The sequence below is a fragment of the Melitaea cinxia genome, chromosome 18, assembly GCF_905220565.1.
Source record: "Melitaea cinxia chromosome 18, ilMelCinx1.1, whole genome shotgun sequence".
Classification (NCBI taxonomy): domain Eukaryota; kingdom Metazoa; phylum Arthropoda; class Insecta; order Lepidoptera; family Nymphalidae; genus Melitaea; species Melitaea cinxia.
In genome coordinates, this window is record NC_059411.1 from 3,592,825 (window position 1) to 3,653,772 (window position 60,948).

Consider the following 60,948-nt stretch of genomic DNA (forward strand, 5'->3'; position numbering starts at 1 on the left):
AAACACGTTGCCGATCCTAATCACGACTCTCTCTGGGGACTTTGGCGACCTTATTCACTACACGTACGTGCCACTAGGTTGAGGTACGTTTTCAGTCGGGCTACTGCAAATTTTGGACAAAATATAACAATAAAAATATTTATATTGTTTCATAATCAAACGATATTAATTTTGTTGACCATTGTTACTTACCGAGTCTTTTTTAACTCTAACCTTGAAAATTATCAAAGAATATTTATCTTTGTCTTATCTTTCATTATCATTGTGTTAACATTTCAATGTAATTAGTCAGACTAACGACTTTTTTTTTTTTATTTATCAAATAAACAATACTGTACTTATTTATTATAAAAAGCATTAAAAAACCACGCAGGTTTATGATAATGCTGTAAATTAATTATTAATTAATTCTTATTTATTATTAATTAATTTATCTTTTTACATTTATTTATGTATTTAAGGACCACCAGTAGATACAACAACAACAAACTTTAACATTAAACACCAAGTTATAGTGCGCAGCTTTTTAAGGTAGTCATAACAATGACATCTTTAGGAAAAACAAATAAAAAACGACTCGAAAAAAATTGAGACTAATATACACTAAAAAAATAATATAAAGAAAAATTGCAAGTATAGTTGATGGAAATATAATGTCAGCTTTAGAAAAAAAAAACAAATTTTAATTTAGATTAAACATGCCAAACTAAATACAGCAAAACTGACAGAATTTTCAATAATAAAAACAATTATAATAACAAATAAAAATAAAATCTTTATAAAATTACACAGATATAAAACTTGTTATAATATGCTACAGATTGAAGTGTTTTACATGTATATAATCACGCCTCTTTCCCGTAGAGGTAGGCAGAGACCACTTCTTTCCACTTGCTACGATCCTTACATACTTCTTTCGCTTCGTCCACTTTCATTATTCCCTTCATACATGCTCTTCGGTATAGGGTACACTTGACCTGGCCTTTTTTCAAGACGTCCCTTATTTGGTCTCGGAACGTCCGCCTAGGTCTACCCCTTCCAACCTTTCCATCCACACTCGCCTTATACACTTTTTTCGTCAACCGTTCTTCACTCATTCTCTCGACATTACCAAACCATCTAAGCATACCTTTCTCAATTTTTGTCACTACATCTTCTTTTAGAACACAACGTTTCCTTATCTCACTATTTCTTATCCTGTCACTCAGTTAAAAAGTGTTTTAAGTGATGAAAATTAAGTGGTCAAATCATATAATTCTTGTTTCTATCATATAATTCTCTAAGAGTTAAAAATGTCTAAAAAACTATTACTTTATAGGGTAAATAAAAGTTAATTTTACACGTTGGTATCGGCAATGAAAGTTTTAATACCGTTGACGTCAATAATTTTGATAGAATTCGTTATCATAGTGACAAAGATATTTCATAAAATTCATTTATTATCAATTAAGTAATGACTAATCTGAACGTTCTAATGTAAATTCTAAAAATGATAACCTTACCAAATGTGGCATACCATTCAATATAGATGTCTTATTTCACTAAAATTGACAAAATAAACATATAATTAAATAAAACTTGTTTATTATAGTAATTCATACTTGTAATAAAATTGTACAAAATCCATTTTTGCGAGTCGAAAATATTTTAAAAATTTTGATAGAGATTCCCTATAGTCGTGTAATATATTAAATAATTGTGTTTGCTCGCAAACGAAAAAAAACCGACTTCAATTACATCGAAGAGTAATACAACGTAGATCGACGAAAAAATAGTCAAGTAACTACGCGTTATCAAAGATTACTCAAAAAGTAGTTATCAGATTTCGATAAAATTTATATGTGACCACATGACAAACATCAGCTATCGATTAAATTAAAAAATATCAAAATCAGTACACCCAGTAAAAAATTATTGCGGATTTTCGAGAGTTTCCCTCGATTTCTCTGGGATTCCATCATCAGATCCTGGTTTCCTTATCATAGCACCAAACTAAGGATATCCCTTTTCCAGCAAAAAAAGAATTATCAAAATCGGTACATCCAGTAGAAAGTTATGCGGTATAATACAACGTAGGTCGACAAAAAAAGCGTCAAGTAAAAACGCATTATTAGATATAACTCGAAAAGTATTTGTTAGACCTCAAATAAATTTAAATGGGACCAATTGACACACACCACCTTTTGATTAAAAAAAAATTTGTCGAAATCGGTCCACCCGGTCAAAAGTTCTGATGTAAAATACATTTAAAAAAAAATACAGTCGAATTGAGAACCTCCTCCTTTTTTGGAAGTCGGTTAAAAATATAGGTAGTTGTAATTTTTTTTGTCTTATCTTAACTGGTTAACGTATCTACTACTCAATACAATGACAATTTATCAAAATATATTTATTTCTCACTTAACTTTATCGATTAAATGCATAAAACGAGCATGACAATATATTTTAGTATAACTAGCTGGGCCCCGCGGTTTCACCCTCGTTTATTTGAGGAAAAAGTAGCCTTATTTCTTCTTAAAGCGTACCTAACCTTCCTTTTTACACAGCTTAAAAAAATTTAGTTATGGACGCCGGTAGAGCAATCATTTATCTATAAAATGATATATAATTTATGTGAAGTAATTGTGAGTTTTTCTAAAAAGGGAGATAAACATCTTAACCTTAGCGTATATATCTATACAAATTCATAAAACTGGAGTGTCTGTTTATTTGTATTAAACGCATATGGGTGTATACACGGTACATATACCAAAATAACATTTTTTACAATTTTTTATCTCTCTGTCTGTCTGTCTATCTATTTGTTCCGGCTAATGACTCTCTGAAACGACTGGACCGATTTTGAGGGGACTTTCACTGGAGATAGCTGTAGTAAGGAAGCTTAAGTAACTTTTATTTTAGAAATTTATTTATTTTATAACTCTGCGAAGTAAACTATAACTTTTTGTTAAATTCCACGCGGACGAAGTCGCGGCCACAGCTAGTATAATACCAGCCAGCTGTTACCTATAACACAAGCATTAAGTTGCTTACTTTAGGAACAGACGACCGTGTGTGTATGTTGTAAATATTTATTTATTTATGTCTTCAATAAATATATTTTATAATACGGAAACATTGTAAATTTTGAAAAATAGCTTTCAAGGAGCTCGGCTGCGTCCGTATTATACAATAAAAACAAAAATAATAATGTAAATAAATTATGTTTGAAACAGTTAAGTTTCAAAAACCATGTATAAAGTTCAACGGTTTGTCATATCTTTTATCAACATAGTTAAGACGTTTTATCTGGACATACAACAACTACAGAATACTGTACAATTCTAAATAAAATAATATTTTTGAAAATAGAAATATAAACTATGTTTATGTAATAATATTTAATATAAGGAAAATAGTTAAATATATTATACTTAGCCCTGTAATAAATTAAAAAATTGTAGTCACTAGTTTCTTAATCAAGCCTCATAACCATTTTTAAATGTCGTTTAAAACGTTACTTACATATTACAAAAATACTAAATATGTATAACATATATACACACATAACATATGGCCTACATGACGTTATTACATTAAAATTGAATTTACATTAGTTATCATACAAACTTTACTATTCAATTAAAATATGAGATAACATTTTTAAAAAAGGAATGAAACAACTTTTTTGCGTTTTATCGCGGCTTATTAAGTTTTTTTAGATGACTAAGGTCATCCCGTGACCATTGTTGCTGTAAAGTATCCGAAACGTCGGGTATGTAAAAACCTTAATAAACCGCGACAAAATCCTAAAAACTTGTTTCATCATAATAAACGAAATTTGCGTAAACATAAGAAAACAACATAAAAACGAACCAGTTTAAAAAAAAACTCTGCGGCAATAATTTTAATTTTTCTGTTACACATACCGACTTTAAATAAAAACAGTACATTTATAAAAAAGATTTTATTTGACTGTTTCTGTTAAGAAAACAGCCAAACAATAACATAATCCATCGTTATAATAATTTTCCGTACACACGAACAGTAGTACTAAAATTTTATATTAGTATTACTCATAAATCAAATAATTAATTGTACTTTGTCGCCGCGATTAGCGAATAACTCAGTCAAAGATAGATCTATCGATAACATTATATTATAAAAATGATAAATACACCGATATACCGCCATTTCGCTGAGTTACCTTTAGTGCAGTGTTTGATATAGAAATAATGATCTCATGATGTTCAAAATGATTTTTTTAGCGCTAAGTTTTATTTGTTTTTTAAGTTTAAGTAGTGCGCAATTAATAAGACCGGAACAATGTGACGCCAATATAGAAACAGAGGCCAACTTTAACGCTACTGAGGTAATTAATCGTTTTCTATTATATAATTATCACTACCAAGAAATTTAAGTTTATTTTAAGTTTTTGTTACACTCATCAGTTTTTAAAAAAAAATCATAATATGTTTACAGTGTTAAAATTTTATAGTATTAATAATATACTTATAATTGTTTAAAAAATAATGTAAATTAAAAAAACACGTGTTCAATGATTATTATTTTTTTTTTTTAATTTGCAACTTTTTGTTTAAACTTTTTATTAAAATGTTTAATAATAATCATGATATACCTTTTTAAAATCCTTGTATTGTGCCCTTCAATTTGATACCCATATTGTAGTATTCGAGAAAAAAAAATTTTTTTTTTCATTAAATACAATGGCTTCGCACAGCCGCCATGTTTGATTTTTTTTAATGTCACCTATCTAAGAACACTTGGGCAGCAAAGACGAACCTAACGATACCTCAGTTATGTAAATCCGTTTAGTGGTTCTGGAAATATGAGGTAGTAAAGAATATTACATACATACATACATACAAGATACGCGCGAAAAACATAACCCTTCCTTGGCAGTCGGGTAAAAAGTGTTTAAGTTAGTTAATATTGTGTATAATTTGTTTCGTCATTTTTAAGAAACACTGCTTAAAAAAAAGTACATCATATATTTCGGTATTATATAGAAATATTTTATTTATTATAAGAAAGAAAAATTTTTCAAATTAAATAATAATAAATCAAAACGTATGACATTCACGCGTTATTTTAAAGATAAAAAGACAAGGCACGAGGTTAGATAAATAAGTTGTACAGTTTCTCAACAAAATTTTCAGTTCCTACTTACTACGTATTTACTAGTCTATCTTACTCGTATATATAAAATTCTCGTGTCACAATGTTAATTACAATACTCCTCCGAAACGGCTGGAACGATTTTTATGAAATTTTGTGTGCATATCGACTAGGTCTGAGAATCGGCCTACATTTAGACATCTATTTTTCATACCCCTAAGTTAAATCTTCTCCCGACAATAACTAACAAAAAAAAAATCCAATTCGGTGGAGACATTCGAAAATTATACAAGTACACACATTTCGGCGATCTATTTTTATTTGTATAAATAATTATTAATCAGATAAATGTTTTCGTCAATTAATCATTTCATCTAACGTTATATTACATTATTTATCGATAAAACTAACGAAGGTAGACTTTACTGTATCGGATCATTTTTTTATCTCTGAAATATAAGATCAAAAAATTACGATAATTCCTTACTTTATCGGTAACACATTACAAAAATACGAAGAAATAAATGCTCGTACCTCCGTTATGAATTGTATAAAACAGGATCACGGTATTCACACGTTAATAAACAGAAACATACAATAATAATATAATAATAATAATTTTATTTCAGACAAAGTCCATACAATTAAACAGCAGAATACAAACGTAATTAAGAAACAGAGAAAAATCCAAAATAAAATATATAACATATATAAAAAGTTTACAAGTAAAACCAAATCAAAATTTCTTTATTGAAACAGAATTTTAAAGCATTTTTGAACCGTCGTTTTAAATATAACAATTAAATTATGTTAGTCTTCGATAAGTTTGTCTATACAAATACACATTTATTTATTATAAATTTTTATAATCTAAAATACACACAGCACTAATATATAATTAAAATATACAAACATGCATACATTAATAATTATATATTTATGTACAAAACAAATACAAATACACCCATTTTCTGTATATCAGAATATATTTATGGTCTTCGTATGCTTGGCAAAATTATTTCCAGCTATTAGATGCCAGCGTCTGCCTTCCGACTAACACTTTTTCACTGTTCAGTCTTTCGCGTCACTCGAGATCAGGCCATTGGCTCTTGTATCCTGCTTAACGACGGCTAGCTATTATTTTATTAGGCGTCCAGGAAGGTCTAGTTCCAGGGACAGGCATGTCATATTTTAAAAATTCTTTACCAGTAGAACGCCTAGCTGTCACTGAGTGAGATAGGCTATATTTTAGCCGGAAAAAACGGAACAGTCAAAATTATATAATCCATGAGGACAAAGCCGCAAACGGAAAACTAGTACTAGCAAACTTATATCGATTATTCTCAAGATAACAATCTTATTTGATAAAAGTAATATGGCCGAAAAAAATTCCACTCCAGTCTAGAATATTCATCGTAACTTCGATTTAACTAAAAAGTCCTGAAATAGGTTATGTGTATGTAGTGCTTCTATCATAAGTTATAGCAATTATTGTATAGGTAGCTAACATGGTAGCTAACATGACAAGCACTAACTTGCGATTTTAAAAATAGAATCATCCGAATTAAGAATCACCTCCTTTTTTTATTCGTTTAAAAATAGCATTAAGCTCGATATAGAACAAACATTTTTTTAAATTGATTTGTATAAATATAATTTAAAAAAAAAATCTTTTAATTCCCTTACTTAATCTTCTAATAAGTATAGTACTCATTTTTTAACCATACATGTTTATCTACTTAATACAAATGTTATCTTTAACGAGTATTTACTTCGTTCTTAAAAACCATTTATCCGGAAATCCTAGAAACTTACGTATACGTATATAATCTGTGTCAATAAAGATTGATATTCTTAATATCTTTTACGTAAACAATCTATAAAAAGATAAAATAGAGAGGTTACCTTTGTTTATCTATACACATGATAATTAGGTCGATAAACACTTTTTAGAAACTTCATTTGCGAAAAATAGGCAATTAAATGGACTAATAAAAAAAAGATTGTAAAATATAAGTCACGTTTAATCGTAAAAATACTTAGTTAGTTAGTTATGGGCTCGATTTTTCGCATAGACTGTAGTAATCCTTAAAATTATCGGATTAAAATAATTGGACGCCGCGTTGGCGCAACGGTAACAGCGCTGATTTGTGGCTGTTGCGCTGGCGGTTGCGGGTTCGATCCCAGCACATGACAAACATTCGTATTAACTATAGAGACGTTTACCGTGGTCTGGGTGTTTGTGCAGTCCTTGTGAGTATCCTTCCCGTGCCTCGAAGAGCACTTAAGCCGTCGGTCCCGGTTGTTATCATGTACACCTGATAGCGATCGTTACTCATAGTAGGCATATGCGCCAACCCGCATTGGAGCAGTGTGGTGGATTAAGATCTGATCCTTCTCCTAGATGGGAAAAGAGTCCTATGCCCAGCAGAGGGATGGTAAAAATTAAATTTTAAAAATCTAATATTATTATATCACCTAAAAAACTATCACAGTAAAAGAAAAAAGTTTTGTACTATATCCAAAAAATAAAAACTCCATTAGTTTAGTTTCAAGTAAATTTTAAAAGTGGTATTCAAATGACAACCTGTAAGATTTTCTTAGAGAGAAACAAAAAATAAATATGCAGGCAAAACCGCGAGATTTCCCTAGTTTCTTCGTTATTTGATTTCTATTTTTAAAAAATTGTTCTCTACCCAATTTTCACTGTTGACACTTACTGCTTTAAGTTCAAATATTAGTTTTATTTAAATAAATCATACGCACAATTATATTAGTTGTCTTGTGTTTAAGATGTGAGGCATAGTGTGATCTCATATCAATTATCAATTCAAATGCTACATATAATTATAAATATTTAACCATCAAACAAAAAATTAATAATAAAAATGATGTTTCCTAATTTATTTCTCGAAAACGAAAACGCAAAAGATAAAGCTTTGCAAAACTAAAAAGCTATACAAGTATTTCAGTTGAAGTGCTTAATCGACAGTGGAATTCCTAGAATAGGATAAAGACCACTAGAATGGTGAAATTAAATAAGACTGTTACGTCATTATGCACGTCTCAAATGTCAATAAAAAACAAAATACCATTTTTTTTTTTCTAAATTCAAGCTACGAAATCATTCGTGCAAACGAACACTTGCAACTTTTTTAAATTCCGAATCGTAGGTATAGACTATTTAAAACTAGCTGCCCGGACAGACTTCGTTCTGTCAATAGTTAATAGTATTTTTTTTTTATTCACATTTTTTTTTTATTAAAACCTTCCATGGACTTTAAGGAACATACAAAAAATAAAATTAGCCGAATTGGTCGAGCCATTATCGAGTAATACGTTATATAGTGAATAGACAGCAACCGTGTAAGCTATTTATTCTTAACATTAAGAATTGTTTTAGTATCGTAAATAAAAATGCGAGTAAATAATGACATGATTTATGTATCAGTTAATTCATGAAGAACACTAAAGCCCGAACGATAAGGACCTCGCCCGTATATGATGGTATAACCAAAATACAAAATTTATTCGCCGATAAGATACAAATGTATACTCATATAACACATAAATAAGATAAACCTACTAACATAATCGGATAAAAGGCCATAAAAATTGATATGCTTACATTATGAATTTGCAAAAAAGACTTATAATGGACGGATAACGAGTCGGCCTGGAGGCGACAAAATATTAAAATTTTCAAATCTTTTTATAATTGTCAATTATTATGTTCATGGATAAATATTAAATTACACAGTAGTTGTTTTTTTTTTTTAAAGATATCATAAAAGATGAGTTTATTTTGTTATCTTACTCGAAAATAGGCTTTAATTTAGGATTTAATGACAAACAAGACTATTGGCTATTTTTATATATGTAGGAATGAGGTCAGACTGGTTAATTACAAAGTAAGGTAACAACAGATAGTTATTAGTTAACGGGGCGGAGACTAACTTCCTAGCATTCCATGGATTCACCGTGCGGGTGCCGGGTCTATCGTGTGGCAGAGGGAGAAGCTCAGAGCAGTTCCCAGGACTTGCGACCTAGGTGTAGGTTTAAGGAGGCCCTCTTTGAGAGTACGTCAACGATCACCTTCACTGCTCGAGTTGCCCGCCCCGCCTAGCCAAATCATAGATCGTAATATAATATCTAACAATTGATTCGTTTGCACAAATTAATTATTGAAAGAGTCTAGGTTAAACTACTAGCAGGATACAACGAGGTTGTACCGGTCTTTTTATACACGTTAGAATAATTCGAAAAATAGAATGAGTGAGGGTATGTGACTATCGAACGATGTGCTAGGTGGCGTGATCGGTGCATCTGTTGTTTATAATTCTCTTGTTAATTGCCTGTCGTAGGCAATTTTAGTGGCAAGGCAAGTAGGCAAGTGCCGACATGTTTATTATTATACTACTTTGTATATTGTTGTCTAATGTTTACGCCAATTTCACTTATTATACAGCAACTTTCCCAAAACACGGGAGGAGTTTTACAGCAACCATCAAGGGAGGACTTTTTAATACTTTGTAAACTTACTACAAAAACGAAAAATTAATTTCATATTAAATCATTTAAAATCGAAATGGAAAAAAAACTTCACCATATATTTTATTATATATATAATTATATTTCAGTTTCTTGGACAATGGTTCGTTAACAGAAGAACAAGAAATCCAACATTTAGCGCAGACTGTGCGACTATCGACTTTATAGAAGGAAATAATGTGACAAATTTGAACATTAGAGGTGTCAATCAAAATTTCCTTGAAGAAGCGAGTGGAAATGCAGTTCACCAATCCGGCTCAGCGAGATTTACTGTTACGGTTAACTCACAGAGTAAGTAGTTGCAGTTTAAAAGAGTAAAATATCGTCAATATCTATACAAAGAAATAAAATAGGAGTATCTGTTTATAATATTAAAATAACCGCTTTTACTAAATCTATAAGTTTAAATTATAATCTATTAGTCTGAACTGACTGACTAAATCTATATGGATATACATCCATATACACGGTACATATAACAAAATAACATTTTTTTACAATTTTTGTTTGTCTGTCTGTTTGTTCCGGCTGATCTCTGAAACGGCTGGACCGATTTCATGGGACATTCACTGGCTTATGTAATAATGAGTAACATAAGCTACTTTTATCTTAGAAATTTATTTATTTCATAACTTTGCTTACGGAACAATAACTTTTTTGTTAAATTCAACGCGGACGAAGTCGCCGACACAGATAGTTATATATATACATACATAAACTTATTCCTATATATTTAATATGACTTACTTTTTTATGAAAATATTTTTTTTAAATGTTTTAGCCTCAGACTTTTCGATTATTATGACGGATTATTCAAACTATGCAATCGGATATTCCTGTGAAAATGAAGGAAACCAAAGTAACGGTAAGCGTAATGAGTTTTTTTCCGCAATACACTTGTATCTTGTCATCACAATTTGCCCTTTTTTATTTGTCTGATTTGTAATGAACAATATAATAAAAAAGTATGTGTGTACTTGTACGCACGTAAGAAGCTATACTTCATTCGCTAGCTAAATTCAGGGTGCGGTTTTTTTTGTGACAGTGTGCGCGCGCCTCGTAAAAATTTATTCTCATCATTTTTCTCTAACACGGCAAGAGAAGTATAACTTCAAAAAGCCTTATTTTGCAAGAAACAGCCCGAATTATTAAACATATTTTGGCAATATATCAGACACACTATGTCGGATGTATATCAGATTATAAAACCTTTACTAAATAATTACTGAAATTAGTTGGTTTTTATTTACATTTGTGGAAGCTTAAATGCATCTAACTATATTCATATACTAGACTTAAAATCTTTATTAATATATGTATGTGTATGTATTTTAATCTTCTAGTTTATCTATGGGTGCTTGGAAGAACTAGCAATCTTCCTACAGTGATGATGGAAGCCCTAATTAACCAAACCCTGATTAGGCTCTTTGATGTCACTTTAAACGACCTCAGCACTATCGACCATTCAGAGCTCGCATGTAGAACGCTACCAGAAATTCCGTCTGGACAGCCCATCGTACTACCTGGACAGTGTGACGAAGATATGCCAGTTGTCCAAAACTTCAATGTTTCTGGGGTAAGAAATTAGTTTAGAACACTTTCCTTCGATGACTTCCAGTTGTGAACTCACATTCACTTAATTTGTTAAGGACACAATGAAGTCTCAACTGATACAGAGGTAACTACCCTACTGAATATTATTACTAACTGGCTAATCCGACAAATATTGGCCTTTTTGAGAAAGTATAAATTCATGCAATTTAAACAATTGTTACGTTACTTGAAACTTTATTTTCTCTGAGATTTTTTTTCAATTTCTTTTCCGTAAGTGCATGTATTTATTTTTTTTATTACATTCATGCCATCTACATAGTTAAAAAAAAAACTGGAAAAAATTTAGTAGAAATTTTCCAGTGGTACTCGGGTTTTACGGTTAGGAATAGGATTAGTGATTCATTTTTATTTATATAGATGAGTTCAGTCTTGTTAACAGTTAAATTGTATTCCGCTTAAATATTTTGTTTAGTTTTGAATGTCAAATAAAAGATTGTAACACGCACGAACAAGAATAGAGTTTTCGACGATAGCGACAGTTTTTGGTCGATTAATTCCTTCTTACGTAGGTTCCATTATCAGTTTATCAAAACTGTTTATTATATCTGCGATGATGATAAGATAACTATACCTAATAATTTGATTAAATCGATGGTAACGAAGTTTCAGAATCGATAACTAATTTATTGAAAATAATGATGTAAATTTTGGTGTAATGGAAGCTCCAGTTAATGTCCCAGTTGTTTCTTTCTTGTTCCAAAATAAATTCACACAATAACCGAGGTAGTCGAATATATCTTATCAGACAGTAAATAGCCGAAATCTATGCCCATGAGTATTTATTTTACATCTTATGAATATTAAGGGAGTTTTCGTCATAAATACTTCGACCAAGCAGTAGTAAAAACTACGTAAAAATTAACTCCAATCCTTCCTCTTAATAGAAGAATTATCATTTCTCTGCGTAACGTTTACAACACAAAACAGTGCAGATCTAATGATCTTTAATGGACATTTGCATCATACGTAAATTAAGTGTTATTATTTATTTATTGTCAAAAAGTATCACATGCAATGTCCAGAGCTACGTATTGCTTATGAGTACTTTGTTGGCAAATACTTTCCGTCACAATTCGAATATAAATGAAGCTGTTGAAAACACTAGTTCAAAGCTCTTTTAATCACGACGTCACGAGCTATCAAAGTTTTGTACATTCAATCGCTGCATGACCTATGTCTACCACTTCTATTCGTATCGATTTGACAAATTACCGCATTTTAACATAATGCATAAAAATATTTACACAAAAAGAAAGTTCCAGAAAACATGAGAATCTCACTGTCTATTTTGTATTTCAGTTTGTAGGTACATGGCATCAAATTGCAAGTTACTATACCGTGAACCAACTTGGCACCTGTAACAGAGCACAATACTCTCTGTCAGGCACAAGCGTGGCAGTTACCAACAGCGAAGTCGTGAACCAAACATTGTCAACCGTATCAGGAAGCGCCACGCTCGCCAGTAATGACAGCAGTGCAAGACTTCTAGTTACTTTGGAAGTACTGCCCGGAGGTAAGCAATATTATTAAAATGAAAAGCTTACACGGAGCCTCTAAGATAATAAAAAACATTGAGTTACGAAAATACATAACAAAAAATATAAACGCCTAGAAATATTGTTATTTTACAATGTTATGGTTAAGATTAAAGGATTCTTGTTTATATACATAATACTTAAATACCTTCAACCTGGTTTCCAACTGGGATTTAGTATAATTAATAAAGTATTGAATAAAAGTTATATAAATAAGTATTCCTTTTTATGCGAGAAACGACTGGAAAATTTCATAAAGCCCAAACTCAAAATTCTGAAATCTTAATATAATTATTTGCGTATGCATACGTCTCTTCGCACGATAAATTTACAATAAATACTTTTTGTAGGTAGAAAAACAAGTTACATAATAAAAAATCGTATTATTTGTCTCTGTTACATTATCAATTCGACATCATTGATAGTACAAAGTATAGTATAAGTATTTTCAGATGTAATATTTTTTATGTAAGTACCGAGTTACATTCAACGGGCAAATAAATTATTTCTACCGTTAATGTATTACAAATCGAATGTTTTCATTTCAAAACACGTAATATAAAACTATTATTAAATTATTATAAAATTTAATAAAAAAGTCACTGCAATATACACTGCATCCGTTTTTTAAGCTTTAAGTTTATATTTTTATAATTTATACAATACATTTAGAATCATAATAAAGTAGTCATTCTCTTTTGCACACTGTAATTTTATGAAGATATTTTTAGGGTGCCTATTGTAGAAGGGCATAAAACGTCAATACTTATAAAAATAGTACAAATCGTAAATATGAACGAATGGATCAACATTTTTTAAGTTACTCATGTATACTTTTTTTTCAGTAAATGTGCCAAGCTCGCTATGGATATTAGCCACTGATTACACAAACTACGCCATTTCATACACTTGCGTAAATCTTGAAAACAATCAAAGAAGAGGTATGTTGGAATTGATAATATTGTGCAAAAAAAAAAACATAAATATAAACAAATCGTTTCCCAAAAGTCATTTAAAATTTCATTTAAAAATATACATATACATAAATAACTGTATAAACAATTGTAATTTTATAAAGCGTCATTTTATTTTTCAATAACATTATTTTATTGTTACAGTAAACAGCTGGATTCTGAGCCGCACTAAGCAACTCAACTCGCAAGCTGAGGCAGCCGTTGATAGTGTTATAAGATCAAATCTAGATCTGAACAACCGATTCTTCATTCAGTCTAATCAAAGTGATGAGGCCTGCTTCTACTATCCTGAACCAGCACCGAATACACCCGTTGTGTTCAGAGGTCAATGCGATCCTAATATTCCAGCTATGCCTTCGTTTAACGCTACGAGGGTATGTGTACATAAACATTTGTCATAAAATACTTCTAATTCGGTCACATTGAAATTAATTCCCTTACAAGTGTGGGTGTAAAATTCTTACATTTTTTTATTATTGTAACGATAATACGGCTTTTCTTCTGTTTTAATTTTTTTTTAATTAATAAAGAGACACAACACAAATCTTGAACCCATTTCTGCACCATAAAACTCTATATTTAATCAATTTTGCCAGTTTAAAGGGCGAATCTTGGAGCTAGTTTTAAGCTGTACATTAAATGCACTATTTAAAACAATTCCTGCAATAAATATGTAACTTTTCCTTACAGTACTTAGGTCTCTGGCACAACATCGAATCCTATCCTTCCAATTTCCAACCGGGTACTTGCAACAATGCACTTTATGAAGCGAGTGGTAACCTTGTCACCGTTTACAACACTCAAGTCATCAACCAAAGACTAGATACAATCAGAGGAAATGCGTCAGTTGTTTCCACTGACGGAAGCGCTAGGCTTTTAGTTGTTTTCCCTGATCTTACCAATACGTGTAAGTACCTTATTATTTCTTTTTTTGCACATACAAAATTAATGCTAGAACAATTTTCCTCTAGTCAACCTTAAAACGAACTTTCTAGGATAATAAAATTAAAAAGTTTTTTTTTGCTAAAGTTAAAAATTAGAATTTCTTAAACGAATCTGATATCTTTTTGATTTTTTGATTTCTCTTTATTTTTTTTATCCAAATTATAAGGGAAAAAGCACCTGAAAATCATTCTTAACATCTTTATTTCGACTATTCTGAAGAAAACCTACTAAGTTTTTGTTACTTACTCCATTAAAATGGGCTCACTTTATACTTTATGAAATGATATAAATCAAATAATACACGTAAACAAAAATCCACAAATAATATTTACGATTACATAACTACTACCAATTTTTTTCTTCACAGCACTGACAGTGCAGACCAATTACTGGGTGCTGGACACTGATTACGAATCATATTCCCTGGTCTACAGTTGTGAAAACATCAACGATGATGAAAGACGAGGTAATGTAAATAAGATTCACGATAAATAAAATAATACATCATTATCATCATCACTTCAGCCTAATACCGTCCACTGCTGGACATAAGCCTCCACAAGTTCACGCCAAAAATGGCGTGTACTCATGTGTTTTGCCCTTAGTCACCACGCTGCGCAGGCGGGTTGGTGACCGCAGTGCTGGCTTTGTCACACCGAAGACGCTGCTGCCCGTCTTTGGGCTGAAATAAAACAATACACCTGGATATTATATAAATGTATTCCTAAACACATATGTACTAATTGATTTTTTGTTTTGTAAACGACAGTTTTTAGTTGGAAACTTAGCAGGACCAAACAAATGCCTGATGCTGGCACAGCAGCTATTAATAATATTATATCGAGAATACCAGTCTTGGATCAAAGATATTTCGAAATAAATAACCAAAGCAGAGAAGGTTGCTTCTACTACCCTGACCCGGAACCAGGTGTCCCAGTAAGGTTCCCTGGACAGTGTGACAACACTATACCAGTTACTACAAATTTCAGTTTGAGCCAGGTAAGGAAAATCTTTCTAGTTTTAAAGTGTATTTCATTTATTTATTTATTTAACATCAATAAGCAGACGCTGACAATCGACAGTTGTAATCATACATAAAAGATCGTAAAAACTAAGCGTTATCTTAATTATATTAATTAATTTCGAAGAAAAAAATTTATCGTATTTTAAATAGAAATTCAAGGAAAGGTATTACAATTTTTTTTTTTCAAAACTACTTATCTATAAACTGACGCCATCTCGTATCTATCGTAGTGACAAGATTCCGTTGCTGTAGAAATTTTGGGACTTCTCATTAAAAATCCGCGACAATTACTTTGACTGTCCCCTCTTTATGTTACCTTTTCACTACCTAAAGAATTCTGAAGAGACCGAAACAAAAGGAAATCTGAGAGTGCAAGATTGGGGCTATATGCCACCATATATTTATGAGGACTTCCCAGTCAGGCTCTCTCAATTTTTGTTAAGTCGCTAAAGACATATGTGGTCGGCCGTTGTCCTGATGAAAGACCACACCTTTTCTGTTGATGTCACCTTTTGTCTTGCTTAAGTATCATCAGCTGTTGACTGTCGAAATTTGAATCGATGGTTTTCAGCAGTTACAAACAAAACGACCAATGACTTTATTGATTGAGATTACTTTTTACTAGAAAATACGAAAATACTTTTTCTTCGACCGATGTTATACGCATTCTAATAAATTAAACAGGTATGTAATATATAAAATTACAATACCAAATAATAATAATTTAAAAACAATTAAAAAATAATTTCAAAATAATTTAATATCTAAAAATAATATCTCGATCAAAATGGATAATACAGTGGAATGAAGAATACGATTTAAGACATTATTTGATGACAAAATAAAATGATTATTAACGGATTAAGAACGAATTAATTTTATTTTAAACGCTATTTTTATACTCTTCTTCATTCTTGAACTAAAGAGAATTTAAGCTAGATAGTACAGTTAGCCTCATTCTTCTCGAAAGCGAAAAAAATTCTTTGCCTAGCAAATTTTATTAATAGCTCATAATTTGTAATTTCAAATTAACATATTAGAATACTAGCGACCCGCCCCAGCTTTACAGGGGTGCCATGCTGGTACTAAATATAAAATAAATATTTGCAACGTAAGCGCAGACAAATGTGTTTTTACGACATCACATTAGAAACATCTAAAACTATCAGTGTTCCTCTACTATATGATGCATTTATTATACCTATAAACATTTCTCTGGAATCACTTATTTACTAACGAAAACTGCATCAAAATCCGTTGCGTAGTTTTGTTTGTATGCTTAGAAGCGACTTTGTTTTATAATATGATTACAGACAGACCGATTTATTATTATCGGGCTCTGTAACCTAAATATTGCTCACAAAATAACTTTCGGAAATTTTACTTCGCAAACGAAAAAAATGCAACGTAGGAAAATGAAAAAATAGTAAAATAAATACGCGTTATTAAAGATTACTCAAAAAGTATTCGTCGGATGACACCAATCGGTACACCCAGTAAAAAGTTATACGGTATAAATACACTGTAGGTCAGCGAAAAAATAGTCAAGTAAATACGCATCATTAGATATAACTCAAAAAGTTGTCAGATCTCGATTAAATTTAAATGGAACAACACCATCATTTGATTTAAAAAAAACCATTGAAATCAGTCCACTCAGTAAAAAGTTCTGAGGTAACATACATAAAAATTATTATTATTTTAGACTTTTTTACTAAAAGTATAATAAGGGTAAGGTTATATAGGTTTAAGCTTTTTGATAATTCGAGAAACAGTAGAGGAGTAATAATCTAATCCTTGAGTTGTAAAGTACCCATGTGTGTCGTTTCTAGTTCGCCGGTACATGGTATGAAATCGAAGCTTATCCGAAAGAACAGCAGCCAGGCCAGTGTATCTCACATGAGTTCACTGTCAATAGCGGAACCTTCAATCTCGTAACATCTAGCGTGTCAGACCAATTTTTAGAAGTCACTAACAGCGTAGCATCCCTTGACTCCAATGATAGTAATGCTAGAATGACTATTACCATTAGAAGCGGAAATACAGGTCGGTTTATGTTTTTTTTCTGTAGTATCAATATTAACGTAGAGTTTTACGTAGAGTTACTGTAAAAGAAAGTACATGTACATGTAGAAGTACATGTACATGTAAAAGAAAAATTCAATAATTTTAAAAATATCTCAATATGCCTTACAATTCGCTCCTTGAATACAAAAAGGCTACAATCGATAAAACGTGTTTCTTACAGGACGACCAAAACACGATGTATTTATATATTTTTTTCAGGGTAATATATATAACTAGCTGTGCCCAAATAAATTTTTAAAATAAAAATAGATTAAGTTACATCCTTACTATATGAGCTATCTGCCAATGAAAGTCCAATTAAAATCGGTTCAGCCGTTTCAGAGATTAGCCGGAATAATCAGACAGACAAACAGACAAACATTGTAAAAAATGACATTTTGGTATATGTATCGTTTATACATCCATATGCATTTAGTAAAAAGCGGTTATTTTAATATTACAAACAGACACTCCAATTTTATTTATTTGTATAGATGTGTATATAACTAGAATGGTACATTAATTCTGTTTTTTTTTTTTGAAAATAGTAAGTTTTTTGAAAGGCCCTTCTAATCCTGTTGTGACTGAGTTTTATCCAAAAACGTTTTCCTTCTTTTATATATTTTCATAACTATAACGGTTGTATGTCGGAATGTGGCCCTTTTAACTGAAATTTGATTTAGACTTAGGTAGAAACTGACAAAATGACTGTTTTGCACCGAAAATAATCACCAAATCTCAAAAGTGCTTCTTTTGTAAATTACAAAAGTGCTTCTTTTGTAATTTGGTTATATTTAGCGGTAAAATGACTGATGTCTTTGCTACACTATAAAACATCATAGCTTAAGGTAAAATTTTTACTAATAAATTAATTTTCATTCTTTTTTTTTTTTTTTTTTTTGAATGTAGCCGTTTTGTATTCAAGGAGTTAAATGTTTGCAGACGAAGCCTTGTTCTTTAAATAAACATTAAAAAAAAAATATTAAATGAATAGTGTAATTTTAATTTGTAAAATTATTTTAGATATTACAATTCCTTACTGGATTTTGGCCACCGACTACACAAATTACGCATTGGCATACAGCTGCGTCAACGACGGCAATGACTTCCAAATGAGTAAGATAATAATATTTATACTAATATCAAATACTTATAGTATATTGTAAAGCTGTATTTGTTACGCCCTAATCTCAGGAACTACTAGTTTAAATTTAAAAAAAAATCTGTTGGATAATTTATTTACTGAGGAAGGCTTATGGATATATTATATTTTATACGTTTTTTTTTTTTTCTCAAACCAAAGATGCCGTCAATCAGACAGTTGTGGCTCCTTTTTAATTTTTTAAATGATTACGTCGGTAAACAAGCGTACGGCTCACTTGATGGTAAGCGATTACCGTAGCTTATAGACGCCTGCAACAACAGAACCATCGCAAGCGCAATATCCATCCCAAGAAGGTCTGGTCACCTTACTCACCAACAAGAATAGAATACTGCTTGAAAACAGTATCGTTTAGCTATGGTTTTCTGTAAGGTCGAGGTACTACCCCAGTCGGGCTGCTCCATATTTTGGGCAGCAAATTTCCTGCTGTCCCCTACCTTAGTGTATAATCTCCTCTGATGTTACTAGAATTTATAGATGACAATGAAACTATTACACCAGTCGGTTTATAGATATTTAAAGAAATGTTTTGTTATTTTAGTTTACAGTTGGAAACTCAGCAGAACAAGGCAATTATCGCTACAGTCAAGCACTGAAATAAACAATGTAATGTCTGAAGTCACTGTTTTGGAGCAAAAATACTATGATGATGTTGATCAATCCACCTCCGCCTGCTTCTTCTTACCAGAAATACCACCGGGCCAGCCCGTGATATTAAGCGGTCAATGTGATCCAAATATTACAGTTGTTCAAAACTTTAGAGCGGCCGATGTAAGTACATATATATATATATATATATATATATATATATATAAATTGTTGTCATTAACTATTGCTATTACTTTTGAGTATTAAAGGATGCTTTTGGCATTAAACCCGCCTTTTGTACAGTGTAATGTTTGTACAATGTAAAAAGTACTGGTAACTAAAATAGGCCTTAATTGTAATTGTACAGAAATATTAGATATAATCTAGGTTTCTGAACTGGAATTAATTGTAAAACAACAAACAGTTTTTTCACTTTTCCTGAACACCTCATTTAAAGTGAATATTCATACTACTAGCCTTGGTTGCTTTCAACTGGATGAGCACATTGCACTCATAATTTCGATATATCAATTTGTAATATTATTATATCACCTGTTCGCAAACTTTTGAAAAATAAACAATACTGCGTGTATTTTAAAAACTTACCAGTCAAAATAAAAATTAATTTCATAAACTTCGCTTCAGCATGTAAGTCATGTAATATTCCAATGCTGAGCATAGCCCTTTTTCCCCATGTAGGAGAAACACTATGCAGTTCTAAACAAGTCCCTTTATCATATTAAAAATTTCTTTCATAGTACCTTGGGAACTGGCGTTTAATCGAAAGCTATGCCAGTGAGTTTCAAAATGGAACTTGTATAGAAGCTACATATAACCTTCAATCAGATGGCTCTGTGGAAGTGGTTAATACTCAAGTAATTAACCAGACCTTGCTAACAGAAATTGGTTCTGCAGTTCTGGCTAGCAACGATAGCCGCGGAATACTTCGTGTTACATTCCCATCAGGTATTTTAAACAGATTCACGTTTTTGTGTATTAAAATTTAAAATGACTTTGTTGAAACTTGCCCTTCACAATGACTGACAGTTCCATCTCGGTTTAAATATTATGTTTAAAAAAATTAATATTTTATATCTTATTTTCAAATAACAGGTAGTCTTAACATTGATTTGTTTATCAATTTTAGCAAGCACAGAGATTGATTACTATATCTTGGATACGGATTACACATCGTACTCATTGGTTTATAGCTGTGTGAATGTGGACGCCGAACGACGAAGAGGTATTCTAGTTTTATAGTTCCATATGTTCGAATAAAAATCCTTAAAATGGTAAACCTTAAATAAAATAAAAATAAAACAAATTATCATGTGTTACTTACAATATCACAAAACCAACTTAATAAAAACACATAAATTAAATTAATTTTATAAGAAATCGGTCGTGTATTATACTCGTTATATATGAACATTTTGAAGCGAAGAAGACAGCTATGAATTTCGCCATAACTTTTTTATAAAGAAATACACAGCTTAATAAAAAGTTATGTATTCCATATTATATGCAAATACCAAGCATATTTTTAATAGGGCGTTACTCATGTAAGATGCTGGTGATAATTCACACACACTATTTAAAGTTTTGGTGTAAGCTTGGTGAACATGTTTTGTGTGTGAAATTATTGTAATATCAAATAAATTACGACAGCAAAATTTAATAAAAGTATTATTTAAATTTTTAGTGTGGAGCTGGAAATTGAGTCGTACAAGGAATTTAACACCAACTGCGATTGAGAATATGAATAACATTATTAACGGTATTGAGGTTCTGAACAACCGCTACTACCAGCTACTAGATCAGTCAGACCCCGGCTGTTTCTACTTTCCGACTCCTGAACCTAATAGACCGGTCGTTTTCCGTGGTCAGTGCGATCCTACCATCAATGTTGTCAATGATTTCAATGCTGCAGATGTAAGTTCTCAATCGCCTATTAGTAATTCTCTTTAGAAATATTGAAACACTTTTTTTTTATATTGTTACGATCTTATTCTATTTGATGGCAGCAAAATTGTTTGTTTGTTTCAGTACTTGGGCTTATGGTACAACATCGAATCTTATCCATCGGAATTTCAATCAGGCACTTGTAACAATGCATTGTACACCCTCCGTGGTGATGTGGTAGATGTTTACAATACTCAAGTCATTAACGAGACTCTTGACACTATTCACGGAGTAGCAAGATTATCGGAAGCAGCTAACGTAGCTAAGCTCGACGTAACTTTCCCTGTCGTAGGGACCAATCGTAAGTTACTCTAATTTAATAATTACGTTACTATACTCGCAATACTTTCCTGGATTTTCGATTTCTGCAATAAAAAGCAAAAAATGAACAGTGTGCTAATTACTTGATTTGTAGCGAATTTAAACTAGTGTCACATTTTTACTTCTTATCTAGTAATTCTAATAGAAATATAATTTTTCTTGTACAATTGTTATGATGATACATCATTATAATAAAAAGTATTGATTGACATTAAACATAATTTTTACTCTTTTGTAGTGACAATTGAAACGCCATACTGGGTCCTTGCCACGGATTATACAAATTACTCCCTCGTGTATACTTGCAGCAACATCGACTCGGAAAACTTTAGAGGTACTAAAATTAGATAACTTTAATCACAATATTCATCGAAATATGCTATTTGACATACTTAAAATCAATGTAATTCCTTACATTTTAAAAATCGCTTAAAGCAATAACAACGTCTTTTAGAACTTTAATTTAATTTTAAAATAATGAAAGTGAAAATTATTTCTTCTTCACTGTCAACGAACATGTAATACTTACTACTAATAAATGAAACGAATAGTTTGTGTTCTTTATCGTTACCGAATGTATAAATACTTTCAGTCTGGTCATGGAAGCTAAGCAGGACGAAACAGTTGACGCCAGCCGCGGTCACAGCAATCAATAATGTTGTCAACACCATACCGGTGCTGAATGACCAATATTATACCAACAACGACCAAAGTGTCGAAGGCTGTTTCTACTACCCGGAACCTGAACCAGGGCTTCCAGTAGTATTCCCTGGACAGTGCGATCAGAACATACAAGCTGTGCCCAATTTCAATTTAAGTTCTGTGAGTAACACTTACCTACACGTAATTACGATCATCATAATATGTCGCTAATAATATAAAAGCATATGAAAACAAAGACAATAGACATATTCCTCTAAATTTATTGGTTTAAAGCGCAATCTGAACAAATTATAAACGATTTTTGTCTCAAATTTTTGGAAACTATCATCTGCTTAGATAATCACAACGGGCTATTACACAGTTTATTACGATGAAGTGATTATTTACTACTGAACGTTATATTAAACATAGTTTATTTCTAGTTCTACTTTGTAAGAGATTATTGTTTTCAGTTCGCGGGCACTTGGTATGAAATACAAGCCTATCCAAAGGAACAGCAAACCGGTCAATGCATAAACCACACGTACACCGCCGGCAGCGCCAACACTTTGAATCTTGTCTCTTCTAGTGTCACTGCGCAAAATCTCAACACCACCAATAGTGTAGTGAGATTTAATTCAACTCAGGATACCAGCGGAAAGTTGGTTATCAGTCTCACAGGAACAGGTACCTTCCGCTTAAATATTTTCGTATTTTAGGTACAATGACATTGATCCGTTCATATTTTTCCAATATCTATGCAAATAACGATACAAAATGTAGTGGAGACTTTTATAATATATTTTGTACATGGAGATTTTTCTGTTTTATTTTTCTATATATTTAACTTTTTCTTATTAATTTTACGACTGTATACCAGTCGAACAAAATAATGGAATAACATTTTTTGTAGACATCGACATACCGTTTTGGGTTCTGGAAACAAACTACAACGACTTCGCTCTGGCCTACAGCTGCGTTAACATAAATGAAACATTTAGATCAGGTAACAAAAAAACAATAACTAATATATGCTACACATTTCATCTAACTAGAAGAACTCATTCTCCATACTGATGCAAAATAATTATTATACTAATCGCATTTAAATTTCAGTTTACAGCTGGAAATTAAGTAGGACACAGACCTTGTCGCCAGCCGCGAACACTGCCATCAATACTAGAATTGATCAGATCGATGTTCTAAACAACACATACTATGAAGATATTGATCAATCAGATAATGCTTGCTTTTATCTTCCTGAACCGACAGACAACGAGCCGGTTGAATTTGTCGGTCAATGCGATGAAACCATTCCTGTAGTACAGAACTTTAATATCTCAGCAGTAAGTAGTACTGAATTTGTTAAAATGTCACAAACTATTCATTATCGTATGAATTATCAAGTAATAGTAATAATCAGTATCTCAATTTAATTTAAAAATGTATTTTAGTACATGGGAAGATGGCGTTTGATCCAAAGCTACCCACAAGCATCTCAGACTGGAACATGTAGCCAAGCCAACTATAATATAAATTCTCAAGGCTTAGTCGATGTCTTCAATACGCAAGTTTTAGACCAACAGTTAACTACTGCCTCTGGCTCTGCTGCCCCAGCTACTAATGATGGGAGCGGCAAATTTTTAGTAACTTTCCCCAACTGTAAGTATTGTGTTTGACATTTAAAATATAATAACCAAAGTGTATACCGTATTTAACTGATAATAATATAACATATTAATCTCTTATTGGATTACTTTATGCATATCATGATTGGAAGACTTCGATGTGCACTTAAACTTTCGTACATCGACGAACGCGAGATGAGAGTATTATATTTTATTAACAATTCGAATATTATTATTTATGACTTATACTATAAAAAATCGTAGTTATAATAAGATAAATTACATTAAACTAAAAAAAACCTCAAGCATATATATATATATATATATATATATATATATATATATATATATATATAGTAACTAAAAAATATTTTTTTATGTCACTAGGTCGGCAAACAAGCGTACGGCTCACCTGATAGTAAGCGATTACCGTAGCTTATAGATGCCTGCAACACCAGAAGCATCGCAAGCGCGTTGCCGACCCAATCCCCAATCCCCCCAGAAGCTCTGGTCACCTTACTCACCAACAGAAACACAAAATCACAGCTAAATAATACTGCTTGAAAGCAGTATTATTTAGCTGTGATCTTCTCTAAGGTCGAGGTACTACCCCAGTCGGGCTGCTCCAAATTTTGAGCAGGAAATTCCTGCTGTGCCCTACCTCAGTTAAAATTATTAAAAGGGGTCCGTCTAGGCAATGTTCCGAAGATACTGGCAGCGTTCCCCCTTTGAATAGCTAGACTAATTCTTTGTCCGAAGTAGCTGCCAGCTCTTCGGTCTCCTGTGACGTCGAATAACCTTTTTGCTATTTCTTATAGCGCTAGGACCCCACGGACCAAGGGTCTCGACACCGAATGGGACAAAACCATATTCGAAGCCTAAACCCCTGTATTTGTGTGATGACAATTGTTCATTTGCATGAAACAAATGATAATTTGTCTTTACTAACATTATAAAAAAAAAATACTTGAAATCTTACTACTCTACTTGTGCGAGCAAACATCTCGCACAATCATTACAATTATGCAACAGCAGAAACTGCGTCAATTTTAAGTCTTATGACACTTTAAATAAACTAATATAACATTCATTATCAAAGATCTTGTCCCGACCGGTCATCATATATAATTTGGAAAGTACCATAAAAATGAAAACGGTACAATTTTTTAAATTATCCCTTTTCTTGTCACATTACCAGATATCAGAATAAGGTTGAAGTATTAAATAAAATAATTTATGTTTTAGCGACAGAACCAGCTCCGTACTGGGTGCTCGACACAGATTATACCTCGTTCGCTTTAGTATACAGCTGCAGAAACTTACCTAACAATAGACGTAGAGGTAAGTCATACTTTTCAGGTTTTGCTCATTAATGCTCATTCAAAGGAAATCAAATGAACGGACCGTAAAGTTAAATTTTTTGTATTCCTTAAATCTGTTTTATCTTTGATATAATCATAGAAGCTGCTACTTGAAAAGAGCGTGAAGTTCTACAAGCAAAATAATAATACCAAAATTACTATTTACAATGCCCTAATGGTTTTGTAATTCACAGCACAAATTATACCACGCATCTTAGTCTTTCCTGTACATATGTACCTACTAATATTAATTTTCATTTTGTTTAGAATTTTGTGTGTTAAATATTGAAAAATATCTATCGATATATCCGTCCCCATAAATTTAAATATCCATAGATAACTTAATATATCCATAACGTAGCTATGAATATTATTTATTTCAGTTACAAGTTGGAAACTAAGTCGAACGCCTGAATTGACACCGAATGCAACTCAGAGAATAAACCAAACAGTTAATAGCATTAATGTGCTGAATGATCGTTACTACTCACCTATCAATCAGACTGACCAAGCTTGCTTCTATCTTCCAACTCCCGATCCCACGAGACCTGTGACATTCCGCGGACAATGTGATGAAAATATACCAGTAGTGACCACCTTTAACCCTGCAGCCGTAAGTATATTCTCGCATATATCTTAACATTTTTTAAACTCATATGTATCACATATGGAACAGCCTGATGAGAAAGCCTACATACAACATTTGTTAATAGATAATGGTGAAGGTATTGTCCTGACACATAATTCTCTCACAATGTTTCCTGTAAGGCAGATTGCTTAATGCTCATGACTCATATTGCCTCGCTGTGATGGCCACCATCTACGTAAAAGTCTTCCAAACAAAATCTAATCTGCTCCATTAAGTACTTACGATTAAATTTAATTTTAATATTTGTTTTTTTTTCTTTTTGTTTTTAGTACTTGGACTTATGGTACAATATCGAGTCTTATCCATCTGAATTCCAACCGGGCACATGCAATAAAGCTTTTTATAGCCTCCGTGATGGAGTGGTAGACGTTTACAATACTCAAGTCATCAATGAGACTCTTGATACTATTCACGGAACAGCGATATTAACAGGTCCAGCTAACATAGCTAAGCTCAATGTGACTTTCCCTGTGGTAGGGACCAATCGTAAGTTTCACTTTTAATATTATTCTTTTCATTAATATCATCGCGTTTCTTTCATTGTTACGCTAATTGTATGTTTGAAATAATTGGAAACTTAAACTAAATAATTATTTAAACAGACGTATCCCATATAATTTGATCACATTTGATTTACTTTTATTGTTTGATTTTTGACTAAAGAGCTGATGTAGCTTACGTCACATTTTTTTGCCGATCTGTTGTTTTTAATGCGTTTGCTAATAAAATCGTGTGTATCATAATATTACATGATATAATAGTATAAGTCCTATTTTGATTTGTAGTATTGTTAATTCTGAATGTTTTTTCACTAAATTGCGATAACTTTACACATTAAAATTAATTAGACTAATATTATATCAAGTCTCATGCTTCAAATAAAATTTGTTACAAACACAATTCCATTTTACCATATTTTTTGTAGTGACCGTTGAAACGCCATACTGGGTCCTTGCCACGGATTATACAAATTACTCCCTCGTGTATACTTGCATAAATGTGGACGAGGAACATCAAAGAGGTACTGATATTTACTAAACTTTAAGTCAATATTTCTTTGAAAATATCATTGCAATCACTTAAGGTTTATTTTAGTTTCATCTAAATAGTACATTTTAAATAAAAAATAACTCTTACAAGTATATTTATAGTGTGTACAAGTAATACAACGTAGGTAGTCAAATAAATAAACAACGAAATACGCAGTATTAGAGATAAATCAAAAATTACTCATCAAATCGCAATTAAATTTAAAAGAGACCACATGACAAGCACTTACTTATTTGGACCACATGGCAGTCCAAATAAAAATCTCCCTCTTTTTTTGAAGTTGGTTTATATTAAAGGAAACGAATAGTTTGTGTTCTTTATCGCTACCGAATGTATAAATACTTTCAGTCTGGTCGTGGAAGCTAAGCAGGACGAAACAGTTGACGCCAGCCGCGGTTACAGCAATCAACAATGTTGTCAACACCATACCGGTGCTGAATGACCAATATTATACCAACAACGACCAAAGTGTCGAGGGCTGTTTCTACTACCCGGAACCTGAACCAGGGCTTCCAGTAGTATTCCCTGGACAGTGCGATCAGAACATACAAGCTGTGCCCAATTTCAATTTAAGTTCTGTGAGTAACACTTACCTACACGTAATTACGATCATCATAATATGTCTCGAATAAGATAAAATTAAATGAAAATAAAGACAGCCGAGATAATCTTCTAAATTTGTTGGTTTAATGCACAATCTGAACAAATTATAAACGATTCTTGTCTCAAATTTTTGGAAACTATCATCTGCTTAGATTATCACAACGGGCTATAACACAGTTTATTAGGATGAAGTGATTATTTACTACTGAACGTTATATTAAACACAGTTCATTTCTAGTACTACTTTGTAAAAGATTATTGTTTTCAGTTCGCGGGCACTTGGTACGAAATACAAGCCTATCCAAAGGAACAGCAAACCGGTCAATGCATAAACCACACGTACACCGCTGGCAGCGCCAACACTTTGAATCTTGTCTCTTCTAGTGTCACTGCACAAAATCTCAGCACCACCAATAGTGTAGTGAGGTTTAATTCAACTCAGGATACCAGCGGAAAGTTGGTTATCAGTCTCACAGGAACAGGTACCTTCAGCTCAAATATTTTCGTATTTTAGATACAATTACTTTGGTCTGTTCATATTTTTCCAAGGTCTATGCAAATAACGATACAAAAATGTAGTGGAGACTTTTATAATATATTTTGTACATTTAGATTTTTCTGTTTTATTTTTCTATATATTTAACTTTTTCTTATTAATTTTACGACTGTATACCAGTCGAACAAAATAATGGAATAACATTTTTTGTAGACATCGACATACCGTTTTGGGTTCTGGAAACAAACTACAACGACTTCGCTCTGGCCTACAGCTGCGTTAACATAAATGAAACATTTAGATCAGGTAACAAAAAAACAATAACTAATATATGCTACACATTTCATCTAACTAGAAGAACTCATTCTCCATACTGATGCAAAATAATTATTATACTAATCGCATTTAAATTTCAGTTTACAGCTGGAAATTAAGTAGGACACAGACCTTGTCGCCAGCCGCGAACACTGCCATCAATACTAGAATTGATCAGATCGATGTTCTAAACAACACATACTATGAAGATATTGATCAATCAGATGATGCCTGTTTCTTTTTACCAAACTTAAACCCAGGCGAACCTATTATATTTAATGGTCAATGTGATCCAAATATTCCAGTTGTTCAGAATTTCAGACCACAAGACGTAAGTTTTACAAAATTTTACTTTAGCAATAATTTGCCATCAACAAATCATAGTAAAGTAATTATTACAATAAACACGTGACTCTCTTAAGCGTTGTAATAAATTGTTTTAAATTTTAAGTACACAGGACGCTGGCGTATGATCGAAACCTATCCATCCGAATTCCAAAGTCTTCAAAGTACTTGTAGTGATGCCTTGTACACCCTCAACTCAAACGGTATTGTGGATGTATACAATACTCAAGTTATCAATCAGACTCTTGATACTATCAATGGTACCGCAACTTTAGCTACAACTGATGGCAGTGCAAAATTATTAGTCAATTTCCCTAATGGTAAGTTAAACATTTTTTTTTTTTTTTCATTTTTAATTAATGTAATAACATGCAAAAGATAATGAGGACTATTGATTGCTCTAATTATAGAATTCTAGTTAATCTTTTAAATAACAATAAAATAAATAAATTTCCAAAATAAAAGTAGCTTAAAGTACTGCTATCTGCCAGCGAAACTCCTGTAAAAATCGGTCCAGCTGTTTCATAGATTAGCCGGAACAGACAGACAGACGGACACAAAACTATAAAAAATGTTATTTTGGTATATGTGCCGTGTATAGATCGATATGCATTTAGTAAAAAGCGGTTATTTTATTATTACAAACAGACACTCCAGTTTTATTTATTTGTATAGATAAACTTAAGAATAGCCAATCGTTGTATAACATTGGTTTAATAGTGGTTTGTGTATATAATAAAAAAATAAATAAATAAATATGACAATATTAATCAAGTAACACGAATAAATATAAAGTCCTAGCTAGTTTTGAATCTGCTTATTAAATCAATTTCAAACTCGAAACCTCGGAACTATAGTAGAATGATTAATTAAAAAATACAACGTTATAATGTATATTTAGTACATGCAATATACTATCTAAAGTGTTTAACAAATTCCAGCACCTGCACCGTCCGATTACTGGATCCTTGATACGGACTACACATCCTTCGCTCTTGTGTACAGCTGTCTTAACATTAGCAATCTGCAACGTAGAGGTAATCGGCATTGTATTTTCTATAAAAACTTAGTATAAATTATTTGTATATTTTAAAAGAATATAGCCACCCCCTCTCTTCCCGTGGGTGTCGTAAGAGGCGACTAAGGTATAACACAGTTCCATTACCACCTTGGAACTTATAAAGCCGGCCGATGGCGGAATAATCATCAAATTGCTGGCTTTGAAATACACAGTTCAAACTGAGTCGTCTTCGGTGCGACAAAGCCAGCCCTGCGGTCATCAACCCGCCTGTCCACTGTGATGACTATGGGCAACACACATGAGTTCAAGCCATTTTTGGCGCGAACTTGTGGAGGCCTATGTTCAGCAGTGAACTGCAATAGGCTGAAGTGATGTGAAATGATGTCTACAGTTACCTAAGCGCGCCTCGTAACTTCATGTCTGTTAATTTGGGATATTTGAATGATTGGTAGACTTTATTGTTGCCTTAACCTTCGTTTTCACAAACAGTAGCTGACATTTTTATTATTTATAGACATTTATCATCTAATTGATCAAATAGGGGAATTCCTTGAAACCTCTTTTCCTGCAAAGATGAATGAAAGAATCATGAAATACATGTTTTATATCCGTATTAAATCAGTAATAATAGCTAAACTTGAAAGCTTAAAGAGTTACCTATACGACTAAGGCTAGTTTCTAAAATATCACTGAGATTATATGTGAGATGATAAGTGATATTGAACTAAGGTGAGGCACAGCAGAAAATTTCCTGCTCAAAATACGGGGCAGCCCGACTGGGGTAGTTACCTCGACCTTACAGAAGATCACATCTAAATAATACTGTTTTGAAGCAATGTTGTGTTCCTGTGAGCAAGGTGACCAGAGCTCCTGGGGGGGCTTTGGGATTGGGTCAATCGTCTATAAGCAACGGTAATCTCTTACCATCAAGTGAACCGTTCGCTTGTTTGCCGACCTAGTTATATATAAAAACTAATAATAATCAAAAACGTGTAGATTTTAATATTTTTGAAAGCTCGTTGATAGCGACTTTTTATTAACAGTACCGTCATTATTTTCAGTTTGGACTTGGAAACTTAGTCGAACGAGAGAGTTAACAGCCGCTGCTAATACACGAATCAATCAAGTGATGAGCGGAATCAATGTTTTAGATCAACGTTATTACATAAATATTGATCATTCTGACAACGCCTGTTTCTACTACCCAGTCGCTGATGGAAACCCGCTCGTTTTCAGAGGACAGTGTGATGAAAATATTACTGTGGTCACCAATTTTAATGCTCAAGCGGTATGTATAAATGTTTTAATACTACTATCATTCTACTGTTTTTATTTTTTTATTCTAATTATTTATTTTCTAAATATCCTTATTATTGAAACTAGAACGACAGTCGCCAGCAACATATACATATCTTTAAAAAATAAGTATGTTGAAGCTTCTGTTTTAAAATTACTATCATCATCACTACTAAATGATCATGAACTAAATAAGAAATGAATTTTGAGTGTATATGTATGTGTATATGTATATTTACTTCTGTTAATATCATACTGCTGGTTAACTATATGCCAATTCTTTATCAACTGTTTGTACACTTCCCTACCGCTTCTCTTTTTCTTCGCTATGTCCTATGCCCAAAGGTTATCTGGAAGAAATGGCTCTTAGCGATAAGACCGCCTTTGTACATCTTTCTTTTCATGTATCACTTTTGTTGTAATGTTTCTTGGTGGTGTGCAATAAAGAGTATTTATTATTATTTATTATTAATTTTTTTAGTACCTAGGAACATGGTACGATATTGAAAGCTATCCGGTCCAATTCCAAGATGGTACTTGCCCAACCGCCACTTATACGTCGAGTACAACCGGCGTCGACGTCTTTAATACTCAGGTTGTTGGTCAGCAACTTGACACCATTGAAGGCTCCGCGGTACTTGCAACTGACGATGGTCAAGCAAAACTTACCGTAACATTCCCCATCGCTGGAACTAATCGTAAGTATAAAATAATTTGTAACCTAAAACTTACAAGTGTTATATCTAAACTAGAAAAATCCTTCAGTTTAATGAATTAAAATAATTTATATCGAGGGGTGAAAGGCAAAAAGGTTCAAGCGACATTTTGGGTGATATTGAGATATGTATATATTCAGAATCAGCGCATTTTTCTGCGTCGATTGAGCCAAGTAGCGTCTAAATCGGAGCACTTTTTTGGCGCTTGAGACAACGCTATTTTAGGATTCAATTCTAAGGGCCAGTGCATTATCCGACATTAATTTATATATTTTTTTTCGATGACGGACTTAAACCTGACATCGTTATACCCATCCTTGATAAGCTATTTTTACTAACCCAAATTTACAGTCCAATGTTGGTTCAAACATTTAGCCTTCCACTGATTATACCGTGTGCTGCCATTACTTACACGGTGTGACTTCACTTCAAACATTTTGCCTGCATCTAAATTCTATGAGGAATATCGATTAAACTATTTAGCCTGCAACTGATTTCCACCCAGAGTGACGCTACAAACAATTTTCCTTTTCTTTATATATCTACAGACGTCGTTTAAAACATTTTTAATCTACCATTTTTATTAGAACTCTGTTCACAGAGGTTGTTTGATAATCATTATTGTTTGATAATTATTCATAGTTCCTATAAGACTGATTTAACTAATGTGATAAAACTCAATAAAAACAGAGTAAATAAGAGAATATTATTTATTTTTAAAAACCCCAAATAGGACTTAAGGTGTATACAAATGACACAAATCTCCTTTTCAACTTAGGTTTAACTACCAATTTTTAATATTGATGACAAAAATTGAGATATAAAACATTTAATATTTTAGAGTAAGGGTCAGTTGAACTATTTTTCCTTTCAGTCAAAATTATCGCAGGTGTAAGATAACTCAAATAGCTTGCAGTTAATATTTCTATACTATGTCGCATAAAACTTTTTGCTTTACATTAAAAAGTTTCAGATAATGCGCTTAAACTTATTTGGCAGCTACGAAGAAACGATATGATTGTCACTTAAACCGTTTTGCCTTTACCTTTTTAAAACCGCTTTTGTATTAAGCGACCATTATTTTCTTATCTGTAGCTCTAATTAATTTATTGATGTCACCAAAAGTTAGAAATTTTTAACTTTCTTTATTTAAAAATATCTCCCATAGAATAGCTACAATAGTTTTTTTTTAATGATTTTTTTTCTGAAATTTTAAACTTTGAATGGCTCTCATGTAAAGTTCACAAAATGTCGCTTAAACCGTTCTGCCTTTCACCCCTCGATATGTACTACTACAAGCATTAAGTCGCTTACCATAGGAACAGACGACCGTGGGTGTATGTTATAAGATATTTAAATAATAAGTCGCGAAAGTTTTGGCTGTATAATGCTTGGTTAGGCTATATTATATTCCCGGGGCGAAATGGCGAAAGCTAGCGCGACCCCACCTCGCCCTACCCAGGCGGACGACTGCTCACACGTGGTGGTTTTTTTTGTCAGTAGGAGTCTGACATAACCCTCTGGCACCCCCGCGCTAGAGGGTGGTCAATCCATGATGGATTTTCCCCACGTAAAAAAAGGCTATATTATATTCGACAACCGCTATTCGTACCAGATCCCAGCAGACTATATCATGGTATTTGCAATTAAACAACGCTCTTTTTGATGAAAGATTTGTAAAATTCACTACAAAATTGTCTACGATATTTAATAATAATAACTTTATTTGTAATAATAATAACTTTATTTGTAAAACACACTGTTCCTAACACACACAACATATGCATATACATATAATGTCCGAGGCAGGCATTACAATCAAAGTCTTAAGTCTAATACAATATGTGAGTAATAAAAAAAACGAAAAACAAAAAATTGACGATAAAAGAAGATAGTAGCGCGGCAACAGTGTGTCTCACAAAAAGGTAGGACCTCAGCTATTCTCAGGACTAAGAGCCCTGACACTGGTTTTCAGGACCACCATTCGTTTTCCCATTTTGCCGGCAATTTTATATTTATGTAGATATTTGTTTACCATTTTGCAGTTATATATTGTGGTAGTGAACACTATTACTTATTTTTAATAACAAAACCAGACTAGAAATAGAAAAAAGAATATTTAAAAAAAAGGAATATAATAGTACCGCACACATTTAATATTTTTTATGTATTTCCATCTTTCCACCAAGTATTATAGTATTTTATATTTTGTACATTAATTATCCTAGTTGTACATATATGTAAGTATATTGAGTAATAATAAACTTAGTAATAAATAATAAACTTTCGTTTACCATTCTAGTAACTACAAGTTCTCCCTACTGGGTTCTGTCAACTGACTACAATAACTACGCCCTGGTCTACTCTTGCGTCAACATCGACAATGAAAATCGTAGAGGTAATACATATACCATTTGAGGAATATAACTTTATTTAATAAACCTAATCATAAATGCCGGTAAAATACATTTAATTGTTAAAATATATGAAATCATCATTATCGCTTTAGCCTGTAATGTGGGATATTACTGGGCATAGGCCTCTTTCCCCATGTAGGAGAAGGATCAGAGCTTAATCCACCACGCTGCTCCAATGCGGGTTGGCAGATATATTCCCTACTATACTCATACTATATAATAACGATCGCTATCAGGTGTACATGATAACAACCCGGACCGACGGCTTAACGTGCTCACCGAGGCACGGTGGGGAGACCCACAAGGACTGCACAAACACCTAGACTCATCATTACTTACTCGTAAATGCGTCTTTGAATATCCTCTAACGTTTAATCTTTCAGTATCCAGTTGGAAACTAAGCAGAGAAAGATCCTTGTCTCAAACATCCGTGACCACTATCAACAACATTATCAACTCTATACCAGTACTGAGACAAGATTATTACGTCACAAGAGGTCACAATGAAACGGACTGTTTCTATTATCCTGATAACAACGGTGGTCCAGTTTTACAAAACGGACAATGTAATTTCAACAATTTGAATATCGTCACCAATTTCAATACTAGTCTAGTAAGTTTACATAATTTAATTTAGCTTCATATATTTAAATGCAGCGAACATGCTGGATATCTGCAACTGTTTTGCATTGCTTTTTACATGTTCTAACAAAATAACAACGAACGCTTAAAATTATTTATCGATTAGTAACGCCTCTAGACCAATATCAAGATTAAACCTACATTAGGTTCTAAGTCTATATTAAAGTATTTTAACCTTTAACTTTATTAACTATATTGTAACAAAATATATAACCTTCATTTAAATAATGATGAAAATCGACTATATATTATTTCTATCGATAACTCTCGCAAAAAAAAATTAACAATCAAAACTTTAAAAAAGAAGTTATTAAATCAGTAATCACGATTTATCGACAACTAAAACCTTGTCATTTCTTAGTTCTCGGGACCATGGTATGAAGTATCCCGTTTCCCTTCGGAACTGCAAGAAGGTGAATGCGTCTCGAACGAATTCATTGCGAACAACCAAAATCTCAGTATGACAATGACAATCGTATCAGGAGAGTCGCAAAGCATATTCTCTGGATCAGCAACATTACAGAATAATAATCAAGGAATCCTCGACGTCAATCTTGTTAATAGTAATGGAGGTAGGTGATATGATTTTTTTATGCATAATAAAAAAAATATTAGCATTCTGCACCCCTTCTCTATATAAACTATCAGTGTGCTAAATTTCATGCTCCTCCGTCCGCGCAATTTTCGTAAAAAGGGGTACAAAGTTTATACTTCACGTACTACAAGATTGCCTGACGTATTGCCTGATTGTTTGTGTAAAACATAAATAATGTTTAAATTGTAAGTTGCCATATTTTTCACAGACTTCCTCAAAAATAATATTTAACAAATTTTGCTAAAGACGGCTATACATATAAGTAATGACATTTTAAATTTTTAGAAACCTTCCAAACGAGATTTTACGTTTTGGACGTCGATTACAACGATTATGCTTTGTTATACAATTGTCGAGAGATCAACGCTACATCCAAACAAGGTATGACATAATAAAAAAGAAAAATATATTTAAAAAATCGATATCTGTCCATCGTATAGTTAACACGGATATACCATAACATTGTCTACAAATAAATAAAATAGGAGATAAAAATAGGAGATTTCGTTTCTTTTAAATTTTGTTTATAAATTTCATGATTGGTTTCCAGTTACACAAATCTCTAGAATGCTAAAGTTTAACAGTATCACTCTCACATCTGTACAAAAACTCTCCGTCCAATATTTGGCATAAGTAAATTTTTATTCTAGAACAATTTGGCTAAATAATGTTCGACCAAACGGTAGTTAGCATGATAGTATTAGCTCCTTCCCTTAAATATTAATCTGTATTTGAATTTCATTACAGTCTACAGTTGGAAGCTTAGCAGAAGTCAAACTGGTCTCTCATCAACTGCAGTCAATGCTATAAACAATATAGTTTCAAACACAGAAGATCTCTTCGAAGGCTACTACGATGACACTGACCAGACAGTCAATGGATGCTTCCACTACCCAGAATTCGATCAACTACCTCCGTCCATTGAGTTGCTTGGTCCATGTGATGAATCCATAACGGCTAAGTCCAACTTCAACGTGGAGGGCGTAAGTTATACCAATTACTGTTTTACTAAATAACTTTTTAACAGCTATGGATTCATACTTGACTAAATCATATACCCACACACATTGAAAATTTTTGATGTTAATTACTTGAAATTCTTTTAGTTCAAATGTTTAAACCATTTACAATTTACTCGAAAATACATCTCTAATCGAGATCGATGTAAATATATTATCATACATATATACGAGTAATAATAGTCAAAAGAATTAAAATATCACATTTCACATAATTCAATAAAATTCAATTAATATAAATATATTCTCATATTATACTACTTTTGTTTCTCTAATTATACTAATTTTGTTTGTATCTTTTAATGGTGTGCAATAAAGAATATTATTATTATTATTAATATAACTCTATGAAATGTTGACAGTATCTCGGCAGATGGTATGAAATAGCCAGCTACCCTCAAGCCTTCCAAGAAGGCACCTGTGCACGCGCTGAGTACACCCTAAGAGCAGGCTTTGTAAACGTTTTCAACTCTCAAGTCGTCAACAGAACACTTGATGTCCAGACTGCGACAGCTGTCGTCGCTTCTACTGATGGCAGTGGTCTCCTGAACGTCACTTTCCAATTGAGTAATGGCGGTGAGTAAAAAAAAATTATACTCCTCTATTGCTCCTAATATTATTGTTATTATATATGTATAGTACTTAAAAACATTGTTTGTTTTTTTTTAAGATCTTAAGATTTTTCGTCAAAACGCTGTTTTTTTTTTACTGCAATACAAATAACGTCGACATTCTCAATCTTGTTATGTTCATATGTATTATTGTTGATTGTTCAGTTATTGTATTTATGTATTTTTTACTGTATGTACCAGTTTTAATATTACTTTATTTTTCAGTGACTAACGTAGTCAACTACTATGTGCTCGAAACTGACTACAACACCTTCGCCCTCGTATACAGCTGTCGTACCTTACCTAGTGGTAATCGACAAGGTAACAATTATAATATAATTCAAAATACTCGCATATAATTATAATTTATATGCTACTAAGCCTGTACGTCAGTTAATTTAACAACAACTTATTTAATTTACACGTTGACTCGATTAGATAAATCTCAATCAATCAATCAAGCAATCAATCTCAATCATAATGTTATCCATGTATAAATACTTATTATATATACTATGCGGCTGGGTACCTTTTATATTAAAACAGAAAAATAAAAATATAGTATCTGTAGCTTTTATTCAAACTCTAAAACACAAAGCAGTTTGATCAGCATTGCGTTTATTAGTTTTAAATAGGATTTTTTTATTACAACATAATTTTGTTTGCTCGCATACGAATCAAAATCGACTTCAATCGACGTCGACAAGTAATACAACGTCATCAAAAAATACGCATCAGATCTCAATCAAGTATGGTACCACAGACAAGCACCAGCTTTCGATTTAGAAAAAAGTCATCAAAATCGGTATACCTACTAAAAAGTTACGAGGTAACACCCAAAAAAATAGTCGAATTGGGAGATTCCTCCTTTTTCGAACCTGGTTAAAATATAAAATACGTAGTTCATCATCATCATTATAGCCTATAGGCTGTAATGATGATGATGAACTACGTACATCATCATCATTACAGTCCACTGCTGGACATAGGCCTCCACAAGTTTACGCCAAAAATAACGTGAACTCATGTGCTTTGCCCATAGTCACAATGCTGGGCAGGCGGGTGAATACGTAGGTAATTTGTTACAAAATTTTACCGGTCCCATTAAAGTAGTTAGTATACAGTATTAGCATCCGACTGATTCTGGCTGGATCTTAACTCTAGAACGGTAAGATCGATTTCAATTTTTACGCAGTAGCGATTTATTTGCCGTAGTTCTTAGCTATGTTTGTTAAAAATCTCTCTCCAAAAAAAGCTCATTTCTAAAGTGAGGGCTAAGGCATAAAATTAAATTATTGCATGCAATTTTATTATTTTTTTAATTTAATAGTTATATTATATCGTTTGTACGTTCTATTCCAGTCACCAGCTGGCAGCTCTCCCGTACACCAACTATGCCGCCTGCAGCTTTGCCTATCATTAACAATATCATCAACAGCACACAAGGTCTAAATCAGGATTATTACCAGCCCACTGATCAGTCTCCAGAAGCCTGCTTCTACATACCAAACGTGAACAGGAATGAGACACCAAGGTTCAGAGGACAGTGTGAGAATATTCAGGGCGTGCAAGGTTTTGATATTCAAAGGGTAAGATTATAAGAGATTTTTATTAATAAGACGTATAAAACATTGGTCAATGGTAGGGGAAAATACACATTTTTTTTCATATTAATTGTAATGTAATTACAAAGAAGGTTCTATAGGTAGTATCACTAAATTTTCAAATTTGTATTGTCAAAGAATAACGATAGAAATGAAACTGGCAGTATTTTAGGAGATATTTTAAGACGTATACCAATCTACAGTCTAGATCTGGTTAATTACCCATTGATTTTACGGTAAAGACCTTTTCCCAACTTCTACTTTTAATCTCATACTTTTGCAGAATGTTACAAAACAATGCAGTTTGTTGTAGCATTAATCAGAGCATATATCTGATACTAGATAATATATAACGGCGTGCTTTAGTGCCGGCTTGTTTTTACAACAACATTATAATAGTGTACTTATGTGCAAAAATACATAATGAATTTTCTCGTAGACATCTTTTAATAATTAAAAGCCCTTGCGTTGAAAACTTTGGCTCAACTTTCAGTAGCAAAATATCTAAGATGAAAACCCATACTAACACATATTTCGAAAGTAATAAACAACCATATTTAAAATTTCAGTTCGTCGGATGGTGGCACGAAGTCGAAAGCTACCCATCTGATTATGATAGGGGAACCTGCTATAGTTCAGAAGTCATTCAAAGTGGTAATAATTACATTATGGTAGATACCGGTATTTTTGATACAAGAGCTGACGTAAATACTAGCACATTGACCGCAGACAGTAATGGAAGATTAACCAAAACCGGTAGTAATGGACAGACTACGGGTGAGTCTTTTTGAAAATATTTAGTACTAAGTAATGCTTTAATTTCTTATTTCTATTAAATAATAATTTCTAATAATAATTTGGTGACGCGTTGGCGCAGCGGTCACAGCACTGGCTGTTGCGCTGTCGGTCGCGGATTCGATCCCCGCTCACGGCGGACATTTTGTATTGGCCATATAGATGTTTATCGTGGTCTGGGCGTTTATGCTTGTGCATTGCGTGTGTTTCCGGACTCCGACACAGGAGAAAATCCTACTGGGGGCCGTTGAGTGTGAAGCATTTATCATTTATAATAATAGTATTCTTATATTAAATATAAAGCAATTCGATAAAAAATTATTTAACACTGAATTCATTTCATCTAACCTTTTATTTTAACATGTGGTAAAATATGAAATAAATATGTAATATTAAATATTTCAGATGTTTGGGTGTTGGCTACTGATTACGAGACTTACGCGCTTCTTTACTCGTGTGAAAACGACACAGATGAATACAGACGTAGTAAGTGATCTTTTCCTATCTGATCAAAACTACTACAATTTACTTAATAATACTATAATTTAGTAGTAAGTGATCTTTTCCTATTTGATCAAAAAATACTACAATTTACTTAATAATACTATAATTTACTTTGGAAAAGAATTAGTAATAATAAGAAGGTACTAGTGTCTAAAATTACACATACTGGCCGACATGCTTATTATTTGGAACTTATAATGCCGACCGATAGCGGGATAACCATCTAACTGCTGGCTTTGAAATACACATGCCGAAGACGGGACGGAAGGGAAAGGAAGCCGGGACGACAAAGCCAGCCCTGCGGTCACCAACCCGCCTGCCCAGCGTGGTGACTATGGGCAAAACACATGAGTACACGCCATTTTTGGCGTGAACTTGTGGAGGCCTATGTCCAGCAATGGACTGTGATAGGCTGAAATGATGATGATGAATGATGAATTGTTGTTCAGTTCGCAGAGTTTAAAGCTTAATTTACTCCTTATAACATCAGCTATCTTCCAGTGAAAGTCCTGTTAAAATCGGTCTAGTCATTTCAGAGATTAGCCTGAACAAAGACATACAGACAGACAAAAATTATAAAAAATGTTATTTTGGTATATGTGCCGTATATACATCCATATGCATTTAGTAAAAAGTGGTTATTTATATTACAAACAGACACTGACATTTTATTTATTTGTAAAATTATCAATTTTAGTATGGAGCGCTAAATACAGCAAAACTCGTGAGCTCTCCGCATCAGCTCAAAATGCCATGAGCTCTGTTATACAAGCCACTGAAACCCTTGAGCCACAGTTCTACTTGCCCGCGAACCTGTCGGATGAGGCGTGCTTCTATTACCCAGAACAAACTGGAAACCAGATCATATTGCCTGGACAATGTGACACTAATATAACTGTTGTGCAAAACTTCAACCCGGCCGAGGTACGTTCGTTGATACTCGTTAAAAGTAATTAATACCATAATGTAAACCATAAACAAAATCTCACAACTTTTTTTTGTATCACATATTCGGCAAACAAGCGTACGGCTCACCTGATTGTAAGAGATTACCGTAGCTTATAGACGCCTGCAATACCAGAAGCATCGCAAGCGCGTTGCCGACCCAATCCCCAATCCCCCAGGAGCTCTGGTCACCTTACTCACCAACAGGAACACAATACTGCTTGAAAGCAGTATTATTTAGCTGTGATCTTCTGTAAGGTCGAGGTACTACCCCAGTCGGGCTGCTCCATATTTTGAGCAGGAAATTCCTGCTGTATCCTACCTCAATTACAACTGTAGAAAGTACAATTTTCCCCAAAAGATTTTTACATAAACAGAATTTAATTTTAATAGATATACTGATTGGTTCCTTTCTAAAATAGGAAAGACATTATAACTACCACTCTGGTGTAATGGTGGCTCTGGTGTATGTCAACACCGATGGTGGATGGAAATTTGTATTCGTACAAATATTTATTTCGAGTAAGGATGTCGGTCCGTTTGGATCTCCCCACCGTGCCTTGGAAAGCACGTTAATCTTTGTGTCCCGTTTGCTATCATAAATACCTGATAGCAATCTTTACTCATATTAGGGAATATATCCACCAACCCGCAGTGGAGCAGCGTGGTGGATTAAGCTCCAATTCTTTTCCTACGTGGAGAAAGACTTCTATGCCCAGCAGTGGGATGATACAGCCTGAATCGTATAGACATAGAACATTTTTAATTTAATAATAAACTAATTCAATATGTGCTATAAACTAAAGTCAAGCTACTTCCAATACAGTACTCCGGCACATGGTATCAAATACAACGCTACCCTCAAATCCACGAAAATGGCACTTGTGTGGGTGCGCGCTACACACTCGACGAGAATACCGGTGTCGTCACAGTCCTCAACTGGCAAGTCACCAACGGTGTTCTGGACACAGTCGAGGGAACGGCTACCGTAAACTCCACTGATGGCAGCGCTAAACTGTTGGTCACCTTGCCGATTCGCAACACTGATGGTAAGATTTTATATGTTTTAACTAAACTATAAATTTCTCGAATGAAATTTAAATGTTTTTTTTTTTTTTTCTTTTTTTTTTACTAAACGAAACAAATGACGGGGCATGTTACATCTGAATAAGTGATTAAATAAAAGAAAAAATATTCTTGTTTATTATAGTATTTTGAAGTAAATTGTTGTCATTTTTACATTTTATTTAAATTTTATTTTATTTTTAGATCCAAACCCAGCCATGGTATCAATGGAACTATACGTTTTGACGACTGACTACACATCCTACGCTTTAGCCTATAGTTGTGTCAACATTGGACCATATAGAAGAGCCAGTAAGTATTGACGGAATTTAATAACTTCGTTTTAACTATCTGCAATTTCACAAGAGTCTATTTAAAATTATGTTGAATAAGAAAAGAAAAGTTACTGCTCGAAAGTTCACTATTTTTTGTATTAAATTCTAATAAAAGTCCGTTTCTGTATTTAATAAAAACTATTCGTTCTGCTCACGACCAAAAGCGTTTGTAATGCTTTACTTTGAACACGATATTTGCGATATTGAGCGGTTATGAGCAAAACGAATAGTTCTTTCTTCAATACCAGGCTTTGGACATTTTCAATAAAAGTGCTATTTTTAATTCAATTTTAATATTATATTCTTATCAATAGTTGGTGCATGGAAATTAAGTCGAACGCGGTCATTGACAACGGCAGGTAACAATTCTATAAATGAATACATGAATACGCGGGAAGAATTGTTCCAAAATTACTTCCAAAACGTTGAACAGAACGACGACTGCGACGAACCCAGTTCAGCAGTTTTATTCAGAAGCAGTATTATTATTTTATTAATATGTAGCATTTTACACCGTCTTTTATAGTAATTTTATGTACGTAATCATGGACGTTTAACTATCTGTCTGTATTTAAATTATAGGACACTGGTTAATGTTAAGTTATAAGAAAAATAACCTTTGGTACAAAATCGAATAAAATTTTCAACGCATTAAACACGAGTGTCATTATGTAATACCTAGAAAGATCAATCCTTTTTTAAGTGAAATGTTCCAATATGTACTTATAAGAAATTACGTGATTAATTTATTTAAATAAATTATTTATATTTTACAGAATGGTTTTATTTTCATATTTTTCTCATTTACACTTAAACTTCTGCCTTATTATTAAGAATCAAAATAGTTAAAATAAACAATGGTTCTGCGGTGGGTCAGTAGATTCATGAAATTTCGTAATTTCTTAAGCTTAATTTTCGTAACAGAAAAATTCATCAGAATAATTCGTCATTTTTGAAATTGATTTTGTATCCAGGAGCACTCAGAGAATCAAGGAATTCAAATGAATATGCGGTCATCTTACTCCATTACTTAGTTGATAGATGTATACTCCATTAATTCTCCCTCAACATTGGCAAGCATATCCAAGTTGATTCTTGCGGCTAGGTCGTTTCGCGAAGTCAAAATTGCTCTTTCACATAGCCATGAGTTCTCACGATTTAATAATTGCTAAAATATAGGATAATGAATGACGCTCAAGATCAGCTGTTAGTCGTGCCTCTCTTTCTTTACTGGATTTCAGTGATCGAGACGCAGCCGTGCGGATGCGTTGACCGTTGTGAGCTCAAGCAAGACTCTCTTTTAGTAAAGGTCTCTGAAACTCGTGACAACGTATGGCGTTAACGATCATCTGTGAGGCGTGCATCCCCTTCTTGGCTGGTTTCCAGAGATCGAGACGCAGCCGAGTGACTACGCTGAGAGCTCAAGCCGGCCTCTCTTTCAGTAAATGTCTCAGAGACTCAAGACAACGTATGACGTTCACGATTAGCGCTCAATACCGTTTTCCTTGTCTCACTACTTTCCGAGATTCGGGACAACGTATGGCGTTCACGATCAACTTCTCGTCGAGAAGTTTTTTACATACCGCGGGCCGTAGCCTAGCGTTCTCGAGTCGCAGAGAATATCGCCTAACGATCTCCATTAGATTCTTGGGATATAATCGTCCAGTCATCCTTTTAGCTTCTCTTGAGTACGGAGAGAGATTCGATCTTTGTTTACAAATACATCGTCAACCAACACTTGTCCAACATTAGATTTTTAAATTAAATCTCTAAGCAAAAATGAAGGCAAGCTTATTTATTGCTTTTATTACTTTTTGGAACGAAGTTCCTTACGGCAGGCTTGACATTGGCTGGGCGAGCGAACTGAAAAAAATGTGACACTACAAAAAGTAAGAAAAATATATAACGGAAGTGACGTAATATCAGTTACACGACTGTATAATATGATGTTTGTCAAACTAAAATATTACTAGTAAACTTTTTGTTTTAAATTATTTATGTAATTTTATACTGCCGAAAAAAATAAATAAAGCTATATGTTTTTTTTATTTCACTTAATAGTTTGGATTATTATTATTATTATTATTTTGTTTGATGTATTTTATTTTACAGTATTTGTTATTTTTTAAAATACTAAATTTCCTAAATACCTACTTTTATGTACTTAATTAACAACCAATCAACAAAATTAAAAAAAAAATCAAGAACTAGAAAATATATACAAAATTCAACATTTTTTTTTTCCAAATAGTGATGCTTCTATACTATCCGAAGGAACTTCGTTCCTACCTGGTGTCCCACGACACCACTTATTTTTTTTATTTTTTTTTTGAGAAGACTGGGCCACGGACGAATAACCATACGATAACTCTTACACAACAACTTTTTTTCACCATCGCGATGTAGAATATAGTCAACGCCGTGTCAAGTTATTTAGTACGAATTAGAGTCGGTAACATTATTTTTGATGGCTTGGTTATTGCAGTGAATTGTAACATTTCACCATCGCTATGTAGAACACTATTAGCGTCATCTAGTTTATTTAATATGATGATGAAATACGCTATAGCATATAGACACTATTTTTGTAAGGTTTTAGTTTTTCACGGAATCTCGTTATTTTATGTATTTTTTTAAATTTATATATTGTTTTATTATATGATGATACCGGCAATAACAATACTTAATTAGGTGCATAATTTGTATAATAAGATGCTTAGGTAATTAAAGTTTTTTAACTATCTTACGGGAACTCTTTAATTTTTCGGGACCAAAAATATCATATTTGTTGACCAGGGATATAAAGCTATGACCATACAAGATTTCATTTAATTCGATTCAGTTGTTTCGGAGATTAGCCCGTATAAACAGACAGACAGACAAACAGACAAACACAGAAACAAAAATTTAAAAAAAAAATCTAAATTGGTTCTATTTCACTTCAGATACCAAAAGTGTATACGAGTACTGTCAGTCAACAAAAGAGTACTATATAATAAAGTTACCTAAACTTTGAACTACTCTTTTTTCATTACTTGATTTTTTAATGTATAAACTAACTGTGCCCCGCGGTTCCACACGCGTCAATTTGAGGAAAAAAGCCTTTCTCGGGAGATGGACTAATCACATTTGTTTCTTTCACTTATTCATTATTTTGCTACGATGTTATTTTAAAACTGCGTTATCTCCTAAGATATTCATTGAAATCGAATGATGTAAAGGGCAATTTTGCTTTAAATTAAATACTTGCGATGAATAACGTATTTATTTAGATAAGGATTAATATAATGTTCATAAAAACACCTTCGCAAATAATGCATTATTTTAAAACAAATTTGGTTAGCTTATAAAAGTTATAGTGAGCCAACCTCTAAAGACATATGCTGTAGCGGATTTTTTTTAAAACTTTTAAAGGGAAACAATTCTGTTATACATGATTTTTGCGCAACTTTAACTGTTTACGCAGCGCAGTGAAAGCTTTCCAAAGGAAAAAACCCACCGATTTTGAAATATTCTTCATTGGTGCTTCGCTCCTATTAGTCTTAGGGTAATGTTATATAGCCTATAGCCTTCCTCAATAAATGGGCTATCTAAAAATGAAAGAATTTTTCAAATCAAACCAGTAGTTCCAGATATTAGTGTGTTTAAGCAAAAAAAAAATAAACAAACTTTTTAGTTTTATGTTATTAGTATTAATAATAATAAAAACCTATATTTTAAACATTATACGTTAAATAGTTACGACTTTTTTTTTCTACTTCTGCACAAAAACTATAATTTATTTTTTATTGTAATATCAATACGTTTTTGACGTTACACAATTTATTTGTTATAATTTTAACCATAAACAAGTTTAAAAAAGGTAATTTAAAACTAATTTATACTGTGGCAACACTTAATTTAATCAATCATTCAGAAAATCATTCATTTATTCATCATTCTATCAATTCATTTTTCCCGATTTACGGATAGCATGTAATGGGTGTGAGAAAATCACATTTTTTTTACATGAATAACGATATAATTTGTTAATATACGTGTTAATTTACCTCGCATTTAACCTATTAACAATGGCCGGAAACGAAGATCGAACCGGTCCCGTGCCTCAAGATGAAAATGCAGCAGAGAATCTGAAAAACGAAGCTAATGAATTTTTTAAACGTGAGTTTTCCAAATCAATAATCTGAATTAAAACGTTTCGTTTATCGAATAAATGTACATTTATATGACTCTCTACTTAAAGTTAGACTTGATTGTCATTTTTTTTTATTTAAACTATAATTAGATATAATTATAACCTTCTTTACAGGGCAAAACTACAATCGTGCTATTGAATTATACAGTCAGGCTATTGAAAAAAATCCCACGAGCGCAGTGTACTATGCAAATAGGAGTATATCTAATTTAAGATTAGAGAATTTCGGATATGCTCTGAATGATGCATCGAAAGCTATAGAGTTAGATAAATTTTACACCAAAGCCTATTACAGACGAGCGGCAGCTTATATGGCTTTAGGCAAGTACAAGTTAGCGCTCAAAGACTTTGAATATGTAAGTATTCATTTTGTTTTCTTAATATGCTTGTAAGCGAAAATGATTACAACATGAAAATGTTGAAATTAGGGAAAAATTCTTGATTTCGGACTATTAAATTCATTTATAACATGCACTCTTTTAGATTGATTAGATATATACCATATATAATTCTCTTGTGTTCCCTTGCGGCTTTTACCAGCTTTGGGTTCACTATTGTTCTAGAGGTGCCTGTGTCGAGTCATTTTGCAATCCGTCCCATTAATAGTTCCCTGAATCGCAAGACTATTCTCGCTGCATGCCTGGGAGATAACAGTTATTGGGGCTTCCTCCGTGTCAGCCAGTACTCGCCCCTTAGTCCTGGCTTTTATTCGTTTCCCTGCTCCCGTGCAAGGGACGAAGCCCCTTGTTTCTTCAGCTCCTCTATTTGTTCCTTGATCCTTTTCATCCTTGCTATCTGGGTCTCCTTCTGCGGGCAGTTGAGCTGAAGATGACCCCTTTCGCCGGTATATGATATATTATCTCATGGTATATAAATGAAAATAGTTCAATAATCATAATAGTAAAAAAATAAAAGAAAACACTGCCAATTAAATTAAAGTTAATAGCAAAAACAGTTTTAGTAATCAAATCGAGAAACAAACATTTTATACCAAAAGTTTTAAATAATGCTTAATGCTTGTAATCTCGTACATAAAATATTTAAAGACAAACCGTACAGAATTTATATTATTATTATTTGCAAGACCAATGTATTCCACAAATTAAATATTGTTGAATATTCGAGGACCCTTTCTGGGTATAAGCTTAGATATAATGTATATATTTATTTTTTCGGGTTGTCTGGAAGAAATGGCTAACTAGCCATAAGACCGCCTCTTGTACTACACATTCTTAAGTTGTCTGTATTATTATTATTTTGTATTTGCATATTGTGGTGTACAATAAAGAGTAAATAAATAAATATTTATAGAAATTGTATAGCTTAACTGCTATATAGATATTTTGTTTGGAATCATTACAGCCTATACAGTCCACTGCTGGACATAGGCCTCCACAAGTTTACGCCAAAAATAACGTGAACTCATGTGTTTTGCCCATAGTCACCACGCTGGGCAGGCGGGTTGGTGACCGCAGTACTGGCTTTGTCTTTGGCCTGTGTATTTCAAAGCCAGCAGTTGGATGGTTATCCCGCCATCGGTCGGCTTCTTAAGTTCCAAGGTGGTTGTGGAACCTTGTTATCCCTTAGTCGCCTCTTACGACACCCACGGGAAGAGAAGGGAAGGGTTGTTTGGAAAATAAAGCTTTATTATTATTATTATTATTTATAAGTAAATTTAGAGCCGGTTGTTTGTTCATTTATACTGCAAAAACTATTGAACCTATCGGAATAATACTTATACCATAAGATGCAACATGGTCCGGAGAAGGTTGTAGTATATGATATGTTAGTGATTACTTATCGTTTAAAAAGAATGGATGGACAGAGGTTGCTAGTTTTAAATATTTGGGGATGAATTATAATACTTATTATATTATCTTAAATATTCGTTAAAACAATTATCTACATTAATGATAATGTTTTAGTATGAGCCTATTCTGTTAACGCTTTAATAACACTTAATTTATATATATTATTTAACCCTCAATTCACTAGGTGAAATCTCTCGTGACTCGTGACTCATATATTTTCTAAGTGTGGTTTCCTCAAATAAAACATTTTTTTTAATATAATTTTTTTATTATTTTTTTTAGTTAAGGCATTAGAAAAAATTAACAAAACTAGACAAACTTCTGAGATCCTCTTAAAAATTAAATAAACTTATTTTAACAGTTCTCAAAAGACAAAGGTATTTTCAAACCTAAACAAAACTAACAAAAATTTGTAACAAATATATCTTTTTAACTTTTTTAGACTCTCAAAGGTAACGAAACAAAAATAAGAAAACAAAAATGTAGGCTTCTATACAAAAAAAAAAAACTGGCAATGGGTTTTGCCACTGCTTATAGGCAACGTCGTCATACCTTTTTTGAGCAAGTCAAACATACTGGCTTTTGGTGCGGCCATTTGGTGCACAGATGTGCAGTCTTTGTTCTCTTTTTGTAATGGCAAAAATAGCAATATTTTCTTTCTGTCCGGGATAGCTTGTTTCTGGATTCAGAGTAGCTTGCATCTTCAGGTATTTCTTTTATTCAAGACAGATTAAATCGAACTGCGAATTTGGCATGGCAAATGTGTACTGTGTAGACGTGTCATCAAATTACTTTGATTTAAGTTTTCTGCAATGCTTTTTAGAAAATTCAATCTTTTCAGCTTTGGTACATCACTTTGGCTTTCATAGATGACTTGTGCATTGCAACATGCCATATCAACGACCCTGAAGAACACAGCCATAGGCCAACGCGTCGTTCTTCTACTGCATGAGTACACGGAGCACTTTTGGTCAACCATATCTACGCCTCCTTTGGTCGACTTGTAATACATTATTACTTCAGGTTTTCCAGTAATGTTGTCAATTTTATTGTCATGGTGCATGGAGGAGTACAGCACAACAGCTTAATTTTTTTTGGGGACATAGCTGACAGAGTACACTCTTTGGTAAATCCAAATACAGAAGATTCAACAGGCCGGTCTTTGTTCGGGAGAAATTCTTTTGGAATGACTCTCTTGTTTTTCTTGAGTGTACCTACTGTTGTCAAGCCTCTTTCCTTCAACTCTTGAAGTATCTCCATTGAGGAATACCAGTTGTCTGTGGTAACATTGATGTTTGTGTTGAAAATGGGCTTACACAAGCGAAGCGTGGCCTGCGTTGGTACTGATTTCTTTTTCTCTTCTTCTGTCAAACCAAAGCCATCGGAACCTTTTCCGGTATATAAGTAGATGTTGTAAATATAGAATTTTTCAAAATGTACTAAGCACTGCATCTTCAAACCATATTTCCCCGGCATATTGGCGGGAATTCTATGAGCGTTTCATCAACGGTCGCGTTAGTGCCTATGGAATGATTGTTTTGACTATTTTTTACAAATGCTTGTAATATGTCAGTGATCGGGTCTTCGGGTTTCACGGTCAGAAGTATCATCAAAGCGAAGCGTCAAGAGAAATGCCATGAATCTGTTTTTGGACATAGATGCTCTGAATATTTCACGCCCAGTACCGTCAGTTGCAAATAATGATAGAACGCTTTCTCTGTTAGATTTAAAAATAGCAGAATAAATAAGCAAGGCTAGAAAACTTTTCAATTCGACAGAATTAGTTAGTCTGTCTAAAAGCAAAATCTTTTGGTTATTTCGTTTATAACTCCTCAAGCTTTTTATTTGTCCAAATCAAAACGGTATTTAGCATTTTTTGATCGAATATTAACTGGAATGTATCAATCGGACCAAGAGGTCCTTGAGCTGCAGGCCTGACTCTAGGAACTTGAACCACATTATGTGGCTGCAGTACGCATATTTCGGGCGGGAGGTAATCGTGACCACTTGAATGGATCTTTTCCGTAGTAGTAGTTTTGACTTTGTGCAGGTATCGATTGATTCACCTGACATCGCTTATAGTCGCACTAGTCGCTAAAACGTTAAAATTATAATAGTTTAAAATTTCAATGTGAGTCCAGTGGACTCAGGAAGTGAATTAAGGGTTAAGGACTTTTACACAACAAGTACATGCCAGATCCTCAAGTTAGCTATACAAATTTATGTTAACAAACTGCAAAGTTAAAATCAAAATTTTCTTAAAATATTCGTCTTTTCAGGTGACCAAAGTTCGACCAAACGATCAAGACGCGAAAATGAAGTACAATGAATGCAATAAAATAGTTAAAAAAATTGCATTTGAGAAGGCGATCTCGGTAGATAAAAAAGAAGTTAATATCGCTGAAACAATAAACTTAGATGCTATGAGTAAGTCCAATATGTCGTTTTTTATAGTTTCCGGATAGATAGACTGTAGTCCTTATATCTATTAAATAAATCTCTATTTTATTGTACACTAAGACTTGCCCAGCGTGGTGACTATGTGAAACACATGAGTTCACGCCATTTTTGGCGCGAACTTATGGAGGCCTATGTCCAGCAGTGGACTGCGATAGGCTGTCCGTCTTCGGCCTGTGTATCTCAATGCCAGCAGTTGGATAGTTATCCCGCCATCCGACTTAGTCTAATTAAAAAAAAGTTATACCTTTTCCGCAAGCGACGTTGCCCGGTAAAACTTCGTTCTCGGGGCTGGTCAGCGTTAACGTTTCACGTAATTTCACTCCTCATAATTTTTGAAATAAAACTAGCCGCGTTGGCCACTTTTTGTTATGGGAAAATCTTATGGGTTGGTGTTACCAACATTCAAATTTTAATACTAAAAGTGTTAAGTTTTCACTTCTATCAGCAGTCTCTATAACTACCAATTTTTTTACCATAATACTTATTTAGTTTCTTAAGGAAAAAATTGTTGTTCGTTATGAGTATAAATGAAAAGTATGTATTTTTTATTTAATTAATATAATATTTAAAAATTGTAGCTATTGAAGATGAATATGAAGGTCCAAGCCTCGAAGACGGCAAGGTGACTCTGAAATTTATCAAAGATTTGATGGAGTACTACAAAGCACAGAAGAAACTTCACAAGAAGTATGCTTACAAAGTATGATTTTTTTTTCTTTATTGACATAAAAGTTTCATTAGTTTGTGTTCCAAAGCAATCAAAATTCATTTCTAATTTTAATAAGGAATCCACTAAACTGTAGATAGACAAAATTAGTATTTGTAAAAAAATATATTTATATCAGTACTTTTTACTCAAGTTCAGCAAAAAGGCTGAGGTTCTCAATTCAATTGTATTTTTTTTTTTTTGTGTTACTTTATAAATTTTTACTGGGTGTACCGATGTTGAAGATTGTTTTTGTAATCGAAAGATTTAATCTATAAAGTAAATATCCTCTAAATACTTTAAAAAGTTAAAACAAAAATAAATTGGATTAAAATTGGATGACAGATGATAATTCTGGTTTTACATTGGATGACATCCATATTTGTATTATCGGGAAATTTCTTAAATTTCCTGTTATATGTTCTACATAGCAGGATGTTTACATTTAACTTTCGGTAATAACAGCCTAAATAAATAATTATAGCTTGAAGTCTTACATCAATATCTCATTCTCTTTATTTTTACTGAATTATTATTCTGTTTCCAGTATAACAGTTACTTATTATAAATTGCAAGATTAAAATGATAATGCTAATTGAAGTTTGGCATTTAACCAATAACATTTTAACTGGATTTTTTTAATTCTAAACTAAAGCATTTTCGTAGTACTTTTAATCAAAATTTATTTGTTTAATGTTTGTGTAATGTGTAGTTTTGTTTTAAAGACTCTAAAATAAAGAATGTCTAGCAATTATCGATAAACAAATTATTAAAATCAAATAATTTAAATTAATTTAAAGAAAACATTTTGTATCTATAATTAAAAATGTATCTTTACAGAAATAGTCTCAAATGTTCATTACATTGTTTTCCAATTTATTTCAGATCCTTCTAGACGTGAAAGCATATTTCCAAAAGCAGCCATCTTTAGTTGACATAAAAGTACCAGATGATAAAAAGTTCACAGTATGCGGTGACATACACGGTCAATTCTATGATTTAATGAACATTTTTAAATTAAATGGATTACCGTCAGACACAAATCCATATTTGTTTAATGGAGACTTTGTGGATCGAGGATCATTCAGTGTTGAGTGTATATTCACACTGTTTAGTTTTAAACTATTGTATCCAGATCACTTCTTCATGTCTCGCGGTAAGCTTATGTAAATTTTTCTATTTTATATACTTATTTCTGGCAGAAAATTTTAGATACACTTTATGCAATCTCTCTTAGGACCTGTTTCAGTTAACGTTAATGCTATTTGATGTAAGATGGTATCCATTAGATAAAAGTAGATAAAAGTTTGTTTGTTATATTATATTACTCCTTTTTACATTCGAATTGTACTTTGTAATATTTCTATTCACTATCTCTGAATTTAGAAATGGATATTTATTTATTGAGGTGAAACAAGCTCTGATAGGATATTTTTCCTTCTACCTTTAACGTTACTGTTTAATTTATTCGCAGGATAGATTTTATTCACAATCAAAGAAAAACAATATAATTTTTTTTTTTTTTTTTGTATAGCTACAAACTACATATTTTTAATATTAGTATAATTATTATTAATATTCTCGTTATATCATTTTTTTTTTATTTTTATTAAAAGCTGATCTGTTTTATAACGGAGATTGGTGATAATACTAGGACACAGTTTTTAAAACTAACTGTAGTCCATTATACACATGTACATATCTGTACCATGTCATTTGTTCCAAATAAAAATATTTTTATTTAATCATAATTATTATTATTTCACAGGTAACCACGAGACACTTGATATGAACCGAGTGTATGGTTTCCGAGGAGAGGTGACATCTAAATACACATCTCAGATGGCAGATTTATTCACCGAGCTCTACAATTGGCTACCGCTGGCACATTGTATCAACAATAGAGTATTGGTGATGCACGGCGGACTATTTTCTAAGGATGACATCACGCTCGAGGATATCAGAAACGTTGACCGAAACAAACAGCCTCCGGAAGATGGTTAGTGCTTTGTTACATATATGTATATGTACTGTACTTAGTGTAAATTTAAAATGAGGTGTTCAATATAGTTGCAAATCATATTATTTAATAAATCATTGTTAATTTTTTTCGTCAACTTACGTTGTATTACTTGTCTATGTAATTGAAGTCGATTTTTTTCATTTGCGAGCAAACACATTAATTCTACGCCCGCACCTATTTTTTATATTGTGTAGTCTCATCATCATCATCATCATCATCATCATTATTATCATCATCATTTCAGCCTAATACAGTCCACTGCTGGACATAGACCTCCATAAGTCGCGCCAACAATGGCGTGAACTCATGTGTTTTGCCCATAGTCACCATGTTGGTCAGGCGGGTTGGTGAAGGCTGGCTTTGTCGTACCGGAAACGCTGCTGCCCGTCTTCGGTCTGTGTATTTTAAAGCCAGCTGTTTGATGGTTATCCCGCCATCGGTCGGCCTTTTTAGTTCCAAGGTGGTAGTGGAACTGTGTTATCCCTTAGTCACCTCTTACGACACCTACGGTAAGAGAGGGGGTGGCTACATTCTCACTGCCGTAACCACACAGGGTAATGCATTATGTAATCTGCAAGTAGTAAATAACTCCACTTTTATATATATTTATGCATGCAATAAAATATATTATAACGTTTTAGGTATAATGTGTGAACTACTCTGGTCGGATCCACAACCCATGGCAGGCAGGTCTCCATCCAAACGAGGTGTTGGATGTCAATTTGGACCGGATGTCACAGCGGCTTTCCTCCAGAAGAATGGTTTGGATTACATAATAAGAAGCCATGAAGTTAAGAATGATGGATATGAAGTAGCTCACGATGGAAAATGTATTACTGTGTTCTCTGCGCCTAATTATTGGTAAGTTTAAATTTTTGGATTGAAATTCTACACAGTGCAGTTGTCTCGCTAAGCAATAAAAGGGAGTATGCTTAGCGAAATATTGTACGTATTTTTTCTAGGCTTTGTACAAAAGATCAGTCAAAAAGAAGCAAGTCTCACAAGATTGGTTTCCAGTTTGGCGTAAATACAACTCCTGTAACATAAAACCATGTTGCAAAGCTTAAAATCTATTTGGGGGTTAAACTATGTGCTTAATTTTTTTTTTTCATAAAGTTTAATATATGTATAGTATATAAGACATTAGTTGATTACTTAAAATTGGAATCGGAAAATTATACAATGTGTTGCTCTGAAAAAACAAAGATTTTATTATACAATTTTTCTTTATACATTATGATACAAAAATAAATTATAAAAATTCTTAACCTCCCTGAAAAAACAAAGAAACGACATTAAAAGTTATTTACCAATTCCTATACATAAAATTGAAATTAAATATTTCTTTTATATGTGGCTATTATGGAGTGTTAAAAATCTCTTTTTAAAACAATACATATTACTACTGCTATAAAAAAGTACTATACAAATATATTTACAAACAAAGGAATATATTCCTTTATAAGTATACACATGTTGTTCCCTTTATGCCTCACGATTGTATCAATTCTTTATATGGCCATCACATTTATGAAAATTAAGATCAAGTTTAAGTTTTAATTGAAAGCCTAGAAGTAAATCACGCAACGGCTGCTGAATCTATTATCAGATTGACACATAAATTTATCTTACGGTGATAAAAATACAATTTTTATTTTCAGTGACACAATGGGTAATCTTGGTGCTTTTATCACAATGAATGGCAAAGATTTGAAACCACACTTTACTTCTTATGAAGCCGTGGTAAGTTGACGGTTATTTTTATTTATTACTTTACATTAAATCACGTTTTATTCATTCATACATTGTATTAGAATATCAATGCTACTTATGCTAACTAGTTCATCAAATATATTTTTTTTTAATATCATATCAAAAATTGACCGTTCCAGCGGGGATCGAATCTGTATCTACGACTATCCGTGTTTGACATCAATAAATAGTACGTATTAACAATAGCATGGTGTCGTCTCCTGTCAAAGATTTTCATTGTAATATGAAATTTAAATAGTTACGGGTTCTGTAACAATCATCATCAAATTATGAATTTCGATCTAGCGGGTACATCGTTCCATAGCTTAATTGGCTAGAGCACCGACAGAATCAGGAGATCGGAGAATCAGGTTCGATCCCCGCTGGACGGTCAATTTTAGATATAATAAAAAAAATGTTTAGAATTCCCTTATGTAACACAAAAATAAATAGTGCATCAAATATTTATTATATGTTATTATTTATTTAAATAAATATAGATTTTGAACAACAATACAGACATAAAAGTCAGACATGAATAAAGACACTGTTCTATGTTATACGAACATTGTTTTTTACCCTTGAATATGCTTACTGCTGAATCATGGCACATAGTGTTATGCTTTATAGCCAATAGGCTAATAAACTCATCATATTGAACCAACCCGTTAAACCATACACTACAGCAAGTATATTTTTCTACAATTTTAATTTTTGCATATCACACTACACTTGTTAATAAATAATTATCACACACACAACGGCCCACCACTATGATTTACTCATCTGTCTGGTCTGGAATGACAATACACAACACAAACAACTAGGCCACGGCGATACAAATGTTTTACCATAATCGATGCAGCCTATAATATCCCATAGCTGGGTATAGGCCTCTTTCTCGATATATGACAAGGGTCGGAGTTTAATCCACCACGCTGTTACACTGCGGATTGGCGGATATATTGCCTACTATGAGTTACGATCGCTATCCAGTATGTATGATAATAACTGAAACTAGCGATATCCACAAGGACAGACAACCAGACCGGAAATAAATACAAATATCCACTACAAGCGGAAATCAAAACCGTGACCGCCTACACACACTTACACCAAAGCGGTCGGTTTTTCCATATGCGTGGATCGGACCTGCGACTGTCGAATGTGTGAAAGTTTCGCCAACGCGTCGTGTATTTCAGACTATATGTATATTGCAAATGATATAATAATTATTATTATTTCCAGCCTCACCCAGACGTCAAACCAATGGCATACGCTCATTCGCTACTGAGCATGTTCTGTCAATGATCCGAGGAGCTATTGTCAAGTTACGACGTCGACTCGTTGTCGTAAACAAGATCAGACGTCACTTGGCAATTTCCCTGCAATAACTTAGCAATACCTTTACAAAACCTTAGCAGTACAATCCAAAATCTCTATCACTTCCTGGTAGTCACGACAACTTGATTTCATAGATGAACGGAGTCCGTTGTAAGTGTACATAATCATTTTTATACCTTTCCGCTAAAGGTGATTCAGGCAGAGCCTTATCTTGTATGAAGTGCTGTAATAAAATTGTAATATTCAAATGTATGTGATTTTAAAAGCCTTCAGTTTTTGTGTGTAGCGACATATAATGACGCAAATTTGAAAATTGCCTTTACAATGGATACTTGGATCTGTCCGATGTTTCTAATCCTATTATTTAAATTTTATGTTTGATAATCTAAATATGATAAGCATATTCTGAGGTGCTAATAATATTTCCCAGGAGTGTTTTACAATTTAAAAAAAGTATAAATACTGCTCACTTAGACCATTAAATAAACGTGACTTACTGTGTTTTGGGCAATTACAATTTTATGCATCTCAGTACATATTTGTTTAGAATATGGGACAGCGTTATGCAAGATAGATCCACTATTTTTATTACGTCTTATTTGCGTCTAAAAGCCGTTATGTATATTTTAACTATATGTCTAAGTCAGTAATGTAGTATGGGACAATATCTTCGTAATAAGACTGCGAATTTATTTAAAATATTTCAACTTTATGAAGATTTCCGTATTAACTATATTTAAAAATGTTTTACTGATTATTACTTTATTATAATTTTACTTGCGGAATTACTTTCGACTTTATTGTCAAGTACTATATTTTAGTATTACTGTTAATCATAGGCAAAGATGTATTAAAAATGATTTTATCATTTAACGTGTGTATCTAACATCTGTATTTTAATAGCTAATGTAAATGCGATGTTTATGAAGACACTAAATGCAGGTGTAATTTTATTTATTAATAGCACAATACTATACAGTTTAATTATAAAAACATGAATGGTTTTATACGTTATTGGATTATTTGGATAAATAAGAATACACATCTACATGTGAAGTAAATATGCGTTCATAATGTACTAAATAATATATAGCAAGGCTATTTCGTTTTTCAAATTATAACTATCATTGTCTTCAAAATTTTGATAGCAGAAACTAAACAAATCTAAAAAAATACTCTTTGTTTGTGATTTATGTACAAATGCATTTTTACACTGTATTCGCCGGTGTTGCCATTGTTTAGTTTTATTATTTTAATTTTATGTTTAAATGTTTTTTATTTACATATTCTGATATATATCCTATGTGCCACCACATTTACTATTTTCCATATATGACAAAGCATATTTTCTGTTAAAACAATAGCACTGCTGAACATCACAATAATATTTGTTTTTTTTTTCATTAGCGATAGGATTAGTACACAAAAACAATAATAATTATGAAATATGTGTATGAATAATATGTGCATTTCAATTCGTACCTTTGTATTCCAAATTGTATGTTATAAAAGATTTAATTTAAAAAAAAAACCTTAAATCTTGATATATAGGTTGGATACAAACAAGAGGCATAAAGTTTAAACTACATAAACTACATAATAATAATAATACTCTTTATTGTACACAACAATAATCAACACAATAACATATTAAAATACATATGTATCAATTCTAAGCTACATAAAAAAAAAGGTGTTTAGGCATAAGTTAAGTTTACAATTGAACTTAAACTAGTACGTTTATTTAACTTTATATTTTATACTAGCTTGCGTGGCGAACTCCGTACCCGCCCTTTTTGTGAATATAATAATTATGTATATCGAAATAAAATATAGCCTATCTATCAAGTTGGATCAAATTGCAAACGGTGTGACAACAAACAACGTGACGCATAATTTATATATATTAAGATATAGCTTATGGGGTATGTAGTATGTCATTTAAGCAACTCCTCTTTTTTTTATCCATCCTCTATATTACAATAAAAATACATTTTAAATCATAATAAGTGTTACCAATCTACCATTGTCTGTAATCATTAGCTTATCTGTAAGTTATCGAAGTACGTACGTTGTAATATAAACGTGAAATAAAATGATAGTAGTGTCCACGCTAGTCCATTTCAATAAAATATTTAAAAAATGAGCTATGAAAAGTAAATTTTGCGGAAAAAAACTGGCCAACAGCGAGTCGGACGCGCGCACCGAGGGTTCCGTACAAACAAAATCATTAAAAATATTTTTATTACATGATGTAACTAAAAATTTATACTTTTCGCAATTTTTCCTATATCTGCTTCGTACCAAATTTCGACATTCTGAGTTCACGGGAAGTAACCTGTAGGTTTTTGATTACCTTGCGATTAATCTGTAGGTTTTGATTACCTTGCGATTGTCGAAAATTTTCAGCATAAACGGCTGTGTCTTTTGTTTTCGTTGGCTTAGGATTTCATATCAGATTTTCATATGATATATTTTTAAACAATTTCTATTGGAATGTACTATGTGTAAAATCTCTTCTAATTTATAATAACTGTGAAGATAATAAGCAGTAAGTGCAGAATAGATGATAACGCATTTGCGCATTAATAATTGTCAATGATTGTTTAAGTAAATCAATAGAGATAAATTTTCATACTGCATTGTAATAGGCTAAATATACCACAAAACTCGTCTACAAAAAATGTATCTAATTATAAAAATAATATCATTGAAATAAAAGTAATGTAATAATAATGACAGTTATAATACTGATGATTTAATATTTACAAGAAATTTTATTTTAGTAAAAAAATTTCAATCATATCCTTAATTTAATGCTTGGTTTAAATTAAATTGTATTTTTATTTTACCTATTAAGTGGCTTATAGGCCTGTGAATTATATTTCAAGAAGAAACGGATTTGAAATAATTATCTTTTGAAATAAGGGTGTTTTCGGGAAGCAAGTAGCCTTCTATAATTTTTATTAGATATGCTGTAAATATACATAACTATAGATAAATGTGTCGTTTTATTTAATATCGTTTTTACTTTTGGCCTTATTTAATGGATCAGTTTTTTTTTATAATTAAAAATAAGAGAGTCGAGTTTCTAGCTTCATTTTGAAATTCTTATTCTTATATATAAAAATGAATCGCAAAATGTGTTGCTAAGCGCAAAACTCGAGAACGGTTGGACCGATTTCGCTAATTCTTTTTTTAAAATGTTCCTTGAAGTACGAGGATGGTTCTTACGGAGAGAAAAATTCTAAAAAAAAAAAATTTAAATTTCCTGAAAAAGTCTAAAAACCACACTTTTCTATACTCCCATACAAAAGATTTGTGATAATACTTAAAAGACAATTTGAACTTTAATACCATACGATAAAGTTTGTGTTAGGCGATACGAAGTTCGCCGGGTCAGCTAGTCAAAGAATAATATTCGCTTGAAAACATAAACCATACGTAAAATCTATATTTAATTCATTTTTAATTATAATTGTATTTGCTCGTAAACGAAAAAAAAAAAACTGACCCAATTTATATCGTTAAGAGCCATTTCACAATTTTACGCTCTGCAAGTTTAGGTAAATTTAGTCGCATCGCGCGAATCGTACGATCTTTGTGCTAGTAAGTATAGTGTGACAACCAAAAGACCATCTTGATCATTTTCTAATGTATAATAAAAATTAATAACTATGGTATAAAATGTTTTTTACATAATTAATTTGTTAAAAATTTCAAGTATGTTATATAACAACAGTCAATAAATTTAAAATAAAAATAAAAAATCAATTTTATGAAACAATTTTTTTTTAATTGATTTAGTTTTTTCAGTTTACGAATGATTCTAATATTTACGATATGAATAAAATAGCATTTTATGACATCGACACCGACAAACATATTAATTAACAAATAACAAGACAAACAGCTTGAAATGCATATTTGTATTAATAGTGTGAGAAAAGAAAATTAAATTATACATTTGTTTACAGAAATTATCATTATATTATTTTACAGTCATTTTCGTAATATGTTTATTTTATTATGAAAGTATCAAATGCGTTTTATCAGCTATAACAACAGGCGCTTGGCGCGTGTGAGCGAAAGAGACGGCTGCGCAGAATTTGGCGTCGACCTTACCTCTAAGAGCGCTAGCG

At 32.4% G+C, this 60,948-nt stretch overlaps 2 protein-coding genes and 1 long non-coding RNA gene across 3 annotated transcripts; all 3 read left to right on the forward strand.

Annotated features, from left to right (window-relative positions):
* The first annotated feature begins 8,535 nt into the window (after window positions 1-8,535).
* On the forward strand, window positions 8,536-43,288 carry LOC123662453. The gene is made up of 49 exons (XM_045597296.1): window positions 8,536-8,541; window positions 9,759-9,960; window positions 10,451-10,534; window positions 11,013-11,245; window positions 12,583-12,796; window positions 13,664-13,759; window positions 13,937-14,166; window positions 14,483-14,699; window positions 15,105-15,203; window positions 15,507-15,736; window positions 17,594-17,807; window positions 18,852-18,944; window positions 19,532-19,761; window positions 20,337-20,544; window positions 20,726-20,821; window positions 21,281-21,510; window positions 21,625-21,841; window positions 22,100-22,195; window positions 22,454-22,683; window positions 22,977-23,190; window positions 23,384-23,509; window positions 23,620-23,849; window positions 23,958-24,165; window positions 25,377-25,472; window positions 25,876-26,105; window positions 26,411-26,627; window positions 27,067-27,162; window positions 27,540-27,769; window positions 28,063-28,276; window positions 28,504-28,596; window positions 28,707-28,936; window positions 29,057-29,270; window positions 29,892-29,987; window positions 31,033-31,259; window positions 31,749-31,965; window positions 34,286-34,381; window positions 34,784-35,013; window positions 35,404-35,614; window positions 35,923-36,018; window positions 36,385-36,620; window positions 37,019-37,229; window positions 37,493-37,588; window positions 38,630-38,856; window positions 39,441-39,648; window positions 40,072-40,152; window positions 40,868-41,094; window positions 41,942-42,164; window positions 42,397-42,492; window positions 42,830-43,288. Exons 1-49 carry the CDS (start codon window positions 8,536-8,538, stop codon window positions 43,039-43,041), a joined length of 8,613 nt encoding a protein of 2,870 aa, XP_045453252.1. The 3' UTR covers window positions 43,042-43,288.
* A 3,126-nt stretch (window positions 43,289-46,414) lies between these two features.
* On the forward strand, window positions 46,415-57,073 carry LOC123662286 (serine/threonine-protein phosphatase 5). The gene is made up of 9 exons (XM_045597148.1): window positions 46,415-46,676; window positions 46,825-47,066; window positions 50,801-50,948; window positions 51,560-51,681; window positions 52,573-52,843; window positions 53,456-53,686; window positions 54,352-54,571; window positions 55,372-55,453; window positions 56,711-57,073. The coding sequence occupies exons 1-9, from the start codon at window positions 46,586-46,588 to the stop codon at window positions 56,771-56,773; spliced, it is 1,470 nt and encodes a 489-aa protein (XP_045453104.1). The 5' UTR covers window positions 46,415-46,585; the 3' UTR covers window positions 56,774-57,073.
* A 2,000-nt stretch (window positions 57,074-59,073) lies between these two features.
* On the forward strand, window positions 59,074-59,808 carry LOC123662068. The gene is made up of 2 exons (XR_006744440.1): window positions 59,074-59,150; window positions 59,181-59,808. It is a non-coding gene; the product is annotated as an uncharacterized LOC123662068 (long non-coding RNA).
* Window positions 59,809-60,948: the final 1,140 nt, after the last annotated feature.

What these genes read in the sequence shown, in the direction of transcription:
- LOC123662453 (XM_045597296.1), top strand. An exon ending in CACTTTCCAATTGAGTAATG is followed by an intron (nt 37,230 to 37,492) that starts GCGGTGAGTAAA and finishes TTTATTTTTCAG; the next exon opens with TGACTAACGTAGTCAACTAC. An exon ending in ACCTAGTGGTAATCGACAAG is followed by an intron (nt 37,589 to 38,629) that starts GTAACAATTATA and finishes GTTCTATTCCAG; the next exon opens with TCACCAGCTGGCAGCTCTCC.
- LOC123662286 (XM_045597148.1), top strand. Translation starts at nt 46,586, where the DNA reads ATGGCCGGAAACGAAGATCGAACCGGTCCCGTGCCTCAAGATGAAAAT. An exon ending in CGCTCAAAGACTTTGAATAT is followed by an intron (nt 47,067 to 50,800) that starts GTAAGTATTCAT and finishes TCGTCTTTTCAG; the next exon opens with GTGACCAAAGTTCGACCAAA. An exon ending in TCACTTCTTCATGTCTCGCG is followed by an intron (nt 52,844 to 53,455) that starts GTAAGCTTATGT and finishes ATTATTTCACAG; the next exon opens with GTAACCACGAGACACTTGAT.